We start from the raw sequence: 72089 nt of genomic DNA, 5'->3' as shown, positions 1-72089 counted from the left end.
ATGGGCAGTGAAGGGCTGCAGGCATGGGGACAGGACCCATGGGCAGGATGAGCTGCAGGCATGGAGTCAGGACCCATGGGCAGGAAGAGCTGCAGGCATGGGGACAGGACCCATGGGCAGTAAGAGCTGCAGGCATGGGGACAGGACCCATGGGCAGGAAGAGCTACAGGCATGGAGTCAGGACCCATGGGCAGGAAGAGCTGCAGGCATGGAGTCAGGACCCATGGGCAGTAAGAGCTGCAGCATGGAGATGGGACCCGTGGGCAGGAAGAGCTGCAGGCATGGGGACAGGAAAAGCTGCAATGTTTTGATGGCTAGAGCTAAATTTATAAGGCATAGGTATGTAAGTTATTTCTTTACAAGACAAAGGAAAGATCATGAAAAAAATCGTTAAAATAGTATCAGTGCAGGTGGGGTCTGGTTATTTGGTGGTCCTATAACTTTAGATAGGAATCAGATTGGATCAAGTCAGGACGTCATATGCTTCCCGGAGGATGATATAGATCAGGATGTAGAGCAGGACGCCTTGGACTTCTCTCCCTGGGGCAGCCTTGATCCTCTTCAAAAAGAGAACTTCTCCTAGCCTAGTCAGCTCCCTTTAAGCAGCTTTCCAGAAGTCCCACACAGTACTTACACTTACATTTTATTGGCCAGAAACTAGTTACATGGTCACATCTAGCCCAAAGGATGATGAGAAATGTATTACTCTAGTGTATACAGCATTATCCCAAATAAAATTGGGGTTTTCTTGCTAAGAAGAAGGAGAGACTGGATATTGCTTGGTGATAGTCATTCTTTGCCACAAATACAGAGTGTTATCAGTGTCCAGATGAGGAGTCATAACCCCACACTTGGGAGGCCAGAGAAAGATTCCAAGAGCATATGATTTCTGCACTCATCCCAGTTTGCCCTGATTTAGAATAACTTGTGTACATGTCTGTCTTCCCACTGGACTGTGAGCCCTGGGAGAGCAAGCACTCTGTCCCCTTCATATTTGTCACCCCTGACATGGGAGCTTTTCACATAGCAGATCCTCAATATATTTTCAGTGAATTTGAGAGGAAGGTGGTGAAGTTTTTGAAGAGGAAGAGGGGACGGTCTGTCAGCTTTGCTAGAACTTTCATTATCTTTCATCTTCACACACACAAAAAATACCTCAGGCCTTATATCACAAAGGCAGCTTACATAAATAATTCTTTGTAACATTTGTAACCTTGTAACCTGTAAAAGGTCCTCTTACTAATGGCTGATCCAGTTTTTACTCATCTCAATGGACAGACCTTCCCCTCCTCCCCAACTTCCACCTTACTCCCGCCCTGGAGGTCCAACCTTGGCCAAGAGTCTAAACGACCCGCCAATTTCAAAATCAGGCTAGGTCACAGGCTTTATGTGAGTAAGAAGCAGTGACTCAGGGTTGCAAAGACCATGACTTGCCATCCTTTCTCAGAACACAGCTCTTGGAATAGGTATGACTATGAAACCAACGTTTGGACACAGATCATTACATAACTGATGCCCAGATGAATCACTATAGCTATTTTCGGATTTATGAGGTCAACTAAAGTTGAACATGGCAATTGCTACTTTAAAGAATCTAAAATCCAAACTAAGACAAATCCCGATGACCGGGGGAAATTTAAGAAGCAGCTGCTAACACACCTTCTCTTATTTCATCCCATTTGTTTTAGCTGGTTTGAGATTACGGACAGAAAGAATGCCTCTGTGAGATGACTACTGATTTACCCAGAAATGAAACTCAAGCTCTAACAGCTAGTTACCTTCCTGTTTCGTTTCGTATTCTGTTACTAAGAAATCACTGTGTATGCACATGTTAATTACTGCAAAGCTGATGGAAACTTGGCTGCCATGTCTAGACACTGGCTGAGCCTGGATCTGGCTGGAGACCTGGTCCAGCTTGAACCTAGATTAAATCTTGACCCTCTGAATTGCCTCTTCCCATTTTCCAGTTCGGAGACAGCCTGATTTAGGCATGCCGCCAGTTGCTTCAACTCCGGCATCTCTGCATTATCAGGTGGGTGTGGAGGAGAGAAAGCAGACTACACTCCCTTCAGATTCTGCCCAATAGATATAGAGAGTCATGTTGGAATGTGGATTTCTGAGGATCCCTAAGATGTGCTCTTAAGTGCTCGTCAACAGATGTACTTCTTAGAACTTTTTCTTATCTCAGGAAAAAGAGATAATTCTCTCTGATATGTTTTCCGGTTTTCACATGTAATGATTTGTGAGGAAGCTATAAAGCCACGAGGTCCAACTTACTGTTTAGGAGAGTAGGATTATCAAAGAGCGCAAATTGATAAGCTCATGAAGTTAGGTACCCGAAAGATAACCAGGAGCTCTTCCTTCATCTCTTCAGCCTGAGCAGCACTTGAAGCGCAGTACCTCAAGGGAGGGAGGGAGAAAAACTACCCTTGCAAACAGGCAAATGCATCTTTATTGAGTTGGGTCTTCAGAAATCACAGGTCTAGAATCTGAAATTCAGGACACTCAGTCAGTTGGGATGTTCAGTCCCGTGGGCAACGGACTATGAAAGCTAAAGTCAAAGCATTGCAGAGCTGGACAGACATTACATTCCTAATCCAACACTCTTGTATTACCCATAACGAGGCCAAGACTTGGAGAGGTAAAGTCAGAAGTTCAAAACCTAGTGCCGGTACAAGGATGTGTTCACAAATGGAGAAGTAGGATGAAGATCTAACAGCTATGTCAATATCTCAGTAAACTTAGTGTTTATTGCCACCTTTAGCAGAAATAAGGCTGCATGGTAACTGGAACATAATTTATTTGCTTTTGACTGGAATTACATCAGTTCAGTGTAGTCCACTAGTTTCTCACGGTAAAATGAAATTACAGTGTCTAATGAATGCAAGATGGCCTAAAGAAAAGAGTATGAGTTTAATCCTAGCTTTATTAATCTTTAGTAAACTGGACAACTTACTTAAACTCTCTGAGCCACAGCTTTTTCATCTATAAAACAGAGATAATTCTCACCTTACAGGGTTGACCAAAGGATTCCGGATAATGCATAGAAAGGATCCAACAGTGTTTGGCACTGTTTGTGTTCAATAAATAGTAAGTATTATTATCATTGTCATTATTAAATATCAGGAAGACAAATTGTTAACTTTAAGTTAGAGGGCAGCTCTCATTGAATCGTCTCTACAGGTAGTCAAACGACTCATTGCCAATTTTTGCAGGGAAATTTCTTTTCTGTTTATAAGCAATCCCAGCTTTCCCACCTGGGAGCTCATATTCAAGCCTTTACTTAAGTTCTTGAACCTCCCAAGGAAGTACTCCCCAAACCTGCTTGTCCTGAATTACACTGCGTTCTTGGATACACTTCCATCCCACATACATTTGTTGTGTTCCGAATGTTTCCGGGGTTGCCATGGTTTCTAATAGTCAATTCTAATCTGCAGGAGAATGTTTGAACTGAGAGGTTTCCAGTTAAAGGAAAGGAAGAGAAATGGTCATGTCAAGGTTTCGTATGCTGTGGTCTCAAATTACCCGTCAAACCTTCTATTTTCCTTATTTATAAAATGGGATCATTATACCTACTTCACAAGTTTGTTGTAAGAATGACATGGACTAATGCATGTTGAAACATGTAGCTTGCAATACACCAGGTGTCTAATGCACATAGTTCTTTCTTTGTCCCCCAGGATGTCCCATCCTCAACATTACAATCCTACCAGTCTGGTTAGCTCACCCTGTCCTTGACACACTAACATCTTTACCTCTTTCCTCAGCTCTCTTCTCAGAAAGTTCTCCTTCTTTGTCTTCTTTTTAACCACTTAATTCCGTGTAATTGTAGCAAAGAGTAAGGGGGCTTTTCTAACTGGCTTTTTATTACTGACTTTATTACTCCATCTAAACTGAGCTGCTGAAACCTTTTGAGGAATAAGAAAAGGTCTCAGAGAGGATGGACTGTGTCACTCTCAGTTGTGTATGTAACCCCAGTGCTGGGCAAAGAGTCTGGCATGGAATGAGCACTACATATCAGGAGTCGGGCATATGGTTCCAGAACCTGAATTTGCAATCTAAACTTTTCTTGCTATCTTTGGACTTCAGGCGAGTTACTTAACCTTTTTCAGCTCTATTTTCTCATCTGGAAAATGGAGATAACAACAGCACTCTCTTCAGTATTCTGTTGAGGATAAAATGTAAAATGCGTCTATTCAGTGTTCAATACATTTTACATATTATTGACAGCTGTAACTAAATAACTATTCAAGTATCACATGGAGATAAAATAATTACAAAGTATGCATAAGTAGTTTGATATTATTTAACCTGTAGATCAAGAATTAGATGAGCTAGGGCTTCAGGACCCTCTGATTCTTTTTTACAAAAGGGCACCCCAGTCAAACCACACTCTGCTTTGCCCGCCCCCAAAGTGTCCTTTGTGCTGCAAATACAACACCTTTGTTCACATGCTTCATTCTATTTCGAATGCCTCTTCCTTTCCCCAGGACTGGCCCTGTGCCAAGAGGTTAAAGTTCTCTGCTTCCATAGCCTGGGTTTTCGGGTTTAGATCCTGGTTCAGACCTACTCCACTCATCAGCCATGCTGTGGAGGAATCCCACACACAAAGTAGAGAAAGATTGGCACAGATGTTAGCTCAGGGAGAATTTTCCTCAAGCAAAAAAAAAAACGAGGATTGGCAACGGATGTTAGCTCAGGGCAAATCTTCCTCACCAAAAAAAAAGAAATTCTATCCTCCTTTCAAGATACAAACTGAATGCAGAGACCCCCTCATGTCTGCTTGGATTCTCCCACTGTCTGCCTTTCACAGCCTTCCTTTCTCCTCCTTCCAAATACAACAGGTTACAGTGTCACCATCCTCTGTTACTCCATGGCAACTCGTTCACACCTCCCTGACAGCACTACATTTAATTGCTTGACTGGCTTCCAGGGGCTTACCTCTATTCGATTATGCACTTCTTGCCAACAGAGTCATCTTCATCTTCTATCTCCCAGTGTAGAGAACATGGCAGGCCTCTGTCCCATTTGATGGAATCACAGTGGATTGATTTAGTTGGAACTGACAACAGTTTGTGAAATCATTTGCCTCTGCTGCTTCTCACGTCCTCGTTAATTTGATGGTTTATTCTAATTACCTCTTACTGGAATTGTGTTGTCAGTTTGGTTTCGTGAGATCCGAAATTAAAACAACAAACAGGAATGAGTAGGGTGGGGCTGCCTTAAGAGTGATTATAAGGGATTTAAAAGCAGTACTGTAGAGACATGCAAATTGGTACCAAGAATCTATCCCCTCTTATTCTCAGAGTTTTGTAAAGTTTCTATCCTTTTCTTTTAGAAAGAGTCAGCTTGATGAATTAAGCACAAGGGTTGGTTTAATCAACAGGCTGACTGGAATATGTATGAACTCCCTAACTCTCTGGATGCTTTTAATTCAGAAAGTGTCTTCTGGAAGAGCCCAGCCTTATCCATAGGTTCAGTTTTGAAAGCAAGCAGAATGAAAAGAAGGCTGCATTGTTCACATGTGTTTGAGTTTACATGCACTTAAAAGTTTTTTAAAGGGCTTTTTTAAAAGAGCTTTTAATATGATAATCATTTTTTAGAAAAGCAATACTTAAAATGCTTAATGATAAAAAAAAAAAAAACTTAGGAAAAGGATCTCCAACCACATTTCTAAAAAGTATTTGTACATTGAAAATATCTCAATGCACATGGGTATCATATTTTAAATTTTTTCTTGAAAAATATATTGACCTCTTCCTGATTTTTAATTGCCTTTAAAGCAAATAAATACTCTTACTCATTCCATACAAGGTAGTATTTTAAAATTATATATCAATTCTCATAAAATACATTTTACAGTGGAAAATTATGAGCCACATTAAAATTATGCAAATAATTGTAAATGAATTCATTACACTTTGAAAATGCCACAGGCTTTGAAGGCAGGTGGATGGCCTAAGTCTGTGGCCTCTCCATCACTGTGGGTCTTCGGACATGTTCTCAGTCTCCCTAAGCTTCTAGTTCTCTGGGCAAATGTTGGTACCTCTTTCATAGGGCTAATGTGAGGATTAAAACAGAAAATGCATGTAAAATGGTTAGCATAGTGCCTGACACTTACAAATGCACAATAAACATTTATTTCCGTTAAGAATTATATACTAAGTTTGTATTCTGTTTCAAGCGCTGTACCAGGCCATGATGACATAAAGATATGAAAAGGGTCCTGTCTTAATCCTACTTCATTTAGAAGAAACCAAGGAAACTGAAAAAAATTAAAGCTATCTTCTGACTACTAACAGCTGGGAAAACATGGACACTGGAAGCAAATAAAAATCTTTATCTTTCTGAAACTCCAGCTGACCAAAACATTCTATCGATTTTGATACTTAAAAGACTAGAGATTCTAATTGCCAAAAGAAGTTTGCAGTCGTACATTAATCACATACACAAAACAACATTTTGGTCAATGACAGACTGCATACATGACCGTGGCCCCATGAAATTAGTACCATACAGCCTAAGTGTGTCGTAGGCCATACCATCTAGGTCAGGGTAAGCGCACTCTATGACGTTCGCACAACGACGAGACCACCCAAGGATGCATTTCTCAGAAAGTATGCCCATTGTGAAGTCAAGTGATGCATGACTATATCTTCCAGTTTGGAGCTCAGGGGGCCTGAAGTTGTCAACAAGGAGAGTAGATGCCTTCTTTCTCTGAGTGTGCTGTCCTGGATTGGTGATTTGAACAAGCGGTTTTCTCAGCCTCAACTTGCTTTCTTCTTTGTCTTCAAAGCAACTCCTATTTATCCTTCAAGAGCCAATTCAAAAGTTACCTCTCCTCTGTTTTTTCTATTTGCCCACACACTCTTAGAAGTTTTAATTACACTGTCCTCAGTGTCTCTATTGCACTCCATCATATATCTTTATAACAGTATATAATATTAAATAGTTATAGATTAATATGTTTATTACTTATTCTGTAAACATGAAATTTGGGTTATCACGTCTGACCATGTTAATATGCACATCCTCATTAGATATGTTTTTGGCATTCAGCAAGGAATTTCCTGAGGTACCAGAGGACCAGGTTTTACGTCTATCACTAATTGTATGACCCTGAGTAAGTTACTTAATTTCTGGAACTTAGTTTCTCTAGCTACAAAATGTCAATTTGGACTATATAATCACCAAGATCCTTTTTGGTTGCCAAATTCTATGAGTTTGTAACATCAACTACCTTAAAATGTGCAGTTTTATTCTCCCTTTATTTCAAAAACCAGAAAACCAGAGCTCAGAGAGTTGAAGTGACATCAACAACATTTAGGACATGGAGCTTGGTGTTTCAGAGAATGGGCTCTAGAGACTGAATGCCTGGGTTTGAATCTTGCCTCCACTGCTTGCTAGCTCTGTGAATTCAGGCAAGTTGTTTAAACATTCTGTGCTTCTTTTATTATCTGTAAAATGCGGAAGATAACAGTATCTATGTGATAGGTAGATATAAAGATTCAATTAATTAACATATGTAAAGTGCTAAGAATAGTGCCTGATTCATTGTTGTGAGTGCCAGGGAGTCAATTCCAACTCCTAGCAACATGGTGTACTGCAGAGAGGAACCCTGCCCTGTCTTTTTTTACACCATCCTCTCACCTTCCGGCGCTGTTGTCAAACATTGTTCCACTGCTATTCATATGGTTTTCATGGCCAATTTTTTCAGAAGTGGGTGGTCAGTTCCTTCTTCCTAGTCTGTCTTAGTCTGGAAGATCAGCTGAAATCTGTCCACCTTGGGTGACACTGTTGGTATTTGAAATACCGGTGGCATAGCTTTCAGCATCACAGCAACACACAGCCTCCACTGCATCACAACCTACAGATGGGTAGTGGTTCCCTGACCGGGAAACAAACTAGAGCTGTGACAGTGAGACAGCCAGATCTTAACCACTAGACCACCAGGGCTGGCTGCCTGATTTGTAAGAAGTATTAAATGTCAGCTCCCATCCTTGCTCAATATCTCACACCAGTTAACAAGACAGAGGGGCCTGGAACCAAGTCTCCTGGCCACACAAACAGTGCTTTTTAAACTGTACCACACGCTCTTTAGTATAGTGGTTTAATTAACTATCAACATTTACCCGTACAGAGAGATTGAGTCTGCTATGCATTCTGTACTGGGCTAAGCGCTTTACTACTTTTTCTCTTTAATTCTCCCAACCATCCTATATGGTGAGTATTATAGGTCTACAATACCTACCCTGAAATTTCAAAATCAAAGAAGCTCTGAACACTGAAAGTGTTTCATAATTCATTGGATGACTTGACTTGAACTCCTTTGGAGACAAAAATCTGACTTGAATTGATATAAGGTTGTTTACAGGCTTTATTCCATTTAGTGTGAACATTGCTATGATTTACCAGAGAAATTTAATATTTTTTATCATGGAGTGCTGTCCCAGATCCCATGAGGATGTTAATATACATTATTAGGTTGTTAGATAATATATAGTGCTTGTACCACGTTGTCTTTTATCATTCAAGACTTCTAAATTCTATCTTTTTAGAGTGATGGAAATGTTTTATAACTGGATTGTGGTGACAGTTGTACAACTCTATAAATTTACTAAAAGTCATTGAATTGTACATTTAAAACAGATGAATATTATAGTATATAAATTATACCTTAATAAAGCTACCTTCAAAAGGCCATTAAAAAAAGAAAAACATATATAATTATTAGGAATAATAAAGTTAATAAAGGAACACCTTTAACCTTTCAAGTTTAACATCACCACTGACCGTGGTGTTTAGCGTTTTAGACTGAAGCTGGATTCAGCTGATAAAAGTACCTGAGTAGTATCCATACAGGGTTTGAATCTATAATGACATGTCGGTACTCTAACAGCTTTCACAAAGGAGAAAGGAAACCAGAAAAAATGGACTAAAAAGAATAGTAAAGGGAATTCATGAAAAATTAGTGAAATTGAAGAATAAGTCCAAATACCACCTCTTTTATCATTTTTCCTGAGTTACCCCATTCCATCAGAATTCATTTTCTCCCTCTGAGCTTCTGTAGAATTTTATGACTTTACAATGAAACTTAGTAATGCACCGTAGTGCTCTGCATCTGTTGTACAGAACAGTAAGCCCCTAGACAGCAAAGCTAGTTTTATTCACTTTTGTATTACTCATGGTACATAAAAAATGCTTAAATAGGAGTCTAATGAATACCTGAATTCTATTGAACCAGTTCCTCAATAAAAGTTTATACATAAAAAAAATGTTTTTCTTCTAAATTCCAAAACACATCTGATCCTGAGTTTTTGTTTTTTTTTTTAAAAGATTGGCACCTGAGCTAACAACTGTTGCCAATCTTCTTCTTTTTTTTTTTTTTCCTGCTTTATCTCCTCAAAACCCTCCCGTACATAGTTGTATAACGTAGTTGCAGGTCCTCCTAGTTGTGGGATGTGGGACGCCGCTTCAATGTGGCCTGACGAGCGGTGCCATGTCCGCGCCCAGGATCCGAACCCTGGGCCGCCGCAGTGGAGCGCTCGAACTTAACCACTCGGCCACGGACCCGGCCCCTGATCCTGAGTTTTGATTAAGAGATTATAGGTCATTACTATTACATCAGTTTTACGGAAACAGAAACCAAAGGTTGGAAATGTCAAGTTACTTGCTCAAGATGACACAGCTATTAAATAGTGGAACTGATATTCCAATCCATGTCTGGCAAACTTAGTACCCAAACCTTTACCTGCTTCTGTTGAAGATTTTTGCATTGATTAAAAAAAGAAAATGTCCTATAATATGTCCATGTTACAGAAAAGCAAAAATTTTCTAACAGATTTGCAAATTTCCTGAATTTGGGGGGTTAGAACATTAATCAACCTACTTTCCTGTCTTCAGAACCTACATGTCCTATCAGAATACTCAAAACTATTGAGTCTTTATTCTTTTCTTTCTCTACTCTCTTTAAACTGTAAGTATTACTTGAGCTAAGTTCATCAGCCAGAATTAGATAAGGTAGTAAAGAAAAGGACAAAAAGGGAAATATTTATCATCAATTGAGTTTTCTTTTCTTATCAAGTTTTTTAACAAATTATTTCCCAAAGCCATCCTCTCCTGAAGACAGTTGTGTCCCTTACCATGATGTGAGGCCACAGGATGAACTGTCAGATTTGAAAAGCAATAAATACCATGCAGTCCAGTTTCCTGGGAAAGAGCATGTTTTGAGTTTGACTTCCTCTCCGTTCCTAAAAAACATTTCAGAAGTAAAAGACTGATGGGTTCCTCATTGGTCTTTTTCCTTTGTATGTTTTGTTAGTTTTTTTTTTTAACCAGGCTGTGAAAAGTTGTTGTTCATTAATGAAACTCAGAAAGTAGTTACATCCCTTTGAAGTTTAAGACAGCATCTGTTCCAGCGTCCAAAGAGAGTAGAGAAATTAACATCTTCATCACATGGGTTTCAATATATTTCAAGTTATTGCCACCCAGAAGTTGCAGGTGCGAGGATATAGCTAGCTTTGTTTTATGAAGCATGCCCGTGTGTGTGTGTGTGCATGTGCGCATGCACACACACATGCAAAATAAGGACAAAGTCTCATAAAATGCATATTTTAAAAGGTAAGTTACCAATGCATTGATATTAAGTTAAAATTGCTCCTCTGGTAGATTTTCTCAGTTACCTGTCAATAATGATCTAGAGCTTGTAGAAAAAAAATCTAAACTTTCTAAGGGACAACTGAATTTTTCCAGTTCAGCTAACTGAAAGGAAAATGTTTAAAAGTGAGAAAGCAAATTCAAATAGCATATCATATTCAAGATGCTTATCTCTCTTATCCCCCCCAATAGAGATTTCCAAAGTTAAATTCGAGTACTAAAAAAATAGCAAATATTATATTTTAATTTCAACTTTGCACGTAAATGCACATTAATTTGTCAGTCTTTTGACGTACAGTTACAGAATTGTTTTGGGGGGGAGAGGGACAACTCAACAAATCTGTGCCATCTATCTTTTATAAGCCACATCAGGAATACAACTTCTACAATTTCCAGTTTTGGTTTCCTTACAGTGGAGTGGGAACTCTAGTAACACTTGGGACATAATCTCAATCCAGAAACCTTCGATATTTGTAATAGTTTCTCATCCATACCTAATTTGATAGCAATTATTTCAAACACTGCTAGTGTTTTTACAGATCCATTAATTTCTCCCACACTGTTTTGCTAATTTATGCATAATTTGCTAAAGTAATCACAATAATAACTGTCAAAAATGGAGTGTACTTCTGCTTCTAAGAAGTTAGATTAGATATACTTTTCCCTATTCCTTCTACTAAGTACAACTAAAACCTTAGAAACTACATATAAGACAAACGAAAGGAGACCTTGAAAGCTCTTTCTTGAAAAACCAAAATAATATAGACAGAAAAAAATAAAAATGAACAGAGTCCCAGGAACCTGTGGGACTATGACAAAAGATCTAACATTTACAAAGAGGAAATGTTTAAGACAATTATAAAGGTGGAAGTTAAAGGAACATATAGGGAGGTAAAGTTTTTACATTTCACTCAAGCTGATGAAATCTCATCATCAGTATTCTGTGATAATTATATAGAATGTAATACGTAGATACACTGAAAAAACTATAGAAGAAGTAAAATGGAACTTTTTAAAAATGTTTAAGCAACCCAAAGGAAGGAAAGGAAAGAAAACAGAAATGAGAAACAGAGAAAACAAGCAGAAAACAAAAATTTAAACAGTGGACTTAAGCCCTAACATATAAATAATAACCATTTACACCATTAAATGTAAATGGTCTAAATACAGTCATGCATCACTTAACAACAGGGATCAGTTCTGAGAAATGCATCACTGGGTGATTTTGTAGTTGTTCGAACATCATAGAGCGTATCTACACAAACTTAGATGGTATAGCCTACCAGTTACCTAGGCTATAGGATACTAATCTCATGGGACCACCCTCATATATGTGGTCTGTTGTTGACCAAAATGTCATCATGTAGCACAGGACTGTATACCAATTATACGGTTCAAATAAGCAGAGTAGATAAAAAACATGATGCAAGTATATGCAGTCAATAAGAATCTCACTTCAATTCTAATGATGTAGGCAGGTTAAAAGTAAATGAATGGAAAAAGAAACATCACGCAAACATTAAAAGAAAGCAGGAGTGGCTATATTAATACTAACTAACGTGGATTCAAAGCAACAAAAATTATTACATACCAAGAGGCATATTATATAATGATAAAAGGGTCAATCTACCAAGAAAACATGGTAATCCTAAATGTGTATGCATCAAACAACAGGGCTTCAAAATCTGTGGAAGGAAAACTGATAGAATTGAAAGGAGAAATAGACAAACTCACAATTATACTTAGAAACTTCAACACTCTCCCTCAGCCATTGAGAGAAACAAACAGAAAATTAGAAAAGTAAAAGAACTCAGTAATACCATCAACCAACAGAATCTAATCAACATTTATAGATCACTCGCTACACCAAGAGCAGAATATATTCTCTCCAAGTGCCCACAGAACATATTCCGGGATGGACCGTATTATGGACCAAAAAACAAATCTCAAAAAATTTAAAAGAAATAAAATCATACAGGATGTGTTTTCTGACCACAGCGGAGTCAAACTAGAAACTGATAACAGAAAAGAAAGAAAATCACCAAACGTGTGAAAACTAAACAACACACTTTTAAATGATCCATGAGTCAAAGAGGAACTTTCAAGGCAAATAAAAAAATACACTGAATGGAATGAAAATAACAATACAGCATTTCAAAACACGTGGGATGTAGCTAAAACAGTGTTGAGAGGGAAATTTGTAGTTCTACGTGCCCACACTAGAAAAGAGGAAGTATCCAAATAATTATGAGAGAAATTTTTAAAAATATAGTTATTAATTTAATCTATATATTCCTATAATCCTATCAGTTGTTACTTCATTCTACTACTACTAATTTACAAATCTATAGGACTAAGAGACAAAAAAGGATATTGCTAATTGCCAAAATGAATAACATATCAAAAAAATATAAGAAACATAGAAATAGCCATAATTTAGTAGTAGTAGAAGAAAGAAGCAAGTGATATTAAATTGCTACCCTGGCTTTCATTTGGAGTATATTACCCATTATTTCCAAATTTCTATTAGTTTTTTCTTAATTTCTTTTTTTGCCTATTTTTATATTTTTGCTGAAAATTTGTTTGTCTAGGGAAAAACATGGTAGAATCGTGAATGTGTGTATGAGATAACCAAAATGGAAATCTGTCTTTTTTATCCAAGTAAGCTCAATACATTTATATTCCTTATATTGCGATTATAATTGGACTGATTTTTATCTTCTGGTTTTATATCTTCTATTTACCATACCATTATATTTATGGAAGGAAAAATGACATTTGAGATTTGTGCACTTTGCGTATCTCAAATTGGTGGCTATAATTTTTTGCCTATCTCAAATTGGTGGAATTAATTTATGACCAGAAGACCTATTTATAAATGCTGAGGACCTGAACAAAGGAATAGTAGGTGAGATAGAAACAGAAGATAAGATTCGAGAAATATTTATGAAGTAAAATTAAAATAATTTGAATGTAATTGAATGAGGGAAGTGGCAGACAAAAAGGATGACTTCTTAATCTCTCACTAGGAATACTTCATGAAGACTGTCACCATATAATACCTGTACGTAGTATGGTTGCTCCAAACGTTTCATTCCTCTCCCTGTAGGTCCTTAGGTCCTGTCCCTTCAGGGCCCATCCTTGTGGGAGACAAAACTTTCCACCCCATTGACGTCAGCTTTGTCTTCACGACTTGTTTAGGCCAATGCACTATGAGCAGAAATGTGGTGTGTCGCTTCTGAACAGAAGCTTCCTGAATGCAGCCTAGTCGGCCATTTTTTTCCCTTTGATCTGAGATAAGCCGGGTCCCAGACAGGAAGTGTTCTCTCAGCTTGGACACTGAAGTAAAGAGTCATGAAGCAGAGCCTCAGTCAATCGTGCGGAATACACTGAGAAATAAACCTTTGCTTTCATAAATCACTACAATTTGGGTTGTTTTTTCTGCTGTAGTTTAACTTAGCCTCAGCTGACTGACATATGCCGTAACTTTCCTTATTATCCTATTAGAGCACATTATTTGTATTAGCTCTAGCCATTGACACCACTTTTTCTCCTCAACTCAAGACTTTCATGAATGGTATGATATATATTAAGCGAACAAGGATTTAGAATATTTGAAATTGAGACTGCCTCGTAAATCCTACGTAGTCAATTTACTTAAAGAGTGTGGGTATGTGTGTAGGTGGGGAGGATAAATATGTAATTATTTCAACTTATTAATAATGCACTTTTATAGCAATAGAAAAAATTTTTATGTCTGTCTCTATAAAGAACAGGAATTTTTGTAAAAGCCAGACTATTTATGCCAATTTATGCCAATTTGTCTAAACAATAATTTTTAAACCATAATTATTTTCCCCCACTGATCCTAATGCTGCCATTTTCAAAACAAAAACAAAAACAAACAACTTAGCCTTTTAGATTAGATCCCATATCTCAAAATATAAATAGGAGTATTTGGAGAAAGAAAAAAGAACGAAGAACCTTTGAAGACTGACCTAATCTTAATTGGGTCATTGTGGAGGTTTTGAGATGATTAAAATTTCATTTTATCAAAATAAAAATGAGTCAATGACAGGTATTGCTAAATAATATCTTGTAGAAGATTTCAGTATTAGACTTCCATTCTCTTCCTCCTTCCCCCCTTTTATATAAATACATATTTTTTAGAATCTAGCATGTGGCAGGCAGTGTGCTAGGTGCTAGGGATTAATCAAAGAATGGGGCAGAATCCTTCCTATCTGAAGTGAACTACACATGCTTCAGCAGGCAGGACACATTCCCCTCTCATCTAAACAAAGCACAAGACTTTCAACAACCTTGCAACCTTCACCAACTAGAAAAAAGCAAAGCAGCTGACTAAGGAAATGCCCTGTCACCTTGAGGTATAGCTGGTCTAACTGTTAGAGGGCGCTGAAGAAATAGAAGGTTGTTCGTCTTCTGCCATTTATGTTTTCCTGGTAAAAGGAGAGACCTCCTCTACAAACAGCTATTCTTAGAATTCCTGCAGCAAAGTTCTTTATTTAGATGAAATGGTGGAAAACCATTATTTAGCTAAAAGGCAGGGTGTGTATTTGAGAAAACACAGGACTTGTGGAAACACAAAGTGTGAGGCTGCTTCTGCAAGTGACGTGGCCTTGGGGAAGTAATTTGTTCTATCTGAGTTTGAGATATTTCATCTGCAAAATGGATGCAATGATATCAGCTTTATCTTCTCATATCATTGTTAGGAAAACCCAACAAACATGCAATGTTGACTGAGAATCTCTCTGTTTATTTCAAGCCCTATTATTTCCTTTTCTTGTTCTTTTTTGCAATTGTTGTCTGCGTAAAGAAGTAGCATAATTCCAGATTGGCTCCCTCCAGAACATCAACCACAGTACACACAGCCTTAGCTCAGTTATATAAATAGATGTTAAGTAACCAATCACTAATTTACTCATGAATTTATTTATTCAGCCAATATTTATTTAATCTCTATTTTTTTAAGGCTTTGTATCAGGTACTCCAAGAGATACAAAAGTGAAAAGAGATACAATTCCTTTGACATTACAGAAACTCTAGTTTTATGAATTTATCCCAAGGGGATAATTGTACATGACTGAAAAATTCAAAATGAAGGACATGTCTTATAGCATTTTTATAATAGATAACGAGGAAGAAAATAAAGAAAACTAAATCTATAAAGTAAGAGAGATTAATTAAATACATTCTACAGTATTACTGTATAGAATAATAAGCAGTCATTAAGAAGGACTATGTAGATCTCTATATCCTTAACCGAAAATATACAAAATATTTAAATGAAGAAAAAAGTTACAAAGACCCACAACTGAAAAATATACAACTAGGTACTGGGGGGATTTGGGGAGAAAAAAAAAAAAAGATTGGCAAAAAAGATTGTTAGCTCAGTTGCCAATCTTTAAAAAAATTAAAAAAATTTTTTAAAAAGTTACAAAAAATCAATATTCCTCTTTGTGTAACTTCTATACATCAATCCATGTGTCTATCTGAAGAAATTGGCAACATTTCTGAATTTCTACTTTCTTTTTGCACTCTTTCATGGTATTACGCATTTACAATGAACAAGCATGATTTCTACAAAGAACAATAAAGCTATTTTCAAAGAATTGAAAGGAAGTGAACTGCACAGGACTAGTCTTCAAAGACCTCACAGCCAAAACTAGGAGAGACGGCGTGTATAAAACATAACTATAAAGTTAGTAACAGATAAGGATGAACTGAAAGATGGGCATGGAGTATCATAAGAGATAAGAAGAGGGGAGACAAATAAGAATATTGAGGCAGGCAGAGATGGGAAAAGAGCATTTTAGGAAGAAAGAACAAATGGACTAAGAGGTACTGAGATGGAAATTTGCTCTAACTTGTTTAACACAGTGTGCAGTAAATGGAAAAATTTGCTTATCAGGTTGGAAAGTTTAAGGTCAGATCAGACTAAGGAGTTGGGCCTCTGCTGGGTTGACAATGGAAAGTGGTGATATTTTAGAAAAGGAGAAGGATATACTCAAACTGCCCAGGGGAACAATTTAGCCTTATATGGATGCCCCAGTATGGTGCGGGGCAGTACCACCTTAGGCCCAGGCATGAAAGGCTCCAGTCCTGAGCCTATTTCCTGGGCCAGCATAAGCTTCCACCCTTATAAGGTCAGGGGTCCAAAGAATGGCACAGTCAAGGCAGATTTCGGGAACTGTGGACGAGCTTGGATGTGCAAGCTGAGATATTCAAAGCTTGTGTGCAAGGCATATCACATTATAGGATGGAGCCAGGGGTGGGAAAAAAAGAGGGCTGGGCTGAGAACCAGAGGCAGGAGACTGGCACCGGGGGGCCGGTGGCTGGTTGTATGTTCTTGCACTGCTGTTCTGGCACACAACACTGAGGTGTTTGAGAATTCTAAATTTGAAACTGGCTTGTAAGTTTTTATGATGGCATATTAGTCAAGACAAGAAGAACTAATTTTATTGAATACTTTGCCAGCTTTATTTACAAATATTAGGCATTTAGACATAAGACATGTGAGCCTCTATTAGTACCTTTGTGCTGAGTCCTACAAATGTTAATGGCAAGATTGTAAATGTAAATGGCCCACAGTAGATGCTCAATAAACTTTTGGTGAATGAATGCTTGGCAACAGTGAACACAATGACTCGAAACGAGCAGAGATGATGGAGAGTAGACCAAATTGGCCAAAATTTCCAAGAGAGAAACTCTTCTGCTATACTTCCAATTCAATAGTCAGTTAAATAGCATAAATTCAGTTATTTGGAAGAGAATTGAAAAGCTATGTTTGAGTTATTATATTTAGAAATATTTTATTTAGAAATTTAAATTGAATTAAGGCATGAAAAATAGCAAATGTATCCCTTCTCTTGTCTCTAAAAGCAGAGGCGTAAAGATTTATTTTCAGTTAACCATTTATTTTTGGACCCTCCTACCAAAGAGACTTGCCAGAAGCCCTGGCATAGAAATCCTTGATTCAGTCTGGCCTGAATCACTCACTCATTGTGTGCGGCCTGGAGAAGTCACTTGACCCCTCTGCACCTTAGAGCATTCTGCTGGAATCATAGGTGAAAAGCAAGAACGCGGAAAACAGATGCTCCATCTAAGTCAACCTCCTTGGGTAAATACATTATGGAAGAAAAACAACATTCAGCTCTTTCAAAGAAGTATTTTAAATTTGGCTTTTAATTCGTAAACATGAGGCTTTTTATAATTTAGGTAGACTTGGTGAATACTCACATAGAAAATTCCTTCTGAACTACATACTTCCTGCAGGTACTCAATTAGTACTTTAAACAGATTTTCTTTAGGAATTAAAACCCAAATCTGTAGCTTTTAAATCTTCAAGATTGAATAGCTTTTTAAATTTTTGAATTCTGCACATAATCTAGAATATACAGTGGCAGGAAGCCTACCAGAACAGGGGAAATTGAACATCTCCACAGCAATGGAGGAAGAAGTTCTTAGGCACTTGTCTTTCAACCTAACAGTGTTTTCAACACCAATAATTATGGTTAACATTTACTGCACACTAATCAGAGCTTTCGATGGATAATTTCATGTACTTCCCACTTGAACTTTAAAGGTAAAGTTTTACTACTATTCCCATTTTACATAGAGAGAAACTGAGTCTTAGAATGATTAAGCAATTTGCCCAAGACCACACAGATAGTAAGTGTGTGAGTGTCCGAAATAGGTAGTTCTGTCATCCAGGGAAGTCCCTAAAACATTTTCCATGTCTGATGCTTTGTTTTCAAGTCGTACTTGCTTATAGGAACCAAGGTGGAGCAACGCCAGATGGCCTAACCGCAGAACCGGTCCAAACCAGAAAGGTCCAAGATGGCGATGGTGATTTCCAAAAGGAAATGTGTACAAAAGGTGCTGTGTGGAAGAAAGGAAGATGCTCCTAATGCCCTCACTCCAAGCGATGATGCGGAGACCCCTCCCCCTTCACATCCCATAAGAACACTGCTCACTTCCTTCTGCGGAGAAGGTGTTTTAGAGCACCAGCCCTGCCTCCTCCATTCCTTGATCAATGAATACCGTTTCTGCTCTGCTCCCAACTCGGTCCCTTCTATCAGCGCGACCAGCTCCAGGCAAAAGGACCCACTTGCAGTCAGTTGTCACCTTAGGGCTGGGTAACAGTTCCAGTCCAGAGCCCTCACTTCTATGCCTGATACTGCCCCACTTGTGGTAGAAAACACTGGATTAATATGCCAGTAGATAGCCTACTGATTATATAAACCTCATCGTGTTCAAGACCAACATAATGTCATTAAGCAGAGAAATTCTTTAGAATTCACAATTCAGCTGTATTTTGCAAAAGAGGTGTTTTTACTCTTTTGTTATCCAAGTAAAGTTAAGGACAAAAATCTAATTTTAAAGAGCTATGTGTAAAAAGCCCAGGAAACCAATTTCTTCATCTACATCATCCCCAAAGCAGAAGTTCCCAAGATTCAGAGTGCGTATGAACTCCCTGAGGAAGCTTTCAAAACAGGTGTGTTCCCAGACTCAGCACTACAAATTCTAGTGAAATGGGTCTGGGGTTTGGACACACAGAATCTGTATTTCTAAAAGTAGCCGGGTGACTGTGACCGAGGCCACCTTCAGTCCACACTCTGAGAAGTCTTTTCTTTTCACCTCTGATTCCTGGAACCACTCGGCTTTCCAAAACAATGAGGCTACTTCGCAAATTGCTTAATTAGAAGCCTGACCAATTCGGTGTGAACAAACAACAGGTGTTCTCTGCAAGAGGTGAGTCAGGAACAAACTCAAAATACGTCCTGGTTCTTGGCTTACGTATAATATATAGATGGAACCATTGCATATGAAGTTCTCAGACTCCCACAGATCTGAGTTGAACTTTGAAACTTTAAAATACTAGAAAGAAGACGCTATGGGCGAGAACATTCCTATAATTCAGGAAAATGTAATTCCTTTGAATAGCATCGCACTTGCTTGCTTTCATCCTCAGTTATCCTGACATCCTTGGTAGGCAGGATGTGACTAATGCAATGCACGGAATCACACTTCTTAATGGCATTTTCGGACTGGCAGCGGCAGTACCAGCCCTCAGGTGCCATTGGAATGGAAATTCTGCTAATTGGGTCTTGAAGCTAACACCTCTCTTGGATAAAGGTAGGAAGTCTCACTTTACTGAATTGGTTCAAAGTTTTCCTCCCACGGATTTCAGCCACCTGTATTTGAAAGCAGTCTTACTTGAAATCTTGGAATAGAATTTGGATTTTCTTGTTCTAAAAATATAAAATCAGGTTTCAATGCCTGAGGAAGTGGAAATGTAGTGGATTCTTGAAAAATCTTGTATTCTCAGTTTCCTATTCCCTTTGGAAAGCTTTCTCCAAAATGTCTAAGATTGCCTTAATTTGAGATTTCCTCTTCCCCAAATTGATGCATTAAAAAAATTAATGTGACTCGTTAGAGAAAATAAAAAGTTTGCTTAGGGTTTTTCCCCCCCTTTGTCTTCCTTTTACACATTTAGCTATATGATGTGGTTTCTCATGCATTAGGAAGATTTAGGGTTTCATAGTATTCCCAAAGACTGAACAATACTTCTCTTGGACAAGGGAATTTTTCATCTGTCCATGAACACGTTTTGGGGCAAGGAATCTGTGAACCCCCGAAATTGTATGGAAATGTTTGAGCATATATTCACTCTTCCGGGAACAGAGTCACTTTTCTTTTCAAATTATTAAAAAAGAGTCCCTCTACCTAGAAAACTTTAACAACTACTCCCTCTAATAAAAAATAAATTTGTTTCCAGAAATTAAGCATATCTTTTTTATGATTTGAAAAAGTTGGAAATCTTGCTAAGCTTTTCAGGAATAATGTGAAATGCCACATAATGTCCAAGGAAGAAGATTTAAACAATGCAGTTACTTAATCTATTTCCACAATTAAGACTATTTAGCAATTGCTTGTGGACAAACGAATACATTTCAAAATCTTCTCTTTAGTCACACAATTGAGACTATTAAAATATCAAAGGACAATTAGATTACAGACTTCCCCCTAAGTAGCACCTTCTGCTTTTATTGATTTGTCCTGTAAAATATAAACCCTGTTGACAGAAATTTTTGGCATTTAAACCAAGGATAAATAGTTGTGTCCTTTTCTGTTATCTGGGTCAGAAAGATGCAAATGATGTTAGTTAGGCTATGTAAAATAACTTCTCCTCCTCCAATCTGAAACATATATAAGTTTATATTTAAATAGTCCAGGAAATTTAAATAGTCCACGAATATGAATGTAAAGCCCCCATATCTTCAAATTTAAGGTAAAATTCCAAAATAAAAGTTTTTCTTAAAAAAAAAATCATCCAGATGGTTGTATAGGGGTATTTTGTTGTCAATCAAATCACAATCATTAATCTCAGGTACTTTTGATTATCCACCTTTGAGGATTTAGACTAAGTCGTATAATATTTTAAAGCTAGTGTCCTGACCTATGGAAGGGGATGTTGGAATATGATTATCAAGGGAGTATCTGATGAGGAAAGAGATTTTTGTCCCTTTCCTTTCATTTGGGCAATCCTTAAAGCGTAGCTCTAATAATATTCAGAATCTAATTTGAAATGATCAACAATTGATAAATTACTCCTCTACCTAATATAGCGAGATCTTCAAAAACTATGAGAAATAAAATTATCCGCTTCTACCTGTATCAATGAATCAGTAAGTATTTTAATCTCTTCCAATCTGTTCCTTCTAATTTCCTGGGTGTCTGACAGATGCTTCAATATCTCCCTCTAGCCACATCTTCAAATTTAGTGATAAACATAGCCATACCCTCTTCAAAATTTTGTCTGAATTAATCCTCAAGCCTGAAGAGGTCAGCCTTGAATTAACACATGTATATGCAAGCCCTATAGAAGTTTTCCAGTGTCTGTCAGGTTCTCTGAATCTCCTGTCATCCTAAGCATTTCTATTTCCTATAGTCATAGTCATATGACAGGATTACTATTGCTTTTCCTCTTCTCACTGCTAGATCTCTTCTCAATGTGCAATAGTTTGTGGATGTTCTTCTTAAAGTAAAACCCTCAGATTTGTACTGCTACTTTTGGTATGCTTAATATAACCCTATTCTTTCCAAAGTGTGGTCGGTCTGTAGACCGTTGGGGACCCCAAGACCCTTTCAAGGGATTAGTAAGATCAACACTATTTTTATAATAATTCTAGAAATCATCTGCATTTTTTAGTTTGTGGACATTTACACTGATGGTGCAAAAGTAATGGTGAATAAAGCTGCTAGTACCTTAGCATGAAACAGGTAGTGGCATCAAACTTTGTATAAGTACCGTAAGTACCATCAGTCTTTGTATTCTTTACCCCATGCACGCACAGGGAAATAAAAAGCAAATTTCATTTAAGAAAATCTTTGATAAAGCAGTAAAAATGATTAATTTCATTGTGTCAACCCTTGAGAACACGTCTTTCTAATATTTTCTGTGAAGAAATGAAAAGTACACAGCTTGCTGTACAAGAAACTACGTGGTTGACTGGAAGAAGAGCTTTCACATGACTGAGTTCTGAGCTGAGCTGGCCACTTTTATCATGGGATATCATTTTTACTTCAAAGAACAACTGACAAACTACTATTAATCAGACTTGGGTATTTGGAAGACATTTCATTTTTTTGAAATATGAGTGAAGTGAACTTGTGGCTACAGTGAAAGCAACTGACAGTATTTGCTGCTACTGAAAATATCTGAGCTTTCAAGAGAAAATTAGAATTTTGGAAAACTTTATTTGCCACCATGACCGTGACAGCTTCTCAATATTTGAAGACTTTTTGGATGAGACTGGTGGTGATTTTAATGATTGTGAGTTTTTTTAATGAAATATATCAACATTCGGAAAATCTGCCTAACTTAGTAATCAATACAAATGATACAGGACATTAAAATGCATGAATGGTTGTAAAAGATGCATTTAAAGTATAAGATAAAGAGATTTTAAGTAACAGAGTACAAAAAGCTCATTCCTATTGTTTTAGATCCACCATTACAACTTAAGTTAAAAAAAACTACTATTTGTCAAGTTTTGACATAGTATCACAGAAGACTATCTAAAAAGACTATTAAAATACTTCTCTATTTCCCAATTATGTATCTGTTTGAAGCCAGATTTTCTTTATATACTTCAATCAAAACAATAGAATGATGAAGCGGCTATGAGAATCCAGCTGTCTTCTATTAAGCCAGATAGTGGAGATTTGCAAAAATGGAAAACAATGCCACATTTCACAAAAATGGTGACAAGTCCTTGCGTTTATTATTATTTTAAATTAATTAATAAATATTTTAAAACATTTTTGGTCAGTTTTTATTTCTAATATGGTCTATTGATAGATATAACCCATATAAACACGTTTTTTGAAGTCCTCAACAATTTTTAAGAGCGTATAGAGGGACTTCACACCAAAAAGTTTGAGAACCATTTACACAGAGAAGTATGAAGGTACTGAATCCTTCTTCTGGAAACTCGGTCTCTCAGACAGGTGAACACTTGTTCTGTGTTGTGGGAAGGAGGTTAGCAAGAGCATGCTGCAGACTCACGTTGACTCAGGTCAAACTCCTACCTCTGAAGTTCTTCGCTATGTTGTCTTGGATAGTTGAAACCATAACAAGCGTAGGTTGGAGAAGTATGTCTTAGGATGTCAAAACCTGAAACATCTGTCATCTTCTGATCCAAACAGCTTATGTTTAAAATAGAAAGGTAAAATTGAAATTGACAATCGTATGTTATTCAATTGGTTGAAACAAGCTATAGCTTGTTGGTGAAACTGAATCTCCCGTCTCCAAATATGATGCTTATTAATCAATACTAGATGGCTAGTAGCCGTAATTCAGGCCTGGAATCCAGAAAGGAATTTTGGTTAAACCTGAAGGTTTGGGGTGTATTCATGGGCACATGGAATAATTCAATCTATGAGAGACAGTGAGGGGACAGTAGGAAGCTGAAGTAGGTCAAACAAATGAGCCCAGGATGAAACTCCAGTTAATGCCTATCAAGAATAATATAAAAAATAGAAAACCAGAAGAAGGGTACTAATGTTTTTGAATAGCGACAATGGTTAAATTAGGAAACGCTAAGTTACATTAGGAAGCTCTACCTAAGAGTAGAGCTTAGGCACTCTACTAATCTCCTAACATAGTTTCACACGTTCTATCATCATAACAACTTTGTAAAGCAGGTATTTTCTCCATTTATCAACTAGGAAATAAAGGTCTAGAGAGGTAAAATATACTTCCAGGAACACACAAACAATCCCACATCAAAGGTGGGATTTGAATTTACTCAATCTCTTATTCTGGATGCCCTGCCTAAGAAAATCTGATTGATACAGTATTCTGCTTTTAAGGAATCTTCACCCCTGAATTTAAATGTAAACTTTCACCTCTAGCCTCTTTCCCATTCTCTTGGGGGATGGGGGAGAAACTGACAGAAATGCACGGATATGTAATTAGCTTTTATATTCATCCGCAGTGAGGAAATATTTTACTTTTGCTTTATGGGCCATGAATTACAAGTTCAAGGGAACAAACAACAAATGTGTTTTTGATTAATAAAGAAACACAGTTTTACTAAATGTTTTCATTGCTTGAACCATTAGCACAGGAACAGTTAAGCACTACTAAGCAATAATCAGCAAGCCTGCATTACATATAATATTCATGGAAGTTTAGAGTGGAGGTTAAGTGCCCCTGTGGGGTCCCACAGCCAGACACTTGACACTCCATGATGTCCACCCTCCCCCTAAATCAGTTTAATCCACATTATATGTAAGAGTACATCAGTTAGACAATATATTTTAAATTACAGTTTAGCATTTAAAAACTACCGTACAACTAAAAATCAAGAAGCAGGAGTCTGATTAAGTGGATGAAATTGTGCTCTGAAACTTAAGCCAGTTTCTCAAGAGTTGAACCACCTAAGGCCGGGTTCAAACAAAGGCTGAAGCCCTGAAGGTTTGTAGGGGAGAATTAGTAAGTGGGTTTCCCCGGAGCAGTGTGAAGTCATCAGGCAAGGTAATGCTTCCCAGAGGTGTAACCGCTGTGGGGGGGTCGGGGGGCGGAAACGCGTAGTACTTTGCAGGTCGGCCCCCGGGGACCGGGCTGGCTGACTACCTAGTATTGCAATAAAATTCTTGCCCTCAAATCACATCCCCCAACACTACACCCTGCGCGACGTGTTGAAAAGCATCGCTCCCAGTTTACTCGACTTTTCTGTTTTGACCTGTTCATTATTGTCCCAGATATGTAATAAGGAGCAGGAACTCAGTTTTCAAGGCCTATCGAGCGCGAAAGAAGTCCACCCTCAGAGGAACCCTGGAAGAAAAAAAGAAAGAAAAGAAAAGAAATCTCTTTACCCTATAATAATTTCAGCGGAATCTCCCCAAACCAAATTAATTTATAAACTCTCTCATTTTTTCCTAAACAGTGCCACCTACTGTCCATTTTAAGTCACCAGGAGGCTTGTTGGCGAGGACCAGAGAGAAATAAATGGAAAAAAAAAAAGTAACCGAGAAAACTCTTCCCAGCCTTGGGGCTTTGGAAGAAAGATGAGAAAGGGCCATCTCGAAGCAAAAATAAGTATTTTGACTCGTTATCTTCTTAAAAGGCTCGCAAGAAAGCAAAAGTCATGTAAGCCATTCCCTTAGAAATGGCTCTTTTAAGCGCGCTACTTTCGAGTCCTCCAGAGGACGATTTTTATTTTATTATATTTTATTTATAATGCGTGGCGTTTGCTTATTTCTACGGTAGGGGACTAGGTTTAAAAACAGCACAATATTTTTCTACTTTTTCCGCCCACCCAATGTGGAAACTTCTGTGTAAGGGGGACTTTGACACTTGACATCAGCTCAGAAACTTCTGAGTTGGCGGGAAGTAAGGGTTAACAAGTGGTAGACTAGTCGCCGACTTTTTAGAGCCGGCTTTCGGAGGCTCCAGGTGTACGTACACACACACACACACACACCGCCCAGCTCTTTCTCCTGCAGGCGGTTACTTAGCCTAAGGGCACCATTTGGCCTTCACGCAAATTACTTAGCACGGAGAGTTTATCGCGAAGAGGAAATCCCTGTAACTCCGAGAGGAGTTGGGATGTCTACAAAGCGTGGCCCCGGGGCTTCACCCCTGGAGGAAAGGAGGGAATCAGGTGGTGGCCAGCATGCGGGCACTGCGTTTCTCTGCACACGTTAGCAATCAAGTTAATTGAATTCATTGGCGTTTAGAACCGGCCTCTAGCTCAGAGAGAGCTTTGAATGGCCAATTTCTCTTTCTCCCTCTCCCCCTCCCCGCCTCCCGCCCGCCCCCCCCCCCCGCCCCCCCGCCCGCGCTCCCAGTTCCCTCCCCTCCGGTTCCCCAGTCCGCACCTCCTTCTCCACTCCCCTCACCCCCCACTCCCTCCTCCGCCCTATTAAAAGACCCACCAGCTCACTTGTTAAGACCCCCTTAAGTTGGAGGAGGCAGAAAGGCAACAACAGCGAGCAAGGAGAAGTCAAGACGTCTGGAAAGAATTACCCAGTCCTGGCTTCCAGCAGCCCATTGAAGCAGGGTCTTGAACCAGCCCCAGCCAAAGACTTTCTCCCGATTCTGCGCTTCCTGGGTTCTGCAGAGTCTTCACCGGGCTTTTTTTGATACGAAAAAGAGAAGAGACTTTCCGGTATCCGGGGAGGGGGGACTGGAGCAAAGAAAAAAAATAAACAGTTAATTTATTTTTAAAGCATACATTTTTCTTTTGAGAATTAGAAGACTGCTGTGCAACGGAAATATTAAAAAGAACAGCAGTGAAATTTCCTTTGAAAGTGGGGGAGAACCAAACATTTAAGACTCCCCCACCCTTTTTAAATGTTGTTTTTAAATTTTTTATTTTTTTTGGCCGGTCGTCTCAAATTCATCTGATCTCTTATTACCTCAATTTTGGAAACTGCCCGCCACCGACCCTCCGGGACCACACAGACAGGCTGAGGACAACTTTATGACCAAGAGCTGAACAAGGTACGTTACATGGGCGCGTTTTGGTGAAGGAGGAGGGTCCTCGAATAGGCCAGGGAGAAAGGAGAAATTATCCACATAAGTGCTAAATTTTTAAGTCAGTTTTTGACAGCCAAGTTTGAGGTCTGAAAATTTCCAACAGACTGAAAATCAGGGGATATTTCAGATCACTGTCAGGCTTAGCAATATAGCTCTGTCTTTTCCCATCCCTGTGGCGCTCTCCAGAAATCCGCTGCCTTTCTGGGAACACAGGTAACCTCTCTGCCTGGGAAAGCCTGCACGTCCCGGGATGTACTTTTCCACTCTGCATCTTCCGGAGGCGCAGAGGGGCTCCGGAGTTAGGAAACAAGAATTTCTGCAGTGTAGGGAAAATCCATGTCGCACAGCCTCTCCCATCCCCTCTACCTTCCCATCCCTTCCCTTCTTTTTTCCCTTAGGCTCTATGTAAGGAGGAAAACCCTGGAAGAGCCCACCGCGTTTTACTTCTAAGTGAGAAGCCCGCTTCTCACTTGGAATGCAAAGGGTTAAAGCGAGCCAGGCTCCCAGCTCCGCGGAGCTAGGACCCCAGAGAAGGAGGGTCCTTCGCCACCTCCTTGCAGCTACCGGCCTCGCTGGGCCACTCCCCCTCTTTCCCCGGCCTCCCCTCCTTTGCACTCTCTGCAACCTATTAAAGCGTCAGGCTGCGTCTGTCCGGGCTCAGCCAGGCTCCGGAAGCCTTACTCGGGCCAGGGGTCCCTAACGCTGGCAGTGGCACACGCAGACCCGAGCGGGAGGCGGGCGCGCATCCCTCCTCTCCGCACCCGGCCCGCCCGCGCCGCCCGGGGGCCGGCCGTGCGTGGGGACCGCGCGCTGCCTCCCGGCAGCTGCAACGTCCCGAGAGCCAATTCCGACGTGGCACCGAGCACGCTGGCGCTTCTTTCCGCAGCTGCATCGTGGGGCACGGCCGGGTGGGGGTCTGGGGACGCCGTCCCGAGGGCCTAGCCTGGGGCTGGGGGCGGGGGGCTCGTGAGAATCGAGTGAAGGTGGGAGGCGAGCCAGAGGCTGGGTTGGGGTGGATAATCAACACCTTGGGCGGAATTCGTCACGCTGGTTCCCGCCCAGCGTGAGCTAGGGCTCCGAAATGGGTCCCTGTGAACAGGAGGGCGGGTCTGAAAGGAGGGTCTGTGTGAGGGCGAGAACGGGGAGGCGAGAGAGGCTTTTTCCCCAGGCCAAGGAAACGCGGCCGAGGGGAAACGGCGCTGAAAGGATAATTAAGGCTGGAAAGAGGCGCTGGGAGCTGAGAGGCGGTGCCTGGGGAGGAGGGTTTACAAGACCTGGGTCCTATTACATAGCCTTAGGTGCCAGCTTCCCCTGCGCCACTCCCTCCATCCCCTAAACGCCCGCGCTGTGTACTTGGACTCACCGACCCTGCGCGCCTCCGGGGCGAGCGAGCTGCCACAGTTGTGTTCCCAGAAGGTGCGCGTAGGAGCCCTGTCTGCCCCTCCCTGCCCAGTTCCCCACCCTTGCGGGACCGTTGCTGCCGGGTGTCTCCGGAACAGCTGCCCAGAAACGCTCCTCCAACCCACGTGGCTGGCCTGGGATTGCCTTTGACGTCACACCCAGGGGGGAGGTGTGACGCAATAGATCGGGAAGCCCTGATTGGCCGCGAAGGGCTTCCCCGAACTGGAGGCCTGAGTATATATAGACTCTTAGCTCAGTGTTAAGAGTCAAGCAAAGGAAGTTTGTAGTTGGGCTTCGCTGAATAAATGAGGCGGCTGGTAAGAGGGGAACAGCTCCACTGCCTGTTGTAGAGTTCAAGGGTTTTTCCTCAGATTTCTCACTGCCGTGAAGGCGTATGATAATGTACCTTTGGAAGTGTTAAACGGGATTATGATTTTTTTAAAAGTCATTTTAACAAAGTTTGTAAAGGTCCACACGTAGTCAAACACATGCCAATGATGGCAGATTTAAAATTAAAATGTGTATTTATATTGAATTGGCTAGAACAAATATTTACGCCCGTCAAACTATTTTTAGATACAATTTTAAATTTTACAGAATAAGGTTGAAAAGAACTCTTAAATTCTAAACTTTGTCTTTTCATTCCAATGTGTGCAACTTGACTCATTCATTATACTAGTTTTCACTGCGTTTTTCTAGAGGCTTATTAAGATTACTCATACAGATGAGGTACTGTTTTTGGAATACCCAGACACTCCATCAAAGGTTTTCCTAGTATTTTGGTTATTCTTTTACATTTTCAATAAAAGTTGAAACTCTTTAAAGTACAGATTTTTGTATGTATACTATGTTGTGTATGCATTAGCAATTTTGGCACAAATAATTCAGAATTCTAGGTAGACATTTCTGGATTATAGCATTGTAATCAGGATACCATCACACCTATTCTCTTTTTATTATTTATATATTACCTGAATTGGGTGAATAGAAAAATATATAGTAGATGTATTGACAAATGTATTTGCTCTGGGTTGCTTGTATTGTACCTAGAGCTGAATCCTTACTTGACCAGACAAAGTTACTCAGCATATAAAAATGCAAGATCTTAAATTATTGACTAGAATCAAATTTAAATGTCACTCTTCACAAAGCAAAGATGATAGATAGTTATCTTCCTGGAAAACAGAAATTGTGCAAGAAACGGGTAAGAGACTGTTAGTAGAAAGTAAATCACATTGGAACTGATCAATTTTGTTAGTTCTGTAGACTAGAGCCCCACAATATTGAATTTCATAAATACCTTTTCACACATTTTCCAACTAAGATCTCTTCTAAAACAATTTTTTCTTAAATTTTTAAGTACATTGAGTCATTTATTTTCCAGTATGGAAACTGTGGGGAAAGCCCTTGTCTATGGATCAATGTGGAGGTCCCTTTTGGCAAAGTTATATTACACAGGTACATTTTAAATCTATGAACAAGGAGTTTGTTACATTGTTAGCTCCCTGACTTTCAGATAATGAGAGAGTGATGAATTAGTGTATTTGGAGACTAGAGCATAAACCCCACTGTTCCTTTCTGGGTTCTCTTTTTTTATCCATGCACACCCAGGCTGTGTTTCACTGAGAGGCTGCAAGGACAGAGCCAGTGGCAGCTGGTATGACAGCTGAATGGGGGGACAGCTCCCTGTAGGAAAATCATTTCCATCACCCAGCTTGGTTTTAATCCTTTCCTCTCTGCCAGCAGTCTGCATAGAATAAGCGTCATCCTACCGCACATACCTTAAATTATTCAAGGATGTTTTGGATGTCGTCTATGTGGAGTTCGTACATATACCACCTTGCTCACGATCTAGAAAAATGTTACTGATATATGAGTCAAAATAAATATGAGGTCATTCTTAAATATTTCTTTAAATAAAGAGATTTATGAATATATGCCTCAAATGCATACATCTTTACTGCAGATTATTAAAAAATAGATAAACTGCAGTCACATCTTAATGGTATCCATCATAGAAAAACTGTACTCAAAGAAGTCTTTAAAAAACTATAGTGTAAGGCAAAATGTGATTTGGCCCATAAAAAGAGTAAAATAATAGCTACTGTTTATTACATGTCTAATATGTATCAGACACTGAGTTAGATACTTTACATACATTATATCGATCTTCCCTTCAAAGAAAAATTTATAAATAAGGGAACTTTGCTTCAGGAAGGCTAAGCAACTCACAGAAAGTCACAGTGTTAGTAGGGAATGTGTGTGGAATGTAATCCAAGAATTCTTGAATATAATGCCCTTGAACCGGATTATGCTGCAGCTGGATTGGTCAAGTTTCATGGGGGCTCAAAGTGAGGAGAAATCACATCTGATTGAGAGATTGGGAAAGATTTCATGAAGAGACTTGGCACTTGTGGTTCATAAAGCGACATAGGGTTTTGACCTGTAGAAATAGTGCCCAAGAGCTGATGGAGGAACATGTGGAACTAAGATTCCATGCCACGTCTTTTTGTAATTTTCCCCTTTGCCACCTGAACTTTAGGATGAAGTTTAGGATGATGAAGTTCAGGAACCAGTAGTGCAGTTGGGAGAATTGGCATCCTAGGAGTAATTGATCAATATTGATGGTGCAAATGAAGAGGAATCTGAAACCTGAAGCTGTGGATCCAGACACAGCTAGGGTGACAGGACCTTTGAAAGGCTTATTGCCTAACCCTGCAAGCTTGGCTCCAGGCTCTCTACTAGGATAATGGCAGTGGGGCTGGAGAGAAAAAGGCCAACTTCAAAAAAGCCGGACAGGAAGAGGAGGTCAGAAGGGGACAAGGGGAGGGTCATATGATCTAATGTGTCCCAGAGGGTAATGTGCTCTAAAGAGACGACTATTGGGAGGGTTCATCTGGGTACTTCAATCTTGGATTTCTAGTGGAGGGCAGCAGCAGAGGCTATACACATAAGGGGCCTGTGTCAATGCAAATGAGATCGTGAAAGCTTTCTTACACTTTAACCTGGTGATTGCCAAACTTTGTTGCAATTAGAATGGCTTAAGGAGGTTTGAAAGCTCCTGATGCCCTAGTAGCACTCCATACCAATGAACTCACAATGTTGTAGGAGTCACACATCAGTAATTTTTACAGATCCCCAGGTAATTGAAATGTACAGCAAAATTTGGGAACCACTACTTTTTTTTTTAATTAATGAGGAAGGTTTGCGCTGAGCTAATATCTATTGTCAATCTTCCTCTTTTATTTATTTATTTATTTATTTATTTGTTTGTTTGTTTGAGGAAGATTCGCCCTGAGCTAACATCTGTGCCAATTTTCCTCTACTTTGCATGTGGGATGCCTCCACAGTGTGGCTGATGAGTGGAGTAGGTCTGCGCCCCAGATCTGAACCCATGAACCCCAAAGTGGAGTGCGCCACCAAAGTGGAGTGCGCGGGACTTTAACCACTCTGCCATGCAGGCGCACCCAAGGAACCACTACCTTTTAACCTTTTGCTCACCGCACTTTCCAAATCCCCTATTAGCAAGCAAATGGCTACAAGCAGAATATATCTTATTACAAAGAAGCAGGGTCCCATATTTCTTGCTAGTGTCACCTGCCTAAGTTTATATTCCTACTTCTATTCATTCTACATAAAATTTGAGGTTTAGTCCCCCTTCCTCCATGCAACATGAGTTTAGGGGTAAAGAAAACCTATGTTCCAGAACTAGTTCTGCTATTTATTAAATGTGATCTTGAGCAATGCATTCACTAAACAAACACTCTTTAAATATCTCCTCTTGGCCTTTGTGCCTTTAGATATTGGCTACAAGTTAAAAAGACACTGACCTGGTCTTCAGTGGACTTTAGAATATAATGAGGAAGAGAGACAAGTGCACTTTATAACTTAAGTTACTCCCCCTTCATGTTCAGAAGCCATTAATGTCCCATTGAAGCTGGGATAAATATGTATATTCTTTACCTAGTTAGAGTAACCCTACAAAAAGATATTATTCCCTTTTGGCAAATGAGGAAATGAGGCAATGAGGCTCAGAGAGTAGATTCCAAAAGCAATTTATTCTTTGTACTTGTCCTTCAGATGACTGTGATGAAGAGCATGCCCACATTGCAACCTACATTCATCCTTCTTATAGACACTCAGATATGGGTGGTAGGAACATTAAAATTAATAAAGTCTCAAGTTTACTCCTAAAATTGTGAAGTTCAGAGATATTTATTGTCCTAGGACACATAGCTCATTCATAGAACCCTCAAGTGGTCTGTCTAAAGTCAGACAGCTAATATGAGGCAGAACTTGGGCTTGACTCTATTTCTTCCCAGGCCAGCTGTACTTTCCACTATGCCACTTATCCCTGGATAACTAACAAACAATGGGTTAAAGAGAAGGAGAGTCAGGCTGATGAGATGGTTACTGGCAGGGTAGTAACTGGCAGAGAGCTAACATCAGTGAGCTCTAACTGTTGATAATTTCTTTCTAGGTACTTAAATGCATTCCCTCTTTTAATCTCAAAATCTGTTTTGTGAAGTCAATATGATTAGCTCCATTTTATACATGAAGAAAGTGAAGATAGCAAGTAATATGTAACTTGTTCAAGCTTACCCAACCATTGAAAGGAAGAGCCAGGAGTCTATCCCAGTTTAGTCTGGTTCCAGAGGCCAATACATGTGCACATGCTTGCCCATGCATATATGTGCACACACAGGTCATTGGAACCAAAAAACAAAGCAGTGTATAGATCAATGGATGATAAATACTGTAAGAGTGCTAGAGTTCAAGTTGATAACAGATGATCTCATTATCCCTCATGCCTCAAACTTGACCGCTGAACTCATAAGATTGCTCAGATTGCAACTCACAATTTCTGGAAATGCTCTGGGGGACCAATTTGCCTTTTCTGACTTTGTCTCCAAAGGTCCTCTAGAGCTGGTCTGGTACTCCCCACAACTATTACATTTAGATAGCAGGGCAAGAAACTATGGAAATGGTTTTTAAAAAAGAAAGAGAAAAATGCTGGATGAGGAGTACCCTGAAGGGCTCAGCCTCTGAGCAAAGATAGGGGAGGGCCCTGTGCTCTGTCAGTTAGCATTGACTGCTTGAGTCCAAATGGACTTACTCGTTTATTCAGAATGTATTTATTGAATACCTACTATGTGCCAGACCCTGCTTTTTTTTCTTTTGATACAGGAATACACAGTTGGTCAAGACACACAATCAATGGTCCCTGTGGCCACAGAGTGCACATAGTGCTACTTAGACAGATGGAGTCAGGGGAGAGAGAGTGGCAGGGAGTGAAGAGAGGGCAGGGCGGAGGGGTTACTTTAGAAGGGAGTGGTAAGCTAACACTTCTCAGAAGACGTCTCACTTGACCTAATCTCTGCAGCCTTTCCCAGATGCTGACTCAACTAATTCGAATTCACTTCAGCTTCTCCCAGATCCAAAATGGAAGGACCACTTTATGAAAGCTATGGGAGCTCAGTTCTTGGCACAGAGCTAGGGCAGTGAGAGAGCTGTTGTTCTCTTATCCAGCATTTGCCTTCTGGTTAATACAGGAAGTCAGGGGGAAGGAAAAGGCTCTGATACCCAATGACCTATGGGGTCCCACTTGGGGTCTATGAGCTAAGAGCAAGGCTTATATCTGCTCTGTAGGGGGCACCAGTGGATATGGGAGTCCCTTTCTTATGATAACACAGAATTTGGGGGGACTACCAGCTTCCTTTGAGACAACCTCATTCCACATCCCTTTTGGCTCTACCCACATAGGAAAGCATATGAGCCCAGAAATCTTCTCTGACTAGTGGATGGTCTTGTATCTGTACCTGAGTGAGTGTCAATTCCTCATTTTCCATGATAGCAGGAAGACAGTTTTCAAAGTTCTTTTTTTTCAAAGATTTCATTTTTCCTCTTTCTCCCAAAGCCTCCTGGTACATAGCTGTGTATTTTTAGTTGTGGGTCCTTCCAGTTTTGGCATGTGGGATGCTGCCTCAGCATGGCCAGATGAGCGGTGCCATGTCCGTGCCCAGGACTTGAACAAACGAAACCCTGGGCCACCAAAGCGGAGCATGCGAACTTAACCATTTGGCCACTGGGCCGGCCCCCTCAAAGTTCTTTTCTAAGCTTTCTTTACACAATGTGTTTTATTAGCCAGAAAGAAAAGGAAGCTGCCTATTTTGGCATGAGGGTTTGAATCTATTCAACAAATATTTACTGAGACTACTCTAATCACCTGGCATTATGCCACCATGTGGATCCTACTCCTGGTTTTGTGACTTTGGGCAAGTTCCTTAAATACTCAGTCTTGCTTTCCTCCTCATATGGATATGTTATTTGTAACATGAAATTAACAATATATTTACCACGTAAGTTATTGAGATTAAATAGGATTGTGCTATTCAACAAAACAAACAAAACTTACCCCATTACCTGGAACCTAATAAATGATGAATAAATCTTAGTTCACATAAGAATGAGGCCCATGATGATGTTGGTGAATAAAGTTACATCCATTCATTCTGCAAACATTTACCGAAGACAGCCGTAAGCCAGGCAATGTTTTAAGGCCTTGGGGAACATTAGTGAAAATAGATTAAAAAAGAAATTCTGTTGACTTTTTGGAGCTTACATTATTCTTTAATAGTCGGTTTGGCCTAGAATTCTGTGAAGTTTAGTACATAGTGAATAATTGGTATCAAGTCCATTAGCAACTTAAAAATCAATTAATAGGCTGAAGTCTGATACTGGGCAAAGAAATCCAAGTTTTATGTTGTAAATATTTATGGAAGGTAAATTTCTAAATCATCTTTCTATGTAGCAGTAAGCTTTCATGATCTAGGATGGAACTAACCATATTTTCCCATTTAACAGTAAAACCATATGTCTGACAAGGAGGGTTTGCTTATGAAACAGTCTTTGAATTGGGGATTGTCTCAGAAAGTCTTACACATATGGTGCCCATATCTATGAAATCGCCCAGGGGAAATTAGAAAAAACACATCCTGTGTGTCACTCCCTGAGATCAATGTGTTCCCTCAGTAAAGCTGGCTCTGCGATGTGCCTTTTGCCCTTTGGCCTGTATTGAGATGCTGCGTGTGTCACACTGGGCAATAATGCGGTACCTCACAGAAACAGAAAGGTTCAGTTCGAGCCACGTTGCTGCAGTTCACCAGCAACTTTTCCCAGGCTTCAAAAGGACATTCTGTAGACTCCTATGATGTAAGAGGGTGTTCCCACTTCAGCTGTGGTCAGCAGATGCTATGCGGACACTCTCTGTATCCACGTGTGCTGATAAAAGCAAGGAAAATGTGAATAATGGAAAAGAATGGCAGGCAGTTCTTTTGCTGGCTATGGAGATTTTAAACACAAGCGAAACACACACTTAAGCTTCTCCCTGGCAGAGTGTAGTCCCCTTGAAATTTTTCACTCTTGTGAGAATGACTCATGTCTTGGAAATGACGAGTTCCAAGTCTGGTGCTCCCAGCACCTTTAGGCATTGGTTAATGTACCCTTCGGGAGTTTTCAGCATCCCGTCAGCTGTTTTAATTAATGAGGGATGCGGTGCTCTCTTGCCTTTCACTGAAAGCTCAACATTTTACTCTTCCCCAGCACTATTCTCCCAGCAGCTTGGACTTTCCATTTGTGTTGTGATTACCTTTATCAGGCTCACATGTTACATATTATGGTGTCCTATAAAGTGCTAGAAGTGGAACAAACATTTGTTTTTTGTTTGTTTAGCTTCCTTGTTAGCTGATACTTTGCATTGTGTTTCTGGTTTTTTTAAAGACTTTCACAAATGGTTTGCTTTTGCTCCTCCCTGCAGCCCCATGAGGGGTCATTGACAAGTACTATCATTTCCAGTTAACAAAGGAAAATAATGCCCATAAGCTGGAATCTCAGTCTCCAGGCTGCTTTGTTTTACCTAGGTTGTGTTAGTTAGAGTGAACTAAACTCAAAATGCATAATGGACAAACAAACGAACAAAAACTCAGAAATTATTTCTTCCTAACAGGAGAGTCCAAGGCAAATATCCTGGGTTGGTGGCTGGCTGCCTTTCATGTGGCAGTTCAAGGACCAAGCGCCCTCTATCTTTGGGCTCTGCAATCCCCTAGGACCGTGTTGATATGAGCATCATGCCTGTGGAAGGAAAAGAGAGACTGCAAGAGGCCCACTCCCTCTTTTAAAAGTCCCAGTTGGGAGTGGCCCACCTCAGATTTCCAAAGGCTGGAATATCACGGCCACATCAAGCAGTCTGTGCTCAGGAGAGGAAACACAATTGACAAACAGCCACACTGAATTTTCCCAAAAGTATAATGCATATCCACTCAGGACCACCTCAGTGCATGACTGTAGGGACTAGAATGTGCATAGTGGCTCTTGTTGCTGAGTGACGTGATGCCCACAGAACTAGTAACAGCCAAGATAACCCTAGGTGTTATGTGGACATTCAATTTTAAGTCTTAGTGTGGAATAGGAAAATATAAATAACATATCCAGCAAGAGATTTTGCAGAGATAATTGCTTACCCTAAGTTTCCATTTAAAATAAGTTTATGTAGCTTTCAAAAACTAGTTGAATTAAAGAAAAAGATTAAGTATTAATTATACGTAAGTATGACGAAACCGTGAAGTTAATGTGAGTGATTACAGATGGGGATAGTGCTTTTATACCCATTATCCCCCTTATTATAGTTCAGCCTTGGAAGAGGAGGAAAATATGCTTTGGGGGAAAAAACTGTGATATTGTGATTTATAATAAGAAATATATATTTGATCTTCGTCCCCGTCGCTGTTTCTGGCTCAGAGCTCCTAAAACCCTTGGAATTTCCTAAGTGAAGGGAGCGATAGAGGTATCTTTGGGTTGTATTAATGAAGTGACTTTTGGAAAGCATCTAAGGATGTAGGCTGGTTGCCAGTGGAGCCAACCATGTACTTAGAGGCCTGGAACTTCCAGTTTCACCTCCAGACCTCCAGGGATGGGAAAAGGGTGGAGATTGAGTTCAGTTGCCAGTGGCCAATAATTTAATCTATCATGCCTACGTAATGAAGCCCCTAAAAAAATCCTAAAAGGTGAGGGTTCGTAGAGCTTCTGGGTTGGTGAATAGGTGGAGGTGCTGGGAAAGTGGTCATTCAGAGAGAGCCTGGAAGTTCTATGCCCTTTCCCATACCTTGCCCTGTGCATCTCTTCCATCTGGTTGCTCCTGAGCTATATCCTTTTATAATAAACCAGTAATCTAATGAGTAAATGGGTTTCCTGAGTTCTATGAGCAACTCTAGCAAATTAATCGAACCCGAGGAGGGGGTCTTGGGAACCTCTGATTGACAGCCATTGGTCCGAAGCACAGGTAACAACCTGAGCTTATGATTGGTGTCTAAAGTTGGAGCGAGCAGTCTTGTAGGACTGAACCCTTAACCTGCAGAATCTGACTCTGTCTCCCGGCAGATAGTGTCAGAACTGAGTCAAATTGTAGGGCACACAGCGGGTGTTCCGGAGAATTGTTTGTTGGATGTGTGGGAAACCCCCTCCCCCCTACACATTGGAATTGGGTCCAGGAAGCCAAAAAGCAAAGCAAAATAAAATAGGTCTGTCAGGTACCTCTTCTATGCTTAGCATTGGAGATGCTTTAGGAAATACAGAAAAATGGTCCTCCTGTGCTCTAGTTGCCCTAAGCCTTATTCAAGAGATACACAAATCGTAGGGAAGACTACAAAATTGGCTATTGTTAAGAGCCGGAATGTATTTCGGGTCTGATGTGGTAAGGCTTTTAAGAAGATGGAAAACTTACTTGTTGAAATTAAGCATGATACTGTTTCTTCTTTAATTTATGATTTATTTCTACAACATTTATTGTGGGCTTATTGTGTTCCAGGAAGTTTCCTGATCCCCAGGAGCTAACCATCTGGTGTTAGTGATAGTGGATGGAGGAGACAGCCGTCTGAACAAAGGAATGCAATTCAGAATTACAGGGCCTTTGATAGATGTCTGTGCAGAATACCTAGGCATAAACAACGTTTAATGTCAACAGAGACTTTGGAAATAATTGGGTCTGAACTCCCTCATTTAACACATTAAAAAAACTGAGGTGCAGAGAGGTAAAGTGACTTGCTCAAGGTCACACAGCTAGTTGATGGAAGAACTAGTATTAGAATCCAAGTATTCTGATCTCTAACCTCAGCTGGCTGCATGGAAAGGGTGTGAGCTGAGTGATGTGCATTGGAGATGAGATGAAATTACACAGGAGAAATTTAGCAAAATCTCCTGTGGGTTTTTCACTGGTTGGTATTGGAAGTGAGAAGCCAGCATGGTGTAGAAAGAAAAATTGCCTTGCTCACTAGGAAACTTATGTTCTATGCCTAGCAATAACTACATACATAGAGTGCATCTTTAGACATAGGATCTAACACACTAAACATAGTGCATCCATGGATTTATTTAATGTATTATGGTTTTCAATAGTACCTTGCACCATCATCTCATTTTATTCTTGAAGCAGCCCTCTGAGGGGTGCCAGAAGGGCATCCCTAATCTTCTTTTGCAGATGAGCAAACTGAGGTGCAGAAAGTCAGACAGTTAGTTAAGTGAGAAACACAGTGTTAGAACTCCCGAACACTTCTAGTCCAATAGTCTCCCCATGACACCATGTATATACAAGTATGGAACAAGAGTGGTTAACTGAGAGTATTATTTGATTATATTACAGATGCATTGTGAGAGGTTTATATGTATCCTGAGAATAATTGGAACCACACTTTTTGGAGTCTCTCTCCTCCTTGGAATCACAGCTGCTTATATTGTTGGCTACCAATTTATCCAAACAGATAATTACTATTTCTCTTTTGGACTATATGGTGCCTTTTTAGCATCACACCTCATCATCCAAAGCCTGTTTGCCTTTTTGGAGCATCGAAAAATGAAAAAATCCCTAGAAACCCCCATTAAGTTGAACAAAACTGTTGCTCTTTGCATCGCTGCGTATCAAGAAGATCCAGACTACTTACGGAAATGCTTGCAATCTGTGAAAAGGCTAACCTACCCTGGGATTAAAGTTGTCATGGTCATAGATGGGAACTCAGAAGATGATCTTTACATGATGGACATCTTCAGTGAAGTCATGGGCAGGGACAAATCAGCCACTTACATCTGGAAGAACAACTTCCACGAGAAGGGTCCTGGTGAGACGGATGAGTCACATAAAGAAAGCTCTCAACATGTTACCCAATTGGTCTTGTCCAACAAAAGTATTTGCATCATGCAAAAATGGGGTGGAAAAAGAGAAGTCATGTACACGGCCTTCAGAGCACTGGGACGAAGTGTGGATTATGTGCAGGTAGGTTTCCGAATTCCTGCCAGGGCAAACATACATTTAAATAAAGCCGCTTTTGTATCTCTCCAGTCATATGTTATAGCCCATCCTTGTCCGTCCTGAGCACAGTACTCCTTTCAGTTCATTTGAAAACAGCATGACTGTTGAAAGCACATTTTGAAAGAGAGAAAAAAAAATCGTTTAACACTGTTAAGGCTATCTATGAAAATGCTTAACTTGTGCAGTGTTATTGGTTGGAACTCAAGATTATTTTGAACAGGAGACCCTTCCTTCCCTTCTCTCCCCCTCCCTTACCTTCTCTGCCCCCTGGGTTCTGCCAAGTTAAATCCAACATCATTTTCCACACTCTTAAAATCTCCAGCCTTGTAAGAAAATAGTGTCTGCTGAGCAGAAGGGTCTTGAAAAAATCTGTAGGCTCAAGGGAAAGCTATAAAGTGTTTTTTACGGAGACCAGGCAAAATGGGGATGGTGAGAACAATTTTCATTTAAAATGGCAAGGAACCCAAGACTGAGACACAGAGAGAAAGAATAGGAAAATGAAAAAGGGAGAGGGAAAAGAAAACAACCGTCCCAGAGCAAAACCCAAGTAATGTTTATTTCTCTCCCCAAACACCATTACCTCACTCACTGCAACTTGACCTTTGAAAGCATTTGTGATGGTGTTTGCTTACATGAAAATTAGACAGGCTGCGTCTCTCATTAATTCTCTGACTGCTCACTCCAGGGTTTCTCCTCTCCTAGTTGTTATTGAGGTTTTCTTCTTTAGAACATATGTAGGGTCCCTGTGAATTTTCTAGTGGTAATTTTCTGCAGACTCTTTAGTTAGATTTTGGCTATGATGATATTGAGAAGGGAGAAATTACTCTGGTTAAAAAATCTACTGAGACACTCTGCCTTTTCTCTTAAGAGTGAGATCCTACTTTTCAGATGATCTGTTATATATTTTAGGGGCCTTTATTGATGCAGAGTCATGCCCAATGGGTCTCTCTGTGTAACGGGATGGGAATGAGCACTGGCTTCAAAGTCAGCTGACATAGATTCTGATCTAGGTATGACTAGCTGGTTGACCTTGAGCAGGACCACCTCCCTGAGCCTCAGTTTACTGGATGGAATAAACCAATCTCACAAGGGGTTTGAGATAATTATTTCAAAAAAAAGTCTCCAAAGAGTACAAAAGTTATGAAGGTAGCAAAAGTTGTTAATGATGGTATTGTTAATATCATTAAAATGTTTGCTGTTAATGTTATTGTTATTTATTATATGATAATTTAGTCTTACTTGAAAATTACAGGACATGTCAATTGCCACCGCAGGGTTAATTTTGGTTAATATCTGAAGAGTTTTGAGGCATTTCTTCAGTTGATACAAGTCTGCATATTATTCTTCCTTCTAGGCAGTTGATAGAGTTTCACCCCCAAGTTTCTCCTAATTTCTAGAACTTGCACAATTAAGGTGGTTTCGGTTAACTCAGGACATTTTTACATATTTGCGTCATGCAACTTCAGGCCCAGGATGAAATGACCCTTTTAAAGGAGGGGATGACTGGGGAACTTACAGAAGTTTTGAAGAATGAAGCTCTGGGCCTAAAATGGGAAAACATCTGTTTTGATATTTTGCCTTTAATTCTAGCTAAAACAATTCCTTTGTTTGCCATTTCTAATCAAGATGTCATTGTGTGGACTTTCTTTCTTGTTCTTTTTTTGAAACCTGTTTCTCCCAAGCCCCCTTCTCTCATGATTCTTGTTTTGAATTATTTTTGTATCCTTGACAACTTGACATCGTGCCTGTCCAGGAAAAAGTAATACAAAATATGAAACATTAGAGTAGGCTCCCTGCTAGAACCCTAATCAGGCTTGAGAACTCTCCCTCCTTCAGGCTGATGCCTCCAGATATACTGATCTGAGCAGCAGCTACCGCTGGGCCCCGAATCCCCCTAGGATTCCCAGTTTATTCTAAGTGCTCAAACAAGGATAAAAAACATGTGTTGACATTCTGAAACCAGGTAATTCCATCCTGCCATCCTTCATCAAACTCCCCAATATTTAACCATGTGTACCCTATAAAAATGGAAATATCATAAGGTTCAAACTAATATACTGTCTCCTTCCATTCTGACTGACCTAGGGTCCTAGTGTTGCGGAGCAGAAGCCACAGAAAGACAAAGGAGAGAAGTGGGGTCGAGGATCATGGCTACTAAGTATTACAAGTGATTGAAGATGGAGTTCAGGTTGCTTAGGGAAGGAGGGAAGCAAAGTCCAGGTGCTGATATGCAAGAGAAAATGGGGGCTGGGGGAAGAAATTGACCATCTGCTCACATACTTGCTAACTTGGCTGGAGAACGCTGCTTAACTGTGCAGAGAAATGGCCAAAATGATTGGTTTCCAGTTGCAGCTGGGTCTTGGACAGTGGTCAGCACTCTCTTCACTTGATCGTGAATAGATATCTTGCTTATTGCTCTCATGACCTATTATTTCATACCTTCACCACTCTCCCAGCACCCTCCCCCAAACCCTCTCTGCTTAACTGCTAACAGATGACCTTGCCTCCTATGAAAGAGAAAAATCAAGAGTACTGGTTCTGAATGCTGCCAAGATCTTCTTCACTTTCTCCTGCTTACAGTTTCAAGGGTACACAACTTTACTTCCTATTTCAAGGTTGACCTTTCCACCTACCCTCCTGGGCTTTGTGAATTGCCTTCCTTTGGTCTCCCCCAGAACAAGGCTTTATCAACTACCACCTCTCCCTCTCTCAGCCTTCATCTCTAGTCTTCTCTACTGACTACTGTCTTAGCCTTAAAAGCCATTCAAATAATTAGTGCTGACATGGAATATAAAGGGAAGCTTTAGGAAAAATCCAGTCTGGTAGTAAATTCATCTATGATGCTAGTGACTGCTTTCAGAGATAGAGAAGATAAAAAAGCAGCAGAAGAAAAATACAAGATGAGAGAAGAAGGGAATGAGAAATAAAGATGAGAATGAGGAAGATTTTCTTGATTTTGTATCAAAGTAGTTTTCTGGAGAAACTTTTTTTAAAGAAGGACAGATTCTGACCTGTCTGAATATGGCTTAAGGTAGGGCAAAAGTCTTTCTTACCTTTTCAAATTTTCTTTTTTGAGCAAGATTAACCCTGAGCTAACTACTGCCAATCCTCCTCTTTTTGCTGAGGAAGACTGGCCCTGAGCTAACATCCATGCCCATCTTCCTCTACTTTATACGTGGGATGCCTACCACAGCATGGCTTTTGCCAAGCGGTGCCATGTCCGCACCCAAGCCCGAACCAGCAAACCCCGGGCCTCCAAGAAGTGGAACGTGCGAACTTAACCACTGCACCACTGGGCCAGCCCCACAAAATGTTTTTATATTAGCTTTTTTATTTACTGAATAACACATTTTTATGGTAGTATGTTTAAAAAATATAGGAAAGCACAATGAGCAAAATTAAAATCATCTGCAGCAAATACAGACCCATAGACTATGAAATTTAATACTTTCTAATGTAGACCTTTCTATTTTTCCCTTATTTTTAAAACAATTTTGGGATTATATTTACTTTTTTATATCTTTTTTTTTTGGTGAGGAAGATTGGCCCTGAGCTAACATCTGTTACCAATCTTCCTCTTTTTGCTTGAAGAAGATTGTTGCTGAGGTAACATCCATGCCAATCTTCCTCCGTTTTTTATGTGAGATGCCCCCACAGCATGGCTTGATGAGAAGTGTGTAGGTCTGCACCCGGGTTGCCAGGATCCAAACTTGTGAAACCTGAGCCATGGAAGCAGAGTGCACGAACTTAACCACTATGCCACTGGGCTGGTGCCTTGTATCTTTTTTCTCAATATCTGAAGACTTTTAAAGTATCCTTTGATATCTAGATTTTATAATTGCTTTATTCATATCTCCTGTTACCAAACACGGACATTACAACATAAGTGGCCCCCAGTCTATGTGACAAAGGAAAAAAACAATATCCCCTGATGTGTGCGTTAGGGATTTCCCAGGTAGAAAATATAAAATAAGTATGAACGTTTTCTAAAAGGGAAGATTGTAGGAGGCAATTTTATATTAATTTAATCGGACAGCATCCAAGGTATTCAAGATTCTTTGAGTAGGAGAAAAGTAAGACTAAATCACTCATAATAGTGGAGTTGACCCTCATAATTCACGGATTCTGTATTTGTAAATTACCCCACTCACTAAAACGAATTTGTAACCCCCAATTTAATACTCATAGTGCTTTTTGATCATGTATGGATGTGTAAAGTGGCAAAAAATTTGCCCCATGTGCATGTTCCCAGCTGAGGTTGAACAAGACCATGCTTTGCCTTCTTGTTTCAGCTTTTATGCTCCAAACAGTAACTTCTTCATAGGCTATTTACTATGTTTTTCACATTTTTATGCTTTTTGTTGGTGGTGTAGCTGTTTAAATGGCCCCCAAGGATAGTGCTGAAGTGCTCTCTAATGTTTCTAAGCATCAGAAGGCCGTAATTGTCTTATGGAGAAAACATGTTTGTTAGATGAACTTGTTCAGGCAGGCTTTATAGTGCTGTTGGCTGTGAATTCAGTTAATGACTCAAAATATATCTATAAAATAAGGCATATTTAAACAGAAATACAAATAAACTAGGGTCAGGTATTGATCAGGAGATAAAAATGTTGTGACCAGAGGCTCAGAGGAACATAACCATGTATTTCTGCTAGAAGCAATTTTTTGATATTTGCTAATTCAGTGTTCACAGAAACTTTGTAGAACAGGCCTACCATGAATAATGAGAATTGACTGTATATGACATTTGATTGGTTCCTGTTCTGTGTAGGAAGCCTCAGCTACTGAGATATTCTGAGGGCCCATGTTGAGGAAGTTATATGTCTCTTTGTATCCTTCATTTTAGAGGATAAGATAAAGAGCACATTGAAATAGGAATGGGGAAATCTGAATTCTAGATTCAACTGTGTTGTTCCCTTGCAGTGGGTCTCAACTGGTAGAACAGATGATCTCTGAGATTACTCCCCTCTCAGAACCCTAACTCAGTACTGTTTTAATTTCTCTGACATTTTCTTTCTAGCAACAAACCTAGGCTGTGGAAGAGTGTAATCAAAAAAAAAAAGAAAAGAAAAGAAAGAGGGGTATCAGAATTTTATTTTTATTAATTAGTTACTATCATATTTCTCACTTTCATTTTTAATCTACCTTTCCCCCTAAAGTTGGGTTCTTGGATCACTTAAACCCTGATTTAAGTGCCATCATCATAGGATTTCCTGATTCCCTCTTTAGAATGAGGATTCCAACCATTTGGAATAAACATGTTTCGTGGCCTTAGAGGTGACAACCTTTGGTTTTCCACTTCTGCAGCTGGCTTGTCACTTTTGCTTTGTACCTTTTATAACTTTCATTCGAGTGTAAGCCTTCCTAAAAAGGAAAAGAGAATAACCAAATGACTCATTTTATTTTATTTTATTTTTTTGAAGTCATGATAGTTTATAACATTGTGAAATTTCAGTTGTACATTATTATTTGTCAGTCAGCATACATATGAGCCCCTTTACCCCTTATGTGCACCCCCCACGTCCTTTCCCTCTAATAACCACTAATCTGTTCTCTTTGTCCATGTGTTAGTTTATCTTCCACATATGAGTGAAATCATACACTGTTTGTCTTTCTCTGTCTGACTTATTTCACTTAACATAATACCCTCAAGGTCTATCCATGTTGTTGTGAACGGGATGATTTTGTCTTTTTTTATGACTGAGTCATATTCTGTTATGTGTGTGTATATATATATATATATAAACCACATCTTTATCCAGTCACTGGGCACTTGGGTTGCTTCCACATCTTGGCTGTTGTGAATAATGCTACAAGGAACATAGGGGTGCATGTGTCTCTTTAAATTGTTGATTTCAAGTTCTTTGGATAAATACGCAGTAATGGGATAGCTAGAAAATGATTCCTCTTTTAATCTTAATGTTTTGAAGAGATTCTAAGTTGACCAACGTCAAGAATTATTTTATAACAATTTGGGTAGTTCATTCTACCCAGGAAGGCATAGATCTTCCTAATTCCTTTTGAAAAGAGCAACAAAAAAAGGCGAAATTTCTTAGCTGCCTGTAATGTAGAGGCTTTCCATTGGCTAGATTTGAGATCTCATGCCATAAACCAAATTACTATAAGAGAGGATCATCTCGCCGTTGCCCATCCCTCTCCCAAAAAAAGATTACCTTTTTTCTTTGAGGGTATTTTCCCCCCCCGGAATGGTTTTACTGATTAATTTCAAAGGGTCTTTATAGCTCTAAAATTCTTGGATTTTATGGTTTTGTATTTGCCACTCCCATCATTTGCCATTTTGTATTTACCACTTAATCTGAGGTTGGTAAACTTAGCTATATGCTTACTTGTAAATTCCGTTTATCCAGAATCCAAGTAACTAGAAAATCAAGAATTTTTTTTTTAAATGAAAGTATCATGCAATGTTAATAAAGTCCTAGAAGTTTGTCTTACTATAATTAATGACCGTACATGATAAGATTTTGATTGCCTTTTTTGGTTATATGAGACATTTTGAATTGTGTGCAATACTCCATTTTTGTGAAGCTTATTTTCTGTCCTAATTCTTTGGTTTTTCCCCATCTGCTGCATATATACAGTCCCACACAAATTGTCAGTGATATGTACTCTTTTTCACCAGACAATTTAGTTCTCAAGGTCTAGGTTAAAGAAATAAAATTCTGTCATATACATTTATGTGCTTCCCAAACTTTTCTGATTATATTGCTATTTTAAGTAGCATCACATTCAGCAGGTCAATGAAGAGATACCACCAAGTCAACATGCAACACCTTTGTAAGTTTCAGGGGGGTCCAGGGTCCATCCTTTGCTGCATGATCATCTTTCACACATCATACTCCAGGGTACACTTCAGGCTATAAATGAATCGCAATCAACTGCAAACTGCTGTCTAATTTTTCTATTTCTTTGCCCTAGTAAACAATCCAATCTAAGGACTTTTATATTGCCTGATCAAGAATTCACTTTGTTTAATTTAAGTTTCTTGGATATTGGACGAGGCATTGGTTTTCCTCCTCTCTGAGTGAGTCATAGCTTGTTCATAGTAATAATAATAAAGACCCCTTCTCATGGGACTAGAGTCCTCAGTTAGTGCCTCTGGTTTTGGTTTATCACTTCTTAGTATATATGTCTTCCTTTTATTGAGCATTTACTATGAGCATTTACCATTATTAAGTGGCTTACATATATTATCTAATTAACGTAACATTACAACAAATTTATGAAGTGGATATGAGTATCCATATTTCTCACCTAAGGGTGGAAGTTTAGGAAGGTGAGATAAGGAGCCTAAGGTCAAGAAGCAGGTCCAAGTTTATATAGCTGGTAAAGGGTCGATTGGGACTCAGATCTGTTTGACTCCAACATTTGCATAGTGCTTTCTTTTCCTTTCGGTAGTGTGTTTACTCTGGTATTGTACTGTCAGGAGTTCAGGGAGACTGGCACCATCTCATGTTTCCTAGGAAATAACTAACTGTGAATTTTTTTTGTTCTGGCCTACCCCTTTGCACTAGAGAAATGTCCCAGGGGGGAAATGAGAGGGAATGGGACTTTCCATTTAGTTCATGGTTAAGTTGTGGCAGGGAAGCTGGTTTGTAGGGCCGTGACCAAGAGGAAATTCCACAGACTGTAGAAAAAAATAGTCTCACTGGGTCAAGGTTAAGATGAAGGGTCAAGGTTAAGAAAGGACAGCCTTCCAATCAGGAAAAGGGTGAAGGCAGTAGCAACAGAAGGGGTCTTGATTTATTTCCAATCTGTTTCCTTATTGAAGGTGGCCGGAGTAATTTCCTCTTGCTGTGTAGCTCTCAGTGCCCTTTGAAGTGGTATGGGGCAGGAGGAGAGGGGGCGGAATCCGCTAGTTAGTCTGAAAGAAAACACGTTAAAAAAATGTGTGAGACACGGAGACCTGGTGTTTTAGACTTGGGTCTTAGAATTTGAAAGGCATTTGGTAGAGTAAGTAACAATATTTTCAGAAGAGATTTTTATGTAAATTACAGTGAGGCAGATTAAGATCAGTGAGATACACTGTAATGGACTTACAGTCTAATAACTTATGTAATAGACTATAGACCAATAGTCTGTACCTATCACAGATAGTTCCAGATACGTTTGAATTTGTTTGCTGTGATAAGAGATTCTCCATATGTCATCAATTCCTGTGTTCCTTTTAGAGATTCTCTCTACTAAGCCATCTATTTGTGAGAGTGATCATCATCATCCTTTAGCTATGGCTTTACTTAGGGAGCATAAAAATTTAAAGATTGTTACCTAATACTAAGGAAGTACTTCTCCACAGTCCTTTGTAATTTACAAAGTGCTTTTATATGCAGTGTCTCACTCCAGTACCATGATGATGGTAAATGGCTTGTTCAAGGTCATAGAAATAGTAGGATACTGGACTCAAAACTTAATTGAGGCTCCTTGATTCTGAGGGCATTTGTTCTTATAATAGGTAAGTATTGGCTAAAGAAAAAATATCTAGCTTATTACATTTTACGCTTTTTATGCAGTTACTGTTATTTAAAACACATGGAGATAGAGGGAACCTTTAAAAAATCTACTAGAATTAAAATTGGGGCTTAGAATGTATTTAATCTCAACTTTTTAATTTTTTTTAATTTTGTGAAAGAGAACCCTCCCCCTGCAACCAATTACTTTAGTCCCAGGGTTGGCAAACTTTGCTTGTAAAAGGCCTGATACTATATTTACTAAATATTAGGTTTTGCAGGCCATATGGTCTCTGTCGCAACTACCCAACTTTGGCTTTTTAGTGTGAAAGCAACCGTAGAAAATATGAAAATGAATGAGCATGCCTGGGTTCCAATAAAACTTTATTTGTGGACGCTGAAATTTGAATTTTATACAGTTTCTATGTGTCACACAATATTCTTTTCTGATTTTTTTTCAACTATTTAAAAAGCTGAAAACCGTTTTTAGCCCACAGGCCATATCAAAACAGGTGGCATGCCAGACTTGCCTGCCACCACAGACTTGGTCTGTGGACCTTAGTTTGCCAACCCCTGTTTTAGAGGGGGAGGCGGGGGAGGGCGTTAACTCTTGGCTAGGATAGTGAAGGACGAGAGCAATGGTCTTATGCACCTTAGTTGATGATTCTGTGGTTAAGCCTGAGGTGGCTGGTTCCTCCCAATTATGTCTTTTTGTCTTGACATTTTCCACTCATTTTAGTCAGAATTTGGTGACTTTACTTCATTTCCATATCTCCTAGTGAGAAATCTTATGCCCAGTGATCATGTGGTTTAAACAAATTACAGTGATACATTCCGTGTGGACAGAAGGAGGTTTTGATTTGTCCTCTAATTTTTCCTGTGTGCAATTCACGTCCTGTAGCTTTTCCCCATGTGAGGTTAAGCTCTCTGTGAACTGGTGTATGTCCCCCACAGCTTCTAGCCTAGAGCTAAATAGCCAACATTCATGAAACTACATACTTGTTATTAATTGGTGACGAAACGACTAGAAATCCCGTTCCTACTATGCTGATTTTAAGAGGGCCTAAAGTTACACTCTAATAAATAAATGCTATTAGGTCCATGAACATACATGCTTTTACAGACTGTCCTAGGTGGTGGCTTTCTAGTTGGCATTCTATCAGCAAACAATATCCAGAAATTGAACTTCTGGAAAGCTCGTTACTCCCATATAGCAAACACCTTCCCAAGAGATTTCTGCGAGCTTTCCCTTCTGACACAGTTACACTCATCATGTGAACAATCTCTCTCAGAGAACTTCTGGCACTTTGCTGTTGGAAACTGGGAGGGGCAGGACCGATTTAAATATGCAGAACCTCAGACGTTTGGTTCAAGTTTATTCATTTCAAAGGGGCAGTTCCCTTGGCTTGTTTATGCTCACAAGCAGGCGGAGTTACTTGAACATTAATTCTGGATTGCCCCCTTCCTGTTGTTTTTAGTCTTATTTTAGCCTTCTGGTTTACCTTTCCGGGCTTGAGTCAACCGAGGTGGGTGTGGCCATAGACTTTCAGGATGCTTCATGCTAAAGGTGGGTTGACCTTCTGTCTTCACCTTTCTTTACCCTCCTGGTTGGCCGATAGCCATATACAAACCAGTGATAGACAAGGCATGGGAAAAGCAAAACATCACTTTTGGAGTAATTTATTTAGGCTTCTGAGGTTTAGGACACAGCTACAAAGCCAAGTGTTCATAAAATCCTACTTTCTACAAAGAAAAACTAATGCCTAGCTTCAGCCTGAGATTTTTTTTTTTTCTCTAAAATAAATGAGACCATGCTGGACCAAAATAGAATGCCAAACAACAAACAAACAGTAAATGGGTTCTTATTTAGAAAATGGATGCTTCCAAATAAGTAAAATGAGATTAAAAATTCAGAAGTTAACCCCAAAATTGCTATAATTAGTTAAATACAGAGAAGTGATAAGTTCGTGTTTTATAACTGGATACCCCATATACTCTAAGTTGTAAGTTCGAATAATGCATTTAAGTTGCTGTTTTCACCAACATTCTATATTAATATATAATCTTTTCAGAAAAGAAAAAGCTATTAGTAAAATTGAGAGAGACGCATTTTTTAGAATGTTGGAATTCCTTAGCTAATCCTATGAGGGACTCATGCTACATATGTATAAGCTCCCCTTCAACTCTACAAATTATTTTTTTAGGTTTTTTTCCCCCATTCAAAAGTGGTATATCAAATGCCTACAATTTTTATAAAGTAGTTTGGCGAACTGTAAAGATAATTACTTTTGATGTAAATAAGTAGGCTAAATCCTGACTAAATCCATCCTGTATAGCCAGACTGAATGGGAAAATAATGGGAATTGTAGATAACGCCCCAGTCTCTTCTAATCATGTCATTTATTGTTTGGATGGGGATGTGAAACTGGTTCATTACAGGTCAGCTCTGTTCGGTTTACATCTGCTGTGGCCTTGCTGCATTCCCCAGAAGGGAACACTATGTCTTATTAGTATTACTCAGGGAGAGGTGGCAGCACTGTTCCTACTTCTGATTTTCTTTGATCCTGTGGAAGAAGCTCCATCCACAGGTATAACCCACCTTAGTAGTAGTAAGTAAGTAGTAGTAACCTTGCGCTAAGGAGAAGTAACTTTTCCCAGCTGTCTTGCTCCTTCCTCCCTAAGAGAAATGACTTAATCTGATTGGTGAGTGTGGAAGGAGTAGCCCAGCTTCCCCTTCCCCTTTTCTTCTGGGAGTGGGCTACCTCAAGGAGCAGACATCTGCCATCCCTTTTGAAGGGGGTGCACTGTGTCTGCAGGAGGAGGCTGGCCCCACTTAGATACTAGGGAACATAATTATGAAGCCCGTCACTCCACAGATATAAGCCCCATTCTCTGCGTCAGCTTTATGACTGCACAGGTGATAGTTTAGTCTCTCATCCACCTTATTCTTCTGTTTCATTTTCCAAATGGTTCAGAAATCAAGCTGGAAAGAAAAGTACTGTTTATAACACTGCCCCCTTGGGCCTTCAATAGAAATGTCTGTCAGGAGTTCACAGTATTGACTAATAATTTTCTTGCAGTTGTAGTTGATTTGGTTTCAGAATTGCTTTTTTTGACCCACATAAAGATTTTTAAGAACAGTGATTAGCATTTCCAGAATGGCTTAAGATAATTAAATCTGCTTTTATATACAAGGGGCTAGATGGATACTTAATACTCTAGGATAAAAAAGCGGTCTGAAGGTCATGCTAGTTCCCTTACTGCTGCGATGTCACCTGCCGAGCCCAGGTCATATGGACAGCTTGCCTCAGAACTATACAACCAGCTGTAGGAGAACTGCTTTCCTGTGTTTTATTCACGCTATTGAAATAGGGGGAAAAATCACTATTAAACATGTTTCCCTTTCAATACTGTCATAGAATTTTCCAAACATCATTCAGACACGAGGGACAAATTGCCTAAAAGCTTTATTTAAGGTGACTGGAAAAAATAAAAATAAATATCTAGAGTGAGCAACCCAGGATGTTTTCCAAGTCCTGGAAAACTAGGATGTTCCCTGAGATGTAAGACTTTCATTGCCAAAATTGGGACATTCCATGGCAAACTAGGACAAGCTGATCACCCTTTAAGACATACCTAGTACATCACTTTAGCTCTTCTATTCAATGATGCCATTAACTTAAATATTGAGCTTGCTGAAAAACAAGCTCTTTGTATTGGCTGTGATATAACAACTTGGTCATCCCTGTGATACTTGCTTATTGAGGCCGTGACAATAAGGCTGAAGGCATAATGTATATGCCCAATTTTAACTGTATGGAACCCACTCATAGTTTTTCCTCTTCTTTGACTCATTTCTGCTTTCTTCTTTGCAGGTTTGTGATTCAGATACCATGCTTGACCCTGCCTCGTCTGTGGAGATGGTAAAAGTTTTAGAAGAAGACCCCATGGTTGGAGGTGTCGGAGGAGATGTCCAGGTGCATATGGCTTCACTTTTTGCATGAGTCACTTTTAGTAGCACTCTTACTCATTGATTCATTGAACATATATTTACCCACTTTACTGCCTTTTCCCCTAAATTGAAAGAATTTAGTATCTCTTTGCTTAATCCTGGGGTATAACCCATGTCTGTTGTGGCTGATAAGTTATGTACAATATAATGTGAATGTATAATGATTTCCACCATATCTTCTTGAGCCATAACTTAATGTTCTGGTAAAAAATGTGATGTTGGAATCCATTTAGTTGCGAGGTTAAAAAAATGGAATTATGGCAGGGGATGGATTCTATATCTTATACTCATATATTTAAAATCAATCAATTTATTGATCATATTGATCATTTAAGACCAATATATGGTTGATCAAAAATCCAAATTGGAAATCAAAAGAAGAAAAGAGAAACAGTGACTCAAATTTGTACTAGTGAGAAAAGAAAACGAAAGATTCATTAATAGGTGGGTTTTCCAATTATTTCCCACTAATTACTCCTTATTTCCCATTATTTATTATAAATGAAGAAACAGTTAGTGAAACAATATTAATGAAGGCAATTTGAAATTTGTGGGATGGGAAAATAAATATGTGGAAGTATATGAAGATTAAAATGAGGTCTTTGCAAATGTATGATTAGATTTTAGCAAAAGATGAGAAGCACATAGAAATTCAACTTTAAAATTTAGGCATTATGTTGCTGTGTAATGCATTTTGTGCATTCATGGTGACAGAAGGCAAAGAAAATGCACTAGAATGGACAAAGAAATAACGTGGTGATAAAAAGGAAGCATGCAAAATCCAGATGAAAATTGAACAAAATTGAGACAGAGGAGAGAGTTTAGAAATGTTGCCAAGAAAAAGCTGATACATTTCCATAGCCTTTATACAGATTATTATTTCGGGATTCAAGTTTTCGGGGGAGGCCAGAGCAAACCCTTTTTATCACTGGCATTGTATAAAGGAGGGGAGGTAGGAGCAGGAAAATTAACAGAATTGGATGAGTTGGAAATTAACCAGAAGAGGAGAGAATAGGACTTCAAAACCTTCAAATCTTAGGTGGCAGGAAAGAGTGGGAGAAGAATTTAGGGGCTGAGAACTACAGCCTAAAAAAATCTCTATGTATCACATCTCAACCAGAACAAAAAACGTAGCGAAAAGAGGATAGCAGATAATGAAGTAAAAGAAATATTTGTCATCATTCGCAACATGTGCACACAACTTATCAAATTAATCTAGTAGTACAGAATCAGAGAAAATAAAATCTAACCACGTCAAAAAGAGGAAGGAAGCCAAAACAGGAGGACAAAATAACAAACTACACTCTTCATAGTAACTTTATGATGATGTAGAGTTTGCTGGTATTTTTAGCTATGGTTTACCTTTTATTTACTTAGTTTTTCCTTCTTGCAGATTTTAAACAAGTACGATTCCTGGATCTCCTTCCTCAGCAGTGTGAGATACTGGATGGCTTTTAACATAGAAAGAGCCTGTCAGTCTTATTTTGGGTGCGTCCAGTGCATTAGTGGACCCCTGGGAATGTACAGAAACTCCTTGCTGCATGAATTCGTAGAAGACTGGTACAATCAGGAATTTATGGGCAGCCAATGTAGTTTTGGCGATGACCGGCATCTAACGAACCGAGTGCTGAGTCTGGGTTATGCAACAAAATACACAGCTCGATCCAAGTGCCTTACTGAAACACCTATAGAATATCTCAGATGGTTAAACCAGCAGACCCGTTGGAGCAAGTCCTACTTCCGAGAGTGGCTGTACAATGCGATGTGGTTTCATAAACATCACTTGTGGATGACCTACGAAGCGGTTATCACTGGATTCTTCCCTTTCTTTCTCATTGCCACAGTAATCCAGCTCTTCTACCGGGGTAAAATTTGGAATATCCTCCTCTTCTTGTTAACAGTCCAGTTAGTAGGTCTCATAAAGTCTTCCTTTGCCAGCTGCCTTAGAGGAAACATCGTCATGGTCTTCATGTCCCTCTACTCAGTGTTATACATGTCAAGTTTACTGCCCGCCAAAATGTTTGCAATTGCCACGATAAACAAAGCTGGGTGGGGCACATCTGGAAGGAAAACCATTGTTGTTAATTTCATAGGACTCATTCCAGTATCAGTGTGGTTTACAATCCTCCTGGGTGGAGTCATTTTCACCATTTATATGGAATCTAAAAAGCCATTCTCAGAATCCAAACAGACAGTTCTAATCGTTGGAACGTTGCTCTATGCATGCTATTGGGTCATGCTTTTGACGCTGTACGTGGTTCTCATCAACAAATGTGGCAGGCGGAAGAAGGGACAACAGTATGACATGGTGCTTGATGTATGACCTTACATTGTTTGACGTTTGCAGTCACACACACAGACACACACAAAACCTTAGTTCCTCTAGGGACTGTACAGCGTGGGGCATCAGACAATGCCACCAACGGAGACATATCACTGCTGCTGGGACTTGAACAAAGACATTTCTATGGGTTTATTTTGATTCTGCCAAAGTAAAATCATGCATCAACAAGAAGAAACTCAGATTGAACCTGTTATTTCTATGAAAATGGGAAGAAATTTTTGTTTATGCACTTTTTCCTTACTGTACATCGCCTGTTTTCTCTATATACCTCACTAGCCGTGCTTTATGTGGGTTATCATGGAAGAAAAGGATTTTGGAAACTCAAGGAAAAGTTCTTTCAATGTATACAACCTAACTTATGGACTGTGTTGATAGCTAATTTTTTTTAGAAAGGATTTTCTGTTTAACTTTACCAAATGAAATGCCAAAGGAAATTTTAAAGGCCATTGGCTGTGCTGTATTTTTATATAATTGTACTGTGTTTTAAAATTTTGTATGCCAATTTTTAAAACAAATTTTGCATATTCTATATTTTACTTCTCTGCCAAAATACACCTGTTCTTCCTCTTTTTTAAAAAATAATAATAGGTTCTGAAAAAATTCATACTTAAAAAAAGAAAACCTACCCAAAATGTGAAGCTTGGTTGACTGATGTTGCTCATGATAGAAAAAATAAAAATGTTTCTCTCTCTCTCTCTCTCTTCCTTTTAAAATTGAATAGATTATTTCTGTGAAAAAGTATTCAAACTTTCAATATTTTGGTTTCTTTTCATTTCTTTCAGAAAAGGCCAATGTACCTGTCACACTTTGGGAATAGAAATACATACTTATGTGTACAAAAAATGAAAATCATTGAAAATCAAGGCCAAAGGGATAGAAAAGTGCAATTTTTTTCATAAGATTAGTCCTTGAGTTAAAACACTAGGCATCCAGCACTGGACAAAACATAAGTACCAAAGATGAATAATCTTTGGAGATTCTAGCAGTGTTTTCCCAGGCTAAGTAAAATGGAAAGTGGAAAAAATTGTGTATATGATTTGGAGAAATTCAGTGCAGTTCATCATTTTGTTGTGTGGCCTGAATTCACCGGATCCTGTCAATATATTGAACAAGTTTTATCTGTCTTTTTCTTTTCAGCTTGCTAGTTCACTTTCCATGTTAGTATGAGGTTGACGTGGTTGAGTTGGATAAATTATAATAAATATAAAGCACGTAGATTCAAAATTAACTTTTACTTTCTGGGGAGGACTTTTTCCAAATTATACAGATAATTTCTTCATCTCTCCTGTTCTTGGCCTACATAAATATGTTTACATAGTAGAAATGATATCAAGGTTTAATAAGTGTATCAAGAATTGGCACATAAAAAAATCGATGAACCAGGCGCCCTTAACCAGCTAATTAGCTACTCCAGAGCCTCAATTATTCAGTTTGGCTATTGACAGGATCCATCTTGTCTTGTAGCTGGTGCTGTGTAGACCTGTGTTAAAAACACAATTGAACACATAATTGTTACATAAAAAGGATTGCGATGAAGCGGAGACATGTGGAGAAGCGTCCAGTCACGTGCTTTCTGCATGTCTGCTTCTTTTTCATGCAAACAACTGTGTTCCATCTATCCTGCCTAAGAAAAAGCTGCACATTCTACCTTTGGAATACAAAAAGGTATATAACATTCTGCAATGCAGACTCTCACTGATTGGAGAGCTTGTGGGGAACAAACACACCATGCCAATAAATGAGACTAAAACTTGAGTTTGCCTTTTTAACTATTTATGTTCTAAGTTAAGCTTTGATAACATTCAAATGTCAAATTCTCTCATTCTTATAAAAAGATTGAATTAATTGCCTGTATTTATTTTAGCAATTATTCAATGTATTTCCAGTATAGGATGTATAGTATAATTGATTTTTTTTGTAAATAAAATATTTTTGATAAGATTATTGCCTTTTTTTCTAAGGGAAGGGGGAATTTTAAACAAAACAGAAAAACTTTTTTTTTCCTGATTGTAATAGTATGGTTTTAAGAATGGGGTATATATATAAAAAAAACAAAACATGGTTGATCAAAGATAATAGAAGTCATTTAATGTTACTAATCATAGAGTAGAAATCCTCCACACTGGTGTCATTTGGAAATCTGGAAAACTGAGAGAGAGCAACAGAGAGGAAAGAGAGAGGAGAGTAAGAGAGATTGCTCCAATTAACGTAAACATTGTCTCTAATCTTCTGTTACTTCTACTTTTCTTTGAAATCAGCCCAATTTTAGAAAAAAGTTGTTTTCTTATAGTAATTTATTATAGCAGAAAAAATCACAGATTTTTAGAAAAATCATAAATTTGTTTATTATGCCATTATTTATAAATAATAACAAAACCTTAAAATAACTTAAAATCCAATAATGTGAGCAATAATTAAACGAATTATGGCATTTCCAAACAATGAAACATCATTAGCCACTAAACACAATGTTCTCAGAATATGAGGATGTTGGGGAAATGTTACATTAAAAATATAAAATCATTTTGTATAGTAACATCCCAATTTTGTAAAAACAAAAATGTTTAAAATGTGATTATTTCTAATACTGGGAATATGATCGATTTATATTCTGTATACGTTTTTGTATTTTCCAAATACCGTACTCATGTATTGCTTTTATAATCAGAAAAAGGACAATAAATATTGATTTTTCAAAAAAGTGGGTTGGGGCATCTAATAGCATTTCCTGGTTTGAGGAACTTTGATAGTAATTACTCCGTTTTACCACTTATCCCTCAAATTCATCTTATTTCCCAATTCTTTATTTTATTATTTGGTTCCTAAGAATCCTTCATTACTTTGGTACAGTTTCATTATAAAAAAAACTATACACACTGAACATTATTGCCACTCTAGACACCAGAAAAATGAGTGGTTCTAGTCCCCAAAATTCACTAATAAAGTCACTTGGTGCTATATTAGAGTTTGGCAACCTTTTAATGTAAAGAGCCAGATAGTATCTATTTTAGGCTTTGCCAGGCATATGGTCTGTCATGTCACTACTCAGCTCTGCTATGGTAACACAAAAGCATCTATAGGCAATATGTCGATGAATGTGTGTGGCTGTGTTCCGATGACACTTTATTTATAGACAGTGAACATGAAATTTGAATTTTATGTAATTTTCACACATTTCAAAATATTCTTCTTTTGATGTTTTTCAATCATTTAAAGATTTTAAAACTATTCTTGGCTCAGCAGCATTACCAAAACAGATGATAAGCTAGGTCTGGCCTGCAGGCCATGGTTTAATGACCCCTGTTCTTTAGGAATCTGTTGACTTATGTGTACCATTAAATACTCACAATCACATCCAATTTTTAAGCACATGCTATGTGTCAGGTACTGTCAGAAGCATGTTTTCTAGACCAACTATTTTAGTTCTCTTATCTTCTCCAAAGAAGATATATGGATGGCCAACAGGCATATGAAAAGGTGCTTAACATCATTAGCTATCAGGAAAATGCAAATCAAAACCACAGTGAGCTATCACCTCACTCCGGTCAGAATGGGGTTCTGTTATTATTGTAATTTTACAGGTAAGGAATCTGTGGCTCACTGTGGTTTGGTACTTTGAGAGCACAAAGCTAGTAAGCTGTGATGACAGAATTTAATTCCAGGCATTCTGATGTCAGATTAACCCTTTAAACCAGTTCTATTTAATATGCCCCATCCATTGTCCAGCAGCATCAGCATCACCAGGGAATTTGTTCGAAATAAAAATTCGCAGCCCTACCGTAGACCCACTGAATCAAATCTCAGGCTGGGCCCAGGAATCCGTGTTTAATAAGATCCCCAGATTTTACTCAGATTAAAGTTTCAGAAGCATTGCTCTAACCCAATATCTTGCATTGTTCCCCTCAGACTAAGTATAATTTCTATAACCGTCAAATCAAATATTTGTATTCCACTGAATTTTCTACTTTTAGTATCATATACGTGTTGGCAGATCTGTGGTTTTAATTAAGTTTACCGAATACCTGTTATGAGCAAGAAATCGAGAAGTATATATTTTCTCTATATGCAAAGAGCTTATAATAGAGTAAGAGGGATATGATAATCACCAAACATTTGATGCAAAATGGAATAACAGGGGTGTAAAGAGCAGCGTGGAATATAAAATGAAGGAATACAATGTATGATTAGCTCTAAAGGTAGGCTTCAAAATAGCGTGGTATCGTGCAACTGTTAAGGATGTGCAAATTTGCATGGGAACCAAGGATTTCCAGAGGAAAGAAAGAATATGGGTAAAGCAATAGAGGTGTGATTTTGATGTGTGATCTTTAAAAAGAATTAACAAGTTTAATTAAGGTGCGGGCTGTACTTAACTAGGAGTTGAGACTTTTAAATACAGAGAGTAAGTTTGAAGAGCGGTGGTAGAAGACCGCACTTCAACCGGGAGAAATAGCAGAATGAGGTGTTTAAACTAAGTTTCATAGATCACAGTACATGCACGTATTTTTGAATAGGGGGCTAACATTTTTGTAAACTGAACTTCTTTATGGTGGCTTGGATTTGAACATCCCACATAGACAATTACGTTTAGAGATACGATTTGGTGCCAGTGTGCTTATAATAAACTGGTGTTCTTCCGGGCACTTGACAACTTTCATCACATTCCTTTAGAATCTGCCTCGTTTCACACCCCCAGTTAATGAGTGGCAGCACCTCCTGCCAGTTGCCCAAACCCTACCTTCTGCTTCTTTTATATGCTCTATAATCAGCTAGTCACCAAAACCATTTGATTCCACCTTTGCCATTCAAATTCACTTCTCATCCTGGTTAAGATGTTCTGTATCTATTACCTGAACTATTAACAATACCTCCTAACTACCTCTCTTCTTCCCATTTCTGTTTTGTCCAATGGATTCCTACATTTCTGTCAAAATTATCCTTCTAAGGCCTAACTCTGAATACAAAGGGTTAATTTCATCTGTCAACAAGATAAAGACATTAAATCTCTAAGAGATGTTCAAGATTGATGATTATCTATTTTTATCCCCTCTTGCAGGCCTCCATAGCACTGTTTTTCAAGGTCCTCGTAAGCTAGATTTTTTTTTTTTTTTTTTTTAAAGATTGGCACCTGGGCTAACAACTGTTGCCAATCTTTTTTTTTTTTCTGCTTTATCTCCCCAGCCCCTCCCTGTACATAGTTGTATATCTTAGTTGCAGGTCCTTCTAGTTGTGGGATGTGGGACGCTGCCTCAACGTGGCCTGACCAGTGGTGCCATGTCCGCGCCCAGGATCTGAACCCTGGGCCGCCGCAGCGGAGTGCTCGAACCTAACCTCTCGGCCACGGAGCCGGCCCCAACTAGATTTTTTGCTCCCTCTTTCACATACTATACCCTTTTCCTTCACTTTTGTTCACATTTTGCTCTCAACCTGAAATGGCTTTTCCCCTCTCCCTGCACCCTTTATCTACTTGTTGAAATTCTTCTATAGCCTTCATTCAAGGTGTAATTTTACTACTCTCTCCTTCCCCAAATGCACCAACTTAAAGGCATCTATCACTCCACTTTGCTCTCCTAATATTTCATTTTACCTCTGCCATGTGGCCCAAGCTTTCTTCTGACTGTGTTATGAATATCAGTGCACATGATAATATCCTGGTAGATGAAAAGGTTTTGGGCTGAGGTTATGTTTTCATCATTTTTGAATCCTCCGTGGCGACTAGCACAGTCAGGTGTGCAATACTGTTTGATGAATAAGAAAATAAATACATGAGAGAACAAGGAAGGAAGGATGGACTCAAGTAATCATCGCCAGTGCAATCATTGCTTCCTCAGGGATGACTCCCGGGACTACCATGACCAGCTTCATTCCTCTATTACATTCTCTTATGGAATATCTTAGTGCTTATTTGTATTTCCATCTCTATGACTCCGTCTTTAGTATCTGTCTCCCTCATTAGAGGATAAGCTTAGTGGAAGAAGGAACTGTGTGAGATTGTATCATCAGAGCATCCTCTGATCTTAGTGCATAGTTTGTCACTGGGTAGGCAGTCAGTATAAATGTGTGGACTGAGTAAGTGGGTGAGGGAATATTATTCCCAGTACAGGTTGAGAAATAGCTGGAGAGTCTGAGTTGTACAAAAAAACGTCAAATTCCTAGTTTTTCATTTGTAAAGAACTCCTTCACCTCCGGCTAGACTTATGACTTATGACAGGAAGAGAAGATAGAGATGGGGGAGGTTTCATCAGTTTAGAGACGAGAAAATCTATGGGCAGGAGGCTGTGTTTAGTTGTGAGAAAGCTGGAGTGGCAGTGCAGTAGAATTCCTATAATGAGGATGCACAGATCCCCACAAAAATTATATTTTAACTTACTTAGATATTAAATGCTACATTTCCTATTTCAGTTTGTGGTTCATATTTCCCTTGGCGTAATTTAGATAAGCATTGTTGACACATGTTCCTGTGTTATCTGGTTTCCTGAAATACAAAACCAGTCCTCTTATGGAACAAGCATCTCTGATACTAAGTTTTGTCTTCAAAACAAAATATATATGTGTATTTGTGTCTGCTTAATAATTGCTTAAATGTAGCACATGTGAAGATGTCCCTATACATGCACATCATGTATATTTTTGGAGCTCCCTCTTGGCGTGGTTAATCCTTACTTGTCACTTAAGACAACTCAGATATCACCTTCTCCAGAAACCTTTCCTGCCACCTCTATCCTATAGGACCTTACAGTCATGCTCCACATAATGATATTTTGGTCAATGATGGACCAAATATATGATGGTGGTCCCATATATTATTCTATATAGTCTAGGTGTGTAGTAGGTTGTACCATCTAGGTTTGTGTAAGTGCACTCTGATGTTCGCACAATGACGAATTCACCTAACGACGCATTTCTCAGAACGTGTTCCTGTCATTAAGCAACGCATGACTGTAGACTTACCTTTAACTGTCTCTCTTCCACAGATAGCATTGTATTACCATCATTTTGTTCTAGATTCTGAGGTCCCCACCACCTAGCATAGAGACTCTCAAACAGCAGGAACTCAATAAACGTGAGTTGGGTGATGTTAAATGTGTTTCTATAGGAAAAAAATTATTTACAGAACAAGTCTGCATATAAATATATATCCTCACTTTATATGATTTTGTTCACTCATGCACTTACTTGATTTTCAAAAACATTTATTGGGTGTTTACTATATACCAGGCTTTGTCCTTGGAAGGAAGAACTGTTAATACAGTAAGGGCTTGCTATATCATTCTTCTGAGGTGTTGAAAGATCATCCATGAAATTAAAGGGTTCTATTCTCAGACATGCTTAGGAAACATCAGATTTCTTCACGGCAGAAATTCTCGGAAATCTTCAACGTGTTGATGAGCTTTACGAATCTGCAAGAGAGACCCGTCACCTACAGAAATCGCTACACTTAGATGACTATGGCATTTTTTCCACAGGGATGTTTGTCGATATCTGGATTAACATTATTATCCTGTAGGACATAGTTTAGGCAACACTGGTGTATAATTCCTGACATCACAGTTTGAATTTGTTTTCACTCCAGATCTAGAAACAACACTCAGAGCTTAACCTCTTTATTACTTGAGTAATCAGCTCCAGGTGTGGAGGCCACAGGGGTAGGAGGGAGGAGCCTTCAGGCTCATTTGGTTCAGTCCCTGAGCTATAGAAACAGCTCCTCCTAAAAGAGTTCAGTTTACCCACTGGCTGTCAGAAAGCTCTCCACCCTGTAGCATCGGCAAGCTTAAGTGACTTGTTTGAGTTCTGCTGTTCAGGACAACAAGGAGTTTAATCCTGATGGGTTGGGAAAATGTACACTGAGTGGTGAAACTAGTCTTTGAAACTCTTTGGCAATGTCTGAGAGCACTGGCTGGAAAGAAGCACAATTGCTTTATAAACTAAGGGAGAGGTTGCGTTTTATTCTCTATCTTGGATTGAGTTGATTGTTGAGTCACAAAATCAAAGGCCATCATTTTTTATTTTATTGAGCTCATAATAGTTTATAACACTGTGAAATTTCAGTTGTACATTTTAAGTTGTCCGTCACTATATATATGTGCCCCTTTACCTCTTACTCCCACCCTCCAATCCCCTTCCCCTCTAGTAACCACTAATCGGTGTTCTTTGTCAAATGCCATCATTTTTTTAAGCAGATCTGGATAGAATCACAGTACACGTGTTCATTCTCGGAAAGAATAGAGGTAGGTACAAGTATGTTCTATAAGTACACATCCTGCCTCTTCAGCCAACACACGATGTGTTTCTTCAATTAGAAAACAAAAGATGTGGGGCTGGCCCAGTGGGCATAGTGGTTAAGTTTGTGCACTCCACTACAGTGGCCCGGGTACACAAGTTCAGATCCTGGGTGCGGACCTACTCACCGCTTATCAAGCCATGCTGTGTCAGGCATCCCACATATAATGTAGAGGAAGATGGGCACAGATGTGAGCTCAGGGCCAATCTTCCTCAAAAAAAAAAAGAAAGACAAAAATCATAACACATCAAAAATGGAGATTCTTAAGTTCTTGTCCTGAATTGAATTGTTGTCCTATTACCCACTTTGGAAGTGCATAAGGCCAGAACAGGTTTGGAGCTCTGACTCATGCTGTATTTGGACTTTGGTTGTAGATTGACTTCTATTCAAACTATGGCTCTGCTACTCTATCAACTGTGTAAACTTGAGAAAATTATTCCATTTCTTTGAGCCTTATTTTCCTCATCTGAGTAGTAACAGGAATGACGCCACCTCTCAGAGTTGTGTAATGAAGAGGGCATGTGAAAAGTGCCTAGGAAAAATACTTGCCACATAACAGGAGTTTAATAAAACTTTCTTGTCTTCCTCTCTCCTTCCTAAACAACAGACTTCATTAGTGTTCTTTTCTTCTTTTGTTTTCTTATTTTGTTCCTTCCTTGTTCGTTCCTTCCTTCCTAAAATTTCTTTACTCAGCAAACCACTGGACCAAGGGCTGGGACATTTAACTCAAATACGGAGGAATTTTGCTTCTCAAAAATGCATTTTAATTTACCCATTTGTTGGCTTCTACACAGCCTTACGTTTTTCTCTAACAGTAGGTGGACTTCTGAAATAAAGCAGGTAAACTGTTATAATTGTCCAGCATGTTCTGACTCCCAGAAAAATACAACTCAATAGAGAGAACTTTGCATCTGACAAAATAAATGCTTTGGAGTGTCAAAAATATGGTGGCTGGGCCAGGAGGAAGCACATGGTGTCATCCGATGGATTTGAGTCCTGGCTCCACGTGTTCTGGTTGCCTCTTTAGTGGACACCCTAATTTCTTCATTTGTAAAAGTATAAGAGCACCCCTACTACAAACCTCATAGGGCTGCTCTTGGGATCGATAAAAATAATACAAGGGAAAAGCCATCGAAAATTCAGACATAACTCCTTGGATTTGTGTTCCTGTTATTAGTTCTGAGTATTAGAAGAAGATATTCGGATTTTACCACAGCAGAGGCCAGACTCAAGCCCTGAGTCCTAAACGACACTTCTTTTCATCTTTATTGCTACCACCCCAGCCAGGCTCCCATCGTCTTGTGCCTACTCTCAGAGACATCCATCTGTCTTTCTTCCACTCTTGTTCCTTTATATTTCTCCATGGAACAGTCAGTGTGAGATCATGTCACTCGCCTTCTTAGAAGCCCTCAAATGTCTTCTTATCTTAGGATACCATGCTCCACAAGGTACCACCTGATCTGCCTTCTGTTTGTTTCCTTCTCTTATTGAACTTCTTTGTTCCTTATTCTATTATACCACACACTGGCATTTTTTCTGTTCTTCCGCCAAGACAAGCTTGTTCCCACTTCAGGATCAATACCTGTTGCTATTTATTTTGCCTACAGCATGCTTCTCCAAGAACTTAGCATGGTTGGTTTCTTCTTGTCATTTAAGTTGCCTCCTCAGAGAGGCCTTTCCTGACCATCTAAAGTGACATCCTCATCTCCTAGTCACTTTCTATCACATTATCTGCAATTTTTCTCAAAGCATTTATCATTATCAGAAATCAGATACTTACATTTATTTTTACTTGAGTGTGGTCTGTCTCAGCACCCAGAGTCTAAATGAAATCCAGAAAGCAGGGATGAATTCTGCTTCTCAGAGCCTAGGACAGTGGTTGACATACACAGAACGTGCTTGGTGAATATGATCGAATACATGTATGTATAAAATAATGGTGCTAAATACTCAAGTTTTGCAAATCTTGTACCTGCTTACCCAAAATTGAAGCATAGGACAGGGTACAGAGGGCATCAAGATTTTAAAGATGGTTCGTTTGTTATTCAAATTTTAAAAGTGTTTTTTTCTTTTTCCCTCTCTGCTATTCATTCCCACAAATCCAGAACTTACCCTATAAGTTAGACTCAAGTAATACTTTAAAATGTATGGCTTGGTTATGTATAGACTGTGGAACTAGAACTTTCTTCCTTTCTTCTTTTTTTAAATGTTTTAATCAATATTGCATGGATGTGTATTTAAGCACACAAACCAGGGTTTTAAAGTTTTCACTCTCTTTGATAGCGGGCAACATTTTTTATGTCTGAGGATCTGGGGGAGATAATTTAAGGGAGGGAAACACACTAATTCTCTACGTGCTGGTGACCACAGCCATTGCTTGCCCAATTTTGAGCCCCACCCAGGAGAAGTCCCACCGATTATAGCCAAGAATCTAGGCCCCGGATGGTGATTTGGGGCCAGTAAGTCTTCCCCAAGTAGATTTTTGGCAGAAGAAACGTAGCTAGAGATTAAGGAGTGTAAAGAGAGCTGAAAGCTTCCATTGACCTTCCAGGACCATGACTGAGGCTGCTTATGTTGCTGTGACCCCATTAGATGGCGGTCTTCCAAACTGTTCAGAACATTACTGGGCATATGGAGCTGATGTCTCACTGTGTGGATAGAAGCCCAGCCTGGACAAGGTCCAATTAAGAAAGCATCTCCACTGGAATTAGACTATCTGGCAAGGGACAAATCCAATGATGCCATAGGTATTATCTATCTCTCCTTTCCACGCTTAAGTCATTTCCTTCATAGACCAGATAATGGGCAGTCTACAGAACTATGACTGGGAGAGACTCTGTGTATAAACACTGAAAACGTTTCTTTAGAGTTGATCTAACCCAGCTGAACTTCTGGAGTCAGATAAATGTGGGCCCTTGCAATGATAACCTCATCCTCTCTTTCCTTCTGCCATTGTAAATGAGAACATATGGACCAATTTTTTTACTCTAAACCCACTGATAAAATCGTTTTTTTATTCTGTTTAAACTAAGTTGACAGATATAAATGGTACAGTGGATAGAGGCTTAGATTTGGAGTAAAAATTAGTAGATAATCACTTTAATTTAACTAGTTCCTGTCCACATACTTCATTAATTTCTTTAAGCGTCACTCAACTTGTCACATCATCCAATAAGGCCCAAGGGAAATAACAACCCCCTCTGTGAAGCCTTTCTGGTAGTCACTAAATAAGACTCAGGGACTGCATCCTTTGTTTCCAAATGGCGCTTGTAATGTCTAGTAATAGTGCCCTTAATATACTCTATTTAATTATTTAAACATTTCTCTCTAATAGGCTGTGATCTTCACAAGGAGAGGACTATATCCTATTCATCTTTGTAAACATATCTTACCAACAGGAGATGTTTATTGACTGAAGACTTTGTATTTGTTGATCAAGTGAGTGAATAATTGATCTTGTTATTTATTATAACTTAGTAAAAAATACAGAACCCTTCAGTCAATAACAAGTCAATATTGGTTGAGTGCCTACCAAATGTCAAGCAGTTTTGAATACATGATTTTATTTAATGTTAAACAAGCCTATAAATTAAGTATTAATAACTCCTCTTTATAGATGAGGGAATTGGGACTCAGAAGAATAAGTTTTTTCAAAGTCCATTAATACATGAAGGCAGAATTCAAAACAGATTTATATTCTTCAAGTCTGATGCTTTTTCCAGCTCTCTCATAACTTCTTTACAATTGTTTTCTTTTATAAATTATGACGGCATTAAGTTAAATCATATCTCAATAAACACATTTTTGCAGGGTATTAAAATAATGGAGTCCATTTGTTACTTTGATTATCAAACAACAAAGATATCTGTCTATCTAACAATATGCGGCTTAGAGAGTCTAAAAGATTAATGCCTCTAGGACGAGAGTGGTAAAAAGCATAGATTTGGGGCTCAAGATGTGAATTAGAATCCCAGCTCTGTCATTTATAAGATGGGTGACTGGGTGACCCTCATCAGGTTGCATAGACTCAATGAGACTAAGTTTCCTCTTCTTTAAATAATCCTTTTCTTAAATGCAACAGAACAAGGCTGGCTAATCATAGCAGAGAAGGAATGTGCTGCATCTACTTATGAGAAAAGATCTGAGAATCAGGCAAAGAAAAGGGTAGAGACATAGCAGCTCTGGAAAATTAAAGGACAATTTTCACCCTGATTCCTGCTCTTTCTCGCGCCCACCTCCCACAAGGAGGGAGCTTCAGCTGTTTCTGTCTTTGTGCTGCTCTCACTCAAGATTCAGATTCTCACAAGGGAGATTCTGATTGGTCCAGCTTAGGTCACATGACTACCCTTCAGCTAAGGTTGGGCAGAGCTCTTTGATAGTCATTGCCAGCATTTCTGTACACAGTATAAAGGATATAATTCTCCAAAAGGTAATAGAAGTCCTCTTCCAAAAAAACCCAGGAGTCCTCAAAACAGCAAACATCTATGGAATGCCCTCACAGGGTTATTGTGAAGATTAAAAGTGTTTAAAAAATTTATAGCAGTACTGGGCTTGTAGTAAACATTCACAAATGTCTTAATCTTTTTAGTATCACGAACAGAGGCATCTTTATCTTAGAGAAATAAAATAGCATACTGGTTGGAGCAGACAGTCTAGATTTGAAACTTGGTAGTTTCGCTCATCACCTGTGTTAACTTTGGCAAGTTAAGTAACCTCTCTGTCTCACTTTCTGCATTTGTAAAAAGGTGTCATAAAAGCACTAATCTCAAGGCTTATGAAGGTTATTTCAATTTCTCACAATTCTAGATTCTGGGCTGGACTCAGTCGGGTGGTACTTCTGCTTCACACAGCGTCTCTTGGGTCTGGAGTCTTCAAGATGGTTTTTTCACTCCCATATTTGTCATCTCAGCCGCGATGGCTGGAACAAATCTACTCAAGTCTTGATCACAGTGATTTCTTGGATAGATTCTCTACTGAATCCCTGAAGTCACAATATTCTGCTTTGTTGGTTAACAAGGAATCCATACGCTTTAGACATCAGATATTGAAGTATTTTTTATGAAAGACTTGTGACTTCGACAATTTCATTTCCATAACAAGACAAGCTGGAGGAACTGCACCGTAACAGGGGCCAAATGCTTTTTCCATTGAATGTGCTTTAGATCTATAGAAACACTTGAATGGCTATTAGACCGAGACTCAAGGTTTGACTTTACAAAGAATTAAAAAGATATGTCAAGTCTGAAGAGTCTTAAGAGCAGGTGTTTACAATCACTCGTTTGGGTCATAAGATAACTTCCATAAGGGGCCTTGTTGAAGTTATGAAGTGTATCCTAATGAATGAGAATGGCAAATCTGGAAAGTTTATGCCCTTTAATAACCAAATTGAGTTGATCTGGGCTGAGATTATTTAGTACTGTCCATTTACCATATTTTCCAAACAAATATGATTATTTTCAGTGTCAGTTGTCTTACTGTTATTTTAGACTATAATTAGTAAATTCAGTCATGTTTGAATGCCTGACACCCAGCACTGCTCCATGAATATTATGTTCCTTCTGTGTCCCTAACCCAACATATTATTGGAGCTCCTTTGGTTTCAAGTTAGAGGAAACAAAATAGAGCTAATTTAACTAAAGAGGAAATTTATTTTGAAGACATTGAGGAAGAAATTGTGATTGGATCTCCTCAGCTCAATATCCCCTCTCATCTGAGTAGATGTAGCTTGTGAAACAGTGTCACCCTTGTCGGTTGTGACCATGGAGAGCAGAATCAAGGAGAGAGGATGAGCAGACAATTTCATATGCGTTATACGCATTGTCCCAGACTCTACCAGGAAACCCACAAGTCAATAACAACAAGAGTCTCTTGGTGAGCCCTCATGTACACGACTGCCGGAATGTCAACTTCCTCTGTCTTCTACTAACTCTTCTTCTTACAGCACTCCCAGTCCTTGCTGTCTGCCCAAGTCCGTTCCTTCTATAAGGAGGTATGATGATGCTCTGTACGCTGGGCATCCCCCTTGGGATACATCTGATGCTGTCCTCTTGCTCTGTTGCAGCTGCCGTCTTAACATGACTTCCATTGCTTTGCTCTTGCTGATGTTTCTTGTGGTCACCATTTTCACTGTTACTTGCATAATGCTTCTTATAGCGGACTTTTTCACTTGGTCTTCTGCTGCTCCTTTTTAATGGCCAAAGAGTGTAGGGGGCAACCCAAGAAGATTCAAAGTGCTTTTTACACCATCGTCCAGAACTGAGGCCTTTTGTTGGTGGTGATTTTTCCTAAAGTCTGGACCAGTACTGAGCATTTATAATATGTCTTACATCCAGTTCCTCAGGAAACAGACCTTAAGATGAAGACTTTTTGCAGATAGATGGTTTATTGGGGAATGCTTTTAAGAAAAACACCTGGAAGATAGTAAGGGAAGCACGAATAGGCAGAGGGAAAAGTTGAGCTAAGATGCGATTGAAACTAGGGCCTCAGCCTATCCCTCAGGGGTTCTAGAAATGGAATGGCTCTCCAAGTTGTTCTAAATTTAGACAAAGGGGCCATGTTTTTGTTAACCTCACCCCATGCCCATATCAATTGCATGAAGGCTATTCTGGGGTAGAAGCTAGGAGAAAAGACTCAGTCTTGGGCAAAGCAGCTCACTTCAGCCTAGGGAAATTCCTGGGGAGTGACTCAACCAACAGCCAATACTACAGCTGACTAAGGGAATGAGCACCTCTGTTCTAAAGCAGGGAAATAGGTCTTGCCTCTACTATATTGTGCTCATTAAATGTGCAGATTCCCAGGTGGTTAGAGTTTCTGAGTCAATAGACCCCACGTGGACCTTAGGAAGCTGTGCATCTTAACAACACCCCAGCCCAGGTGATGCTCAGATAGTTTGAAATTTTGTCTATGCCTTGGTAAAAATTGCTCCATTAAGTAATAAAGTCAACTTCTCACCTAAAAGAGCACTTCTCTTAATATTCTCCCCCTCTCCCCACCCTCAGTCAGAACTTTCCTCTGTTCATCAGCTCACCTTCTCCTCACAAGATTCCCCAGGATGGCTTTGGAGATTTAGGACTTCCCTAACATTTTAAAGTTCATAAGAACAAGGTCCATTTCATTTTCCCCTAAATTGCTTCTCAGCCATAATTTTCTCTACTTTTCTTTTCTCAAGAGGTTCTCTCATGATGCCAATCTCTCCAAAAGGCTACAAGCCTATCTCTCTGTAACCTTCAGTAAAATATATTTTATAGCCAAGATGGGTACAAAATTTCAGAGCCTCCTGGAGGTAGTTCATTAATACTCTTAGCTACACTTTATTAATGGAAATTTGGGTGAGAGGATACCCGCAACCCTGCTTTGTAAAAATGTGCTCTATTACTTAAAAGTAAAGTGTGGTGTCTCCAACTATTTCCATTAAAGCCAAAATATGGAGGATTATTTGTGCCTATAAAGAACATTTTTGCTAGGAGCAGAAGTCCAGAGTCAAAAGCTTCTAGATGTAGGTGGGACTAGAGAGATTGTCTAGCCATTGTCATTCTTTATCCCCAGATCCTCTTGTATTCCAGAAGAATAAACTAAGAATTCTGAGGATTCTTGATTTTTAACAGGGAAGTAAAGCAAACTGGTGCCAGAGTCTGGACCTGAATTCAGGTTTCCTGAAAATATAAACTCAAGAATCGTTTCCACCAGTCTAGGCAGGTGTAAATAAGGATAACTCAGAAGTGCAACAAACCAAATTTGGGCATGTCCCCTCATTATAGAGTAGGAGAATCCTTTATGGATCAAGACAGCTTAATCAATTCTTCTCTCTCTTACTTCAGAAAGAAGTCAAGAGATTCCTTTCCTAGACAAGATAAATCCTTTTTCTAAAGAGGAGTTGATGTTAGAGTCAATAAAAGCACGACTAGAATGACCTCCACTGGTTAGCCACAAAGCATTTCTTTTTGGAACCAACTTTTTTTAAATTAAATTTTTCATTTTAAGATAATTGTAGAATCACATGCCATTGTAAGAAGTAATACAGAGAGATCCTGTACCCTTTAACTGGGTTTTCTCATTCCCCCGATGCTAACAACTTGCAAAACTATAGAACAATATCAGTATCAGGAAATTGACATTGATGCAATCCACCAGCCTTATTCAGGTCTTCCCAGTTTTGCTCGTACTCGTGTGTGTGTGTGTGTGTGTGTGTATTTAGTTTTGTGGAATTTTACCACATGTAGGAGTTCGTGTGTCTACTACCCTAGTCAAGATACAGAACAGTTTCATCACCACAAGAATCCTCATGTTTCCCTTTCATAACCACACTCATTTATACCTCCTCCACATACCACTTCCCCAAATCCTGGAAACCCATGGCTGCTGTGTAGAGAAGAGGCTGCAGAAGGGTGAGTACAGAAGTAGCATGACAAGTTACAAGGCTGTTGCAGCAACCCAGCTGGCAAGTGATGATGGTCAGACAAGGATGTTTGTATCAGAGTGGGGGAAACTAGATTTTGAATAAACTTTGAAAGCAGAATTAGCAGTATTTCCTGGCATGTTGGATGAGGATTGTGAGAGAAAGACAGGAGTCAAGGATGATGCCAAGATTTTGTTATGAATAACTAGAAGCATAGAGCTGCTATCAGCGGAGATGGGGAAGACTGCGGGTAGATTTGACTTTCGGGAGAAGCTCAGACATGTTGATTTTGAGATTTCTATTAGACATTCAGGTAGAGACATTTAGCGGGCAACTGGGGTTTAGGAAACAAGTCAAAGCTGGGAACATAAATTTTGGAGTTATCAGCATAAGGACTGTATTTAAAGCCAGAGGACTAGATGAGATCACCAAAACAGTGAGCGTAGACAGAGAACAGAGAATTAAGGTCTGGGTCCCAGATTACTCTGTGTTAACAGGTCGGAGAAAAAAGAGCAATCAGTTAAGAAGGCTGAGATCTTGTTCCCCTTCCTGACTTAACTACATATTCAGTTCTCTACTTGATTACCTTCTTATTTACATACTTTCTACTTTTTTCATGTGTTTATTTCTTTCTTCCTGCAGAAGACTGAAATTTAGTTTAAGGAAAAGTGCTATGTTCTTTTTTTCCTGCCAGGGTATGTGTATCAGTCTGGGTTCAATCAAGAGAGAGAAACCACACAGTAACTTGAACAGGGAAAATTTAATGTAAATAATTATTAACTATGACCCAGACTGTAGTAATGAGCAATAGACTAGTAAGAACCAAATAAAATTGTAGGGAATTTGGAAATGGCAGACAACAGCCACTCCTTCTAAAGCTGAGATAGAGAGCCCAAGAAAGAACACACCTCTGCCTACCCAGCAGTCTGAGTTCTGGATCTTGTTGGAGAGGACGTGGCTGTGTCTCACCAAATGGTTAAGTCACTGTGATGCCATGCTGCAGACTTGCTAGAAATCCCCATCCTAGAATTTGATGGAGATTTGTCCTCTAGGGTACTCTGGAAAGCTGTTCATAGGGAATATCTCTCCAAAGGCACTCCACCATGAAAT

General features: G+C 39.2%; 1 protein-coding gene across 1 annotated transcript; it reads left to right on the top strand.

Moving 5' to 3' along the window:
- Nucleotides 1-26369: 26369 nt before the first annotated feature.
- HAS2 (hyaluronan synthase 2) lies at nt 26370-56237 on the top strand. Its single transcript, XM_014855299.3, has 4 exons — nt 26370-26692; nt 38823-39449; nt 51826-51927; nt 53356-56237. The coding sequence occupies exons 2-4, from the start codon at nt 38823-38825 to the stop codon at nt 54283-54285; spliced, it is 1659 nt and encodes a 552-aa protein (XP_014710785.1). The 5' UTR covers nt 26370-26692; the 3' UTR covers nt 54286-56237.
- The last annotated feature ends 15852 nt before the right edge of the window (nt 56238-72089 follow it).

Source organism: Equus asinus, chromosome 12 (assembly GCF_041296235.1).
Source record: "Equus asinus isolate D_3611 breed Donkey chromosome 12, EquAss-T2T_v2, whole genome shotgun sequence".
NCBI lineage: Eukaryota > Metazoa > Chordata > Mammalia > Perissodactyla > Equidae > Equus > Equus asinus.
This window is presented reverse-complemented; position numbering and strand designations above follow the sequence as displayed.

Excerpts from the sequence above, each read along its gene's own strand:
- HAS2 (XM_014855299.3), top strand. The coding sequence starts at position 38,823 with ATGCATTGTGAGAGGTTTATATGTATCCTGAGAATAATTGGAACCACA. Across the intron at positions 39,450-51,825 it reads GAAGTGTGGATTATGTGCAG|GTTTGTGATTCAGATACCAT; the intron begins GTAGGTTTCCGA and ends TCTTCTTTGCAG. Across the intron at positions 51,928-53,355 it reads GTGTCGGAGGAGATGTCCAG|ATTTTAAACAAGTACGATTC; the intron begins GTGCATATGGCT and ends TCCTTCTTGCAG.